Genomic DNA, 72,089 nt, shown 5'->3' with positions numbered 1-72,089 from the left:
GGTTAAGCATTGAACAGTCTGCCCAGGGAAGTGGTGGAGTCTCCATGCCTGGAGGTGTACTAGTGCCACCAAAATTCTGCTGGTCAGATTGCAGTGCAGAAAATGTTGTCCTAATCATTGCTGCTCGAGTTAATTGACATTAACTAATTTGACATTCAGCATCTCTTTAAAAGGAAGTAAGCTTCAAAATGTTGATTTGTAATTTGAGATGACAAACAGCACTACCAGATACATGAAAATCATCAGGAAAAATATCTTCATGAATATTTAGACCTTTAAGAAGGGCTCTCATAGACAACGCTACGTTCCACACATTTACTTTGCTAGAAACTGTATTGGAAGCACAGCTGGATTCATCTCAACTCCACAGCATGGGCCCAGCTGTGACCTGGAAGCCTTGCTCTTCTGAGAGCAAGGACAGCTGCTTCTGCTATCAGCCACACCTCGTCATTAGTGTAGCTGTGGCCGTAAGGTGTTGAGGTTTACTTAGTGATAGCAATGTTTAATGTCGTGTAGGAAGTTCAGCACCACTGGCAAGTATTCTTGTGTTTCCATAGAGGAGCACCTACCGTGACACCAGATTGTTAAAAGTGTAAAAGAAAGAGGAATTAAGGGAGGAGAGAACTGGGAGGAAGGAAAGGACTTTGAATTTATTCCCTGTATTACAGACTACATTTGTAAAATATCCAGTGCTTGAACCCTGAGTATGTGGTCAGAATTTCCTCTCACTTTTGTATGACCTACTGAGCAAACATTGACTTGTTGACGTATAATAGCTGCCTTCAAACAGGATATTATTCAGCACTCTAATATAATCTAAAATCTATTCGAAATAGCCAGGTTAATCCCCATCACCTGTGAACGGGGAATAAAAAATAAATTATTGACAACCCATTCCTTCCTAGTAAATTCCCAAAGATTTTTGCAACATTAACGTGGCTGGAATCAATTAAACTGCTGTGCTGTTCTTTTAGGGTCTTAAGCATTTAACTTTTAAGTTTGGACTTAAATATGGACAGTGGCATGCTTTTCCTGGTATGAATTCACAGCACTGAGCAAGCTGTGTTTTTTAAGGTGTTTTGGACCAATAATGACTCATTTAGAAAATAAATCTCTTAAAGGCAGAAATGAGAAAATACCAAGAGGGCCTTAGTGTTTCTGCTTGATTCTGTGGGGTCTGATTTTGGCTTACATCTTACCAAGTGAGCTGGTATGATTGATGAGATGTGGATGTATATACAAAACTTACTGGAAAGAAACAATTGCATCTAGTTAGCTTATATGACATAAAAACAACATAGGTTTGTTCTACCTTTACAACATCAAAATCCTTCTGACCTGAAGCAATATTATTTGACCCTACTTCAGTTAAAACTGTAGTTCTTTACTTTTAAAGGAATGGCAAACAGAAATGCGTTACTGAGGAAAATGGCCACCCCTTGTATACCAGAGGGGCCAGCTCACCAACAAGACATGTTTTCAACCTGACAGTTAAGTGCTTCTTCCTGTAAACTATTTAAGCCTTTTGGAAAGAGATGTCCTCCTAACCTGTTGTTCATCTTCTCATTGTGTGGTGGAGGGAGTCAGGAGAGAGGAGAGTGTGTGAGAAAACACCTTCCTTAACAGGGAGACTGAGGAGTCGATTGTATCCCCAAAAAGAGGTGTGGGGGGGAAACAGCTTGCTTTACAGTTGGAGGCAGTAGGAGTTCATGCCATTTTTTTCCTTTGATATTTTCCTGCCTTTTTTGAGGTGACTGCTCAAGCTAATTGACCTCTTTGGCACTACACGCACTGGAAAACAGACTGACTTACCAGTTTCAGACCTTCTCTTGTCTCACAGAGCATATGCATGTTCACTAATAGGGCAGGCTTCACAGGTATTGAGAGGCTCTCCACTAATTATCTTTCTGTTTTAAAGGGAAAATACTTAACAGGCAGACCTCTCAGGCCGTTATGTCTACTCCTGGCTTTTCTCCGCTGTTTCTGACCTCCCTGCTTCCATCTGTTCTCCAAAATGTGCTCGTGAGAGGTGAAATGGGATACTTTTGTCTGTATATTTTGCTGTCAGTGATCACAGTAACAGCTAATCCCACAGCATTTAAAACATGGTGATGCCAGTTGTACATTTAACAGCCTTCAAAGCCACTATTAGGACATTTCTTTTGCCAATGAAAAGAATATAAATGCTTTTCAGACCGCTTTGGAGTCAGGTGTGCAACATGCTGTATCTGAAAAGAAAGCGTTTCATTTTCAGCCCTGTCAGCCAACAAAGCTGTGCTGAGTTCTTGCAGTTGTTTGAGTCCCAGAAGGGTATTATACTGAGCTAGCAAATGGCCTTGGAGTAGGAAAGGAGTGAAACTCAAGACCAGAGATTGATACTTTGCATGACCCTGGCTCAGTGGAGCAGCTAGCATCTATCAGCTCCACCAATAGCTGCAAATGGGTGCCTTTGGAGCCAGCTTCTTGTTTCACGTATCACATAAGTTTATAACCTTACCTAAACTAAACTTCAACAAGTTAGGATTTTCAGAAACAATTCTCATTCACTCTTGTACCCTGTGAAACCCTATTTATTCCTAATCACCCTGGCTTCTTTTGGCTTGTTTTGAGAGAGGAGAGGGAAGTAATGCTTATGGGTGCCAAAGCGTCTCAGTTTTTGGAAGGCCAGGTCACTTCCATGACTCCACTCCTCCTCTTACCCGAGAGACTGTAAATGGGAGTGGAAGGTGGGAGCTGGGGGTAAGCAAGGGAAAGGCATGGGAGGCAGGATTGCCCGCTTGAGAAAACATGCCTTCACTGGAGTTATTGTCCATCTTCTAGCGCTGTCAGAGCTGAGTCTTCCTGGTGGGATTTATCCTGAAAATTTCAAAGCTTCCCAGTTGGAGCACCACAGGTTACCTCACAGAGATACACAGGCTTCCCGAGCAGACTGACCCACTGGCACTCCCTGAGGATTTGCACTCGGTGTGCTGGCCTGCTTATCCCATCATCCTTACCCGAGGAAGGCTCAGCCCTTTTCAGTGCATCAAGTAAATGCTTTTCTCTAATGCATTGTGGTGTTGACTTCATTATAAAACCGAAAGAAAGTGGCTGTTGGTCTCTCAAAAGTCACTTTGCTTCAGATAGTCTGTGCTGATGCCTTCTGCACAGGGAAAGCATCTTCATCAGATAGAAGTGCAGAAGCCGGGTGTTAGCTCCTGTCCTTTGCCATGGCTAGATGAAGGGCACAGTGCTGGGTCTGTGCACAGCTGGAGCTGTAAGCAGCATAAATGGTTAAGTCATACAGAAGGAATAAAGCAATGTTTGCCCACATCTTACAGCACAGCACTCAAACACAGCTCAGCAGATCGCAGACTGCCTGGGCCTCACAAATCCTGCTTCAGGGTCTTCCTGCACCTCAGCACTGTTTGTACTGCTTTGGCCTGGGCTTTATAAATAAACCTGCTCTGCAGCTTTCCCAGTTTTGGCACCTTGTTAAACTTTTTTTTTTTTCTTTCAGTTTTATATTCCTAACTGATTAGTGTGACCATTGTTTCTAGCCACGCTTCTGGAAGGTAAAAATTCTGTTTTTGTTAGAGCAAATGCCAGGCAGACAACATCTTGACAAGTTGAAAGCTCAGGTGTTTGTGACAGGTTCTTCTAAGACAAACTCATTTTGAAGAGTGGGGAGGCTGGGAAGATTAACCCTGTCTTTAATTTTCTGTCAGCTGCAGAATCCCATTGCAAAGATGTGGTAACAGGTGAGGGGAAACAAGGGAGGGAAGTCTTGTTTTTTTAACCATCTCCAGACATGATATAACTGGCAATTTCAGATCTGTTTGCAATGATATCAATTTTGCAGTGAATGTTTTGCAAAAGATTCTGTAAAATGACAGCTTAGAGTGACAGCTGTGATGCCACCATGGTGAGTGAAAGCAGATGTCTAATCTAATGAAGCCTCTGTCTGCTCTGATAGGTTGACCACAAACAATACAGCTTCTTTGTAAGCATGGTATGCTAGTAGCAGACATTTAATTTTGTTATTTTTTAGTTACTCTAAAACAGGCATTAACAGTTAACGGCCATTTTATGCGACTTGTTCTAAGGGTTTTTCCTTTATTTCTACAAGTTTGTCCAATGTAACCGAAGAGGAGAATGTAATGGAATTGACTTTCTAACAATTTAGGTTGAGAAACACGGTGGATGGACGAAGCATGCATATGTGCTTGTATCTGCAAACTAGATAAGCTATTTCTCATCTGGATCTAGTTAATAACCAAACCCAGTGACAAGGCAGGACCGTATCATGAACAACTTCCTCCTGACTGGTGACCACCTTCTGATCTGTGTGTGTTTGTCAATATTAAGTAACACTGCACATTAAAATCTTGTGTGAGTTTAGGGAGGACAGTGCTGGCATGGTTTATAGATTTTGAACACACACATCTCTATAAACAAACAAACTGGAAATTATATATATAGGGAAGCCTCAAATGATGATAGGAATGGTACCAAACCTCTATTGTGAGGACACTGGAATTCATTCAAATGACCTAATGAATCTTGTATAAATGAGTAAAGCAATGTTGGCTTTTAAAACTGTGCACAAGTTGCTTCTGAACGTTGCTGCTAAGACTACAGACTGAGTCAGGAAACATGGCTGTTCGTTAAAAAGTCAAGAAAGGAAAAGGAGGATGACAAGACGAGAAAGATGGTAGCTTTGCTTAGCCCTTGGGATGCAAACTCTTTAGTGTGTTACTCTTAAAAAGCTTTCCAGGGAGGAACTGACCTCATTTGTGGCCTCTGTGACCCTCAGTGATAATCACAGAGCTCTGCTCCGTCAATCCGCTTAGGAGGTTGGAAAGGCTTGTTGTTGTAAGAGCCCAGGAGAAAGACTTGGGTTTGTGTGTGCAGAACAACACAAATGGTAACGTGTCACTCCCTGGGGGATGAGGTGTTGATACAAGCACCTATCTGCACAACCAGGTGGGGGAAAGGTGAGGGAGTTGAGGTCATGTTCTCATGTTTCAAGCAGGAACTCAGTCTTACGTGGTGCTAAAATCATACATTTTTACTTTCCAGAGTTCTTTGGAATTAAAACTAAGCATGGCCTTCAATTTTATAAGTTACAGCTATCTTCCAGTAAACAGCTTGCATAATTTAACCCTAAAACACGGATATTAACAAGAACATTAAAAGGGAGGAGGGAGGCTCCAAGTTCTTGTTGCAGTGCTAGGTTTCATTAAAGTATCACAGTGCTACAGTTCCAACAACAAGAAAAGAGTTAAGCAATTAGAAATAAATAAACCATGCTGGCATTTTCCACCCTGCAGGTATCGCAGAGCCACAGAATTGTTGAGGGTCGGCAGGGCCCCCTGGAGGCCAGCTGGTCCAGCCCCCTGCTCCAGCAGGGACACCCAGAGCAGGGTGCCCAGGACCATGTCCAGGCAGCTTTTGAAGGTCTGAGAAAGTGGGAGAGTCCAAAATATGTATTAAATGTATCCGTATATATTCATATCCTTATATAGATGTATGGCTTAAATTCTATTTCTGAGCTTTTACAGATTGAACCATTTGCTCATCCAGATATATCGCAAAGGCCAGGATTTCCACAAAGTGAGAACTACAAATCTCTCTGAGCGACTGCAGCTGACCCTGTCTCTGTTATGGGAAAAAGTAATCAGTAGCCAAACACCTCCAGAGCTCCATGAGCTGGGAGAAGGCTTTATTGGATCAAAACCACTCTTTCATGAGCTCATACTCTGGAGGGCACTTGCGGTTTTGTATGCAGAGCGTCAGAATCATAACCAACACGTCTGCACCCTGGGCTGACCTCTGTAAAGCAAAGATTTAAAAAACGGAAATTAAAGCGAACATGCTGTTCTGAATGTGATGTGCCCACTTTGCTTCTAATCCACTGCAGTTTTTGGTGAGACTTTGCTGCTGGAAGTTGCAGGTTGCTCACCATCAGCTGGGGACAGCTTAGCCATTTACTGTCGTAATGGAGCTTGAACACAGGATTCAGTCTGCTAAAGTTAAAGCTTGCTAGCACTGAGGACTTTGGTTTCCTCCTTCCAAACATAAAATCGCTGCTTAAAAACACTTTGTGGGAAATTCTTCCTCCCTTTTCATGTGATCCTACTAAGAACATTAAGCCTGAGTCTACCATCGAGTTAATATATGGGAGATGTGATTTCATCTACATAATTTGTGTGCTGCAAGAAGTCATTTTCCCAGGAGTGTTAGAGGCAGTTGTAGCTTTAAGGCCTATGCTTTCTAATTTAAAGATAAAGTCAGTTGCTGGCAATTTGTGCCTTAAAGCAAATACTTCAAAGGACAGAGAGAAACCTTTAGTGTCCTAAGTCTCTCGGGACTCATCCCCTTGTATAATACCATGTGTTTATTCTTGAAATATGTTTTACTTTATAAGTATAAATATATATGTTTGTACATATGTATTTGCAGAAAAGGATGCTGAAAAGATTAAGGTCTGTGGACTTCAGATAATGAAACTATAAAAAGACCATAACACCTAGAATTCACAGGATCGCTGCCTCAAAGTCAAAAATCCATAAAAGAAAACAAACCAACAATGCTGCAGATTTCTCTTAGTCTTGGCTCAAAAACTAGCTCTGGAGTTTTTCAAAGGCTTCTGTTAATAAAAAAAGTTTATGTAGCTTTTGCTTCTTCTAGCAAGTTTTCATTTCATAATAGTTTTATCTCAAGAGGTAAATGCTAGAGGCCCTCCACCGCCCTCATCCTCTGGGAGAAGGTATCACTGCAACGCGAACTCCCAGCCTCGTATCGTTCCCAAACACCAGGCGTTTTGAAACGAGCTGAGTGCGTTTACAGAGCTTTTGAAGGTGACGCAAACAGGAGTGAAGTAGCTGTGTGCATTCAGAGAGACAGCTCTCCTCGGGCAAACCCGTACCCCGCTCTTGATTCAGTCCTGCAGGAGCACGGGGGCTAGGCAGTGCCCCTGCACCCCGAGCATCACCAGACTGCAGATCCCGAAGGATGGGGGACAGGACACATCACTGCCCGAGGCTGTTGCTGTTGGTCTGTGCCAAAAGCTCTCCAGTCTCCATTCACAGGAAGCCCAGCACACAGGTAGGGATGTGTTAGCCTTAACCTACCCAGCTTAGTATTTGCAGCAAGCTAGAGATTCAAACCTTGGCTGCAAAGGCTCCGTGAGGAATTGGCTAGGTTGGGTGTGATGCCTGAGCTGGCTTGCTTGCCTGTGACCCGTATAAACTGCAGTCTCAGCATTCCTGCAGCACACAAAGCTTAAAATTGGTTTATCTGCTTCTAATGAATGTAGGCTCTGTCCACGCTTGGCAGGTTTCTTCAGCTCTGCTGGTTAGACTAATAAAAGATGTTATCTCTCCCTACGAGCTTTGCCTTGCTTATATCCTGAGATTATCACGGCCCTGCCACTCGGAGGTCAGACAGAATAACTCCTTGAGATTAGGAAAAGCTCTGATGATACCGGAAGAAATAGCGTGAGAATTATGCTCTTAAATCAAGAGCAATGCCAGCATGGTCTCTTGAAAGCACTTTCTGTGGACTGGGTGAGATTTTGGTAGTTTTTGTGTACATTTCTTACATTGGATTTTCCCTCTCCTCGCTTCTTGCTAACTCGTAACGAATTGAGGACTGTGTTTCGTACCATCCGACTCAGTCTCATTAAAAGAAAAAAAAAAGCTATTTATTTATTTGGATTATAAACAAATGAAAGAACCTGCCTTGCCTTCTCGTATCTCCAGAGCTCCCCCATGTTTGCAAAACAGAGCAGCAGCCTAACAAAACAGAGCGTGGCGTTTCCTGCTGCGATCCACGACGCTCCCTCGTGCGCTCACCCAGCCACGACAGCTCGCTGCTCTTGGCTACGAGCGGTGGGCGTTTTATGGCACTTAACTATTGTTTTCCACGCACGCACACTGTCCTGTCTGCATCCCCTGCCAAAGCAGTGTCCTTTTGCAAAATGTCCTTCATCGTTTTCCCACATCTTTTCTGTATTTATTTATTTTTGTTTCCTCTTACCCAGCACCACTATCTGGTGTTTTAGTAAGCAAAAGCAGCCCCTTGCTTGTAATCCTTTCTCCTTCCTTTCTCCCTTCTGGTGCACCTGTGTTGTATTTAATATTTTTAAGACCTCATTTCCTATGTTTTGTCATATTTTATTTCTGAAATGCCCATGGATCACGTCTCTTCCAGATGTCATGTGCTATTTGTGTTATTTTTACATTGCAGTCTTGTTCAATACATTTCCCGCCTCTGTCTTTGTCCACTTGATCTTTAGCAAGAAGCAGTGGTTTGCAAGACTTACTGAAAAGATTCAGCTCCACACCCTGCATTATCTGAGCAAGAAGTGCTTGGGTTTCCAGGCATGTTCTTTCATTAAACGGTGTGTCTCAATATTCTGGTAAAAGTCCTGACAATGCAGTGTGTCACATAAATGGCATCTTGCTTTTCCATTCCATGACAACATTTCTTGTCCATTAAAAAGCAACAACAACAAACACAAAAGGAAATCAAAACCAGCTCTCGGTGAGTTTAATGCAAGTTTGTGGTAGTCAAACCTCACAGTGCAACATTTTGTAACGTCTGTTTTAGGGTATGAGGATTTTTTGCAGGGAGGCTCTTTTTTTAACTGAGTAAGGTGATAAAAAGAAAGCTGGTGGATGCAATCATTTGTCCTGCTACAGTGAGTTGTAGAGGTCTAAGCCATGTTCAGTGCTCTGCACAGGACTGCATACCCCAACCAGACTTGCAAGGAGATCAGAGCCCGTCTGCTAGCAAAAATCCTGCTGGCCATAATAGCAGAAGAGGCACAAGAGGGGCATGTAGGTATGCAACTGTTGTTGCACTGACCTTGTCAAGACCTTGGGTCACCAGAGAAACGTGCAGAAGAGGGCTGAAAGTCAGCACACGCGCACGCACACCGTGCTGCGGGGCTTACGTCTGGCGAGGATGACGGTGGCTGTAGGTATAGGTTGGTACACGAGGTTTGCTTGCCAGGTTTCTAGAGATTTTGTAAAACTCCAAGGCTTCTGGGTTTCATTCCAAAATATCTTTCATGACTCAGGACACAATTTCCATTTACTGACTGAGAGATGAGGAGGAACTGGAAGTGGCTTGCAAGGACGAGAGTGGTTTCTCCCAGCCAGAGCAGACACAAGCACCCGAGTGCCCCTGCCTGGTCCCGAATGGGCACGCAGCTCGCCTCGGTCACTGCCAGCCCTTCCTTCTTCATCAGCCGGGGCTTCGATGGAAAAATAATTTCATACAAATTTTAGAGGAACATCCAGTTAATCAAAACACAGCACGCTGCCAGTGCAGTCTCACTAGAGCCCTGCTATCACACACCGTGGCACTTTCAATTCTGCTGCTTCATTCTCCTGACAGAGATATTAACAAAAAGAGGAAACAGGCTATTACCGTGACAAAGGCTTTGACAGCACGGGGAAAATGGCATGTTAGCTCATCATGAGGGCAGGCTGGAGTTAGCTGGTAGTCACTGTGCTCCCCACCTGTACAGCTCACAGCGCTCAGCATCCTCCTCCTCGCTGTGTGGTTTTGTCTGCTGCAGAATAGGGCACGTTTTGCTGTGCAGCCGATGCCTCACCTGAGTACTTCAGCACACCAATAAATACAGCACAGGCTAATAAAAGATCATCCTCAGTCTTTTTTTTTTTTTTTTTTGAGGGTTGCTTTAATATCAAGGGGGAGTCAGCTTGCACCATGCGTGTAGAAGCGCTATCGTCTATTTTTGTTGCAAGCAGATGCTAGAGTATATTTGACTTGGAAAAGCCCATGAGAATGAGAATTAGCTACGCTAATAGAGGTCATTTGGTAAACTGGGTATATTTAAGTTATTTCAAGATCCAATTCAGCTTGCTGCAAATAAGAATCATCAAGCCCAAAGATGAGAAATTACAGCTTTGGACAAAACTCTGGCCATCTTTCAGTTATGACTTCAATTGCTGTTACTGTTCTCTGGAGTAAACTATCCCAAATAATTTTCCTGATCTTTTTTTCTCCTAGTCTACTTAGGTCCTGAATCCTTTAAACCAGGAACTGCCTTGCAGCCCATGGTCATAACTGGTCTCATTGTGTTTGTCAGTGTGAATAGTAACAGAGACCACTTCTGTATGAAGTTGTAGTTGATGTTACATCAGGTATATGAGTGGAAAAGGTGGGTGAGCCTTAGGATCTTTATCAGGTCTCAGAAAGCAACAGCAGATATAGAAAGGCGTATAATATCATGTTCCTTAGAGGGTGTCCAGCTACTCAAACTTTTAATGTGATTTTTCTGGAAACCAGAGTCAACAAAAGCAGGTGGAAGGCTCCTTTTCTGTAATTGGAGTTGGTTTGATGAAGTCAACCCAAGCCCAGGCCTCTGGCCAGGCCCTCTTCCCCCACCTTTTATTCCTGCTTCCTCCCCTGCGCTGGCACTGGTGTGTGGGTGGTCATCTTGAGAGCTGGTTCAAGGAGCTGATCCGTCTCCAGACAAATCACCGTTGGCCCCAGCTGCTTGTCCGTACCCCGGAGTAGCCCCTTGCTGATGCTAGCAGAAGTATTCCTGTGGCTATCCAGTGAACCAAGCTGGGAAGCTGATCCAACTGAAAAATAGCCAGGAAAATGTAATGTGTTTTTCTCCCAGCTGAGCCAGTCTCCTAATCTGATGCACCGAGCTGCTACAGAAACACAGATACTGGCAAAACACCATGCGGGGGCAACCAGGAATGAGGTCGTGAGAGACAAGGACAGAGTGAACCTGAAGAAATGCAGGTCGAGCCGTGTCCTTGGAGCTGGAGGTGGATCTAGGCGACGGCAGAAAGTAGGGCACTGCGACAGCTCTGCCTCGTCCCAGAGCAGGAGGGGAGGCAGATCTGGAGGGGAGACCCAGTAATGATTAGACGCTTGGATGCAAGGTCTTCAAGGAGGTTGTGAATGTGAACGGAGGTTGGGATGTGAGTTAGGGTCTCTGCATAACGCTGGCTCCTGGCTGCAACCAGCGAGGGCAGCGTTTCTGCTGGCTTTGGGGTGTGGGGTGGCCTGGTGTAGGAGTATTATCTGCTACAGGTGAGAGTAAGCGCTTTGTTCTCGAGAGAAAAGGGCTAACGCGGTGCCTCCACCTCCCCTCTGTGCCCCTGTGTTTCGTGGGATGGCACTGCGTGGTGGATGTGTGGGATCTCCTCTCGTTGTGGGTGCCCAGAAGCAGCTCCCGAGGTCTCCATCAGGCCTCGTGAGGAGCTTGTACTTGCAGCATTTTTTCAAAAGGAATGGAGTGGCTCCAAACTCAGTCTTGCCTTCTTTTGGCAGCTGTGCTGACTGCCAGTGTCGTCACCTTATTATTACCCTGCTCCACCCCAGCACGACTGCAGCTGAGGCAACAACATCTGACCTAATAATCAGAAATCTCCCGCTCTACATTTCGTAAAGAAAAAACAGAAAGAATAGAGCTCAGACTTGACCTTTACAATTTTTTTTTAATGTCACTCCCAAGAAGACGAGAAAGTTTAACTCAGAGGTAAATAATGTTAATGATTGCATAATTACATGAATAGACAAAGGATAAGCCTGTAAGACGTATCGTAATGTGCATGTTTATCTGCAGAGAGAGGAAAGTATGTCAGGATATTGCAGGAAATCTGTGACAGAGTATTTTCCTAGACCTGTAAAATTCAAGAGATAACTAATAGGCGGGTTTTTTTTCTTTGTTTTTACCTACTGCTTACTCATACCATGAAAATAAAATATGGCACAGACAATACTGACTGTTCATAAATATAGCTACAGCCTTCAATACAGTAACAAGGACTGGTAGGAAACTTCTCCTTTCTCCAATGTGTGCTTTGGCCGCAAAATATTTGATGATGTTGATGCTCAGGTGGTCACAGTGAAGCTTCAGAGTAAATGTCTGATGGAGACAAATGAAGCTGCTTATGATTCACGAGTATTATTTCAGCATATGATAGGTGCTATTTTCAGACACCACATCAATTACACCTTTTCTCACTTTAAAGATTTTCTTCACAAGTAATAAACTACATAAACCAATCAACCAAACAAAAAGTCTTTACATTCTAAAAAAGAAATGACAGTGGCGAATGAAAATAAATAAATAAATACATGTCAGTTTACTGAGGAGTTTTATTTTACTCTGGATGAGAGCTTTGAGTAGCTATAATGTATTCTCTCCTATTGAATATACTCTGTCTGCTTTCCTGCTGTCACTGTCTCCCCTATATTACCTCTGTGACCTTCAACCTAAAACGTTGGCTGTGTAGTTTTGCCATGTTCTGTAGCTGCTCCAGGTTGTTACAGAAACGGTGTATCTGCCTGGCTTGTGATCCTCTTCAGTCTGGAGAGCGTGGGAACACAATTAAGCTTTCATCATTTATTTTTTGCATTTCTTAATGTCTGTTTCTTTATAAAAAGCAACTTACAAGTTAGTCACACCAAACCCAAGCTTACGTAAAGTTGTTGAAAGCCATTGCCTTGACAGCAGCGCGTATATATTGCTCCGTCCTGCTGAGTCAAGGTTATTCACTGGTGTCCTCAGAGCTGCAAAGTTTTCAGGCAAAAAGGGAAGAGCTGCCTGCTGCCTCCACCCCAGCAGCTTCTGACGGATGGCTTTAAGATTCCCCTTCTAGGTGTGTGGAAGAAAGTTATACCCCGACCTGCTCCTAAAGACTGCAGATATGATTGAATATTGCCCTGTGTCAATGGGAGGGTGTCTTTCCTCAGGATAGCTTTCCAGCAAGGAAACCCATGTACAGAATTGCCAGAGTTAGCATCCACAAGAAATGTCACCTTGAGGTATGCCATGAAAAGCTTTGCTGAGCAGCTAGCCTGTCTGCTTATCGGAGAACTGGCAATTAAGGTGCATTTTGGTTTGATTTGTCTTTTTCTGGATACTATGTTTTTTTAAAAAAAAAAAAACAATTGCATCTACAAGGGAGTGTGTACTGATAGTTGATAAAACTATATTCACATGATTACTGAAATTACTTATTCAACGGAAAGGCAACCTAACCAATTCATCATTGTTTAAATTCTAATTCAATGAAAATGTAACCTCTGGAAAACACTGTTCACATCTATAATTAATAGATTGTTATGCGCTGTATTTTACAATTTGATACACTTTCCTCAAACTCTGCGAAGAAGTGTTTCATGTTATCTATCTCTGAATTCATAACAAATGAAAATGGCCTGCTTGGTTTTGTACAAGGAGGTTCATTTGCAGGGAAAAGCAGAACCAAATGCTGTTTGCTGTCTAATACAATTTAGACAGAGCACTGCAGCCTTCTCTTTTTCTCATGACAGCGATTCTCCCTCCAAAACGAGGTTCTGGCAGTCTGCTTTCGTACAAAGTAGACTCAGATGTAATTATGCTGCTATGACAACTTAGTCTTATAGCACTCACAATCCTTTTTCTTCTAATCTTTGTAGTGCTGCTGTGGGCAGAAACTGATTCTGTTTTTTTCTTTTTCCAGTATAAATAGAAATCCACATCAATGAAGTCCAAGTTGCACTTCTGCAAGATCAGGGTCAGCCCCAGGATATTAATCACTTGTCTCTTAAAAAATGGGAGAGTGAAAAGAAGGAAAAAATGTAAGGTGCTCAAGCCCCCGGCCCCCACTTAATGCAAGTCGGGTGTTAACAGCTGAAAGTGAGACTGCCCCTACCCACACACCTGTGTGTGGAAGGAGACCTCTGTTTGAATCGCCTCTCTTACATGGGAAGAGAGCAGCTAAGGGCCACATGCCTCCCCTTCTCCCCTTCTCATGTCATTTCTCCAGAGCCCCTTCATGCAATTTTTAAGCCTTGCAAAAGGATCCCATGCATCTTCTCACCCAGCCTCTTCCTGGGGTTGAGTTGTCTTATGACAGCAGAGAGAATTATTGCCATTTGATGAGGCCTCCATTAAAAGAAAAAACAAAGAATTAGCTGCTCTGGTGGAAGAAAATCATGGGAAATTTTTGATAGTTGAAAACTGTATCAGAGAGAACAAGCACCCACTGTCTGTTCCCTACTTCCTGTGTTTACTCCTTGTATGGGGTCTGAGCCTGTTATCTCCTGCTATGAAAGCAGAAGTTCTTCTGAACCTGTTCCAACAAGTTTTAGCTTCCTCTTAGACCTTCTTGTCCAGTCTTTGAGGTAGACTGTAGAAAAGAGAAAGTTTGTTTGGATGGTCACTTCAAAATTCAGAGCCTGATGCAGGCGCTTTAATGCTGAACACCCAGGGCCAACCCTGAGGTGATGAGGTTTCATGATCAAGATGTCTCCATTAGTTGCTACCAAAGTCAGAGGTTTTCTGTGGGATGAGTTATGTTCATCAGAGGACTGTGAGTGTACAACATAACTTAGTTCATGGTGACACCCAAGGAGCCATGGAAAGCTTCCAGAGGTGTGATAGTGAGCATTTTTGTTTCATGTGGCTTCCTGAAGTTCCCCAAAGCACACTCAAAAGAGTCCAGCCATTTTTTCTTTTTATTTAAGGCAAAAAATATCCCCTTTCCAGCTGTGACAGCAACCACATAGTCCAGAACAGAAGCTGTTTGCAGTAAAAAAACACAGAGGCTTAGCCAGAATATTTTCATCTTTTTTATTTTTTATTTTTATTATTTTTTTTCCCTCCCTGAATTCTCCAGGGAGCTGGCCTCAGATCACAGAAGAGACCCAGGGCTTCTACTTAAGTCCTTAGTTCTGATCTGTGCCCTGGAAGCAGTAGGCACTTCTGCTAGTCTGACTTGCTATCTGCCACTTGGGCTGAGACCTGAAGGTACACAAAGACTTTTCCTGCTCAGCGTGGCGGAGACAGCTGCCAGACCCAGCAAGGGGCAGGAGAGGGAGTTTGTGCAGTCCAGTACTTGGGTTACCACTTCTGAAACAGGCTTTATCGAGAAGTGAGGACCCCCATCTGCCCTGCTCCAGAGCCCATGCTGTCTCACAGCCCTCACCCTTTATCTCCCCTGGGCCTCCTTGCCACAGGGCTTCCAGCTCTGCAGTCTTTTTGCAGTGGAGCCCAACTCCTACTTGCCCTCTGCACACACCGAAAAGCTGCCATTTTTCAGCTTCTGGCTTGGCTGGTCAGAAAACAGACATTATTTTATCCTCCAAGACCCCAAGGAACCAAGGTCCCTGCTTGGTTCAGGGTGCTTCTGGGTGCTGCAGCTGCTTGTCCTCCCACCCGGCCTCCATGCCTGGTGTCACCCTTCAGCAGGGTCTGTCAGCGTGGGCATCGCCTGCAGCCACGGGTGGCCCGAGGCCCTGTATGTCTGCCCCAAGCACAGAAAAGCTGCTTTCAAAAGAGCTTCTGGCAGCCCTTTCTCTTCCCCTCCGCCCCTGCTCAGAAGTGGAAAAACAGAAAACAAACACAGCAGGTGCTTTTTTGTTGTTGTTGTTTGTTCCACTTCCACAGATTTGAAACAGCAGCTTTGGGGATCCATCTCTTCTGTGAAGAAATACCTCCTTTTCCTCTTGCTCTTTTACATTTCCATGGATAAACCAAAACCTCTGACCTCTAATTTAATCAAGTACCGTGGATTGTGTTTGCAGACTGGTCACTCAAGCTTACAACGGCATATGCAAGATTTGTCATCTGAAGTACAGCATTGGTGTTACACCCAGCATTGGCTTTACAAACACTGTTTCTATCTCATGCCCCACATTTGCTTGTTCACATATTTCTGGCCAGCTGTGATGTTGTCTGCCCAGCACCTCTTGGCTGAGGCCTCACGTTTTCTTTGGTGGGTGGCTCTTCCGTGGTCTTGCTGTCTAGACGTAGTGTGTTGTAGACTAAGAATTTGTCTGAGACTCGCATGAAAGCTGAGACAGATCCCTGACAAAGTAATGTTGGTCGTGGGACTTGTCTATAACTGAGTAAGATCAGGAAGGGGAACTCTCTGTGTTTCCATTGACCTAGTGGTAAAACTGCTGCCAGCCTACAGCCTTCCTGTTTTAAAGGTTCCCAAGGAACTTTTCCTTGGGGAGAGTCTTAATGCATCTCCGTATGGATAGCAGCTGTTGTCCTCTAGGCAAGCAGAGTGTTCCCTCTGATTTTATATCATGTACATATTCTGCCCAACCTCTCTCTGCTACTGCACATACGTCTCCCTGCACATCCCTATTCACAACACATGTTCTGCTGAGCACCAGTCTGCTTTACCTCCCATCCAGATTGTCCTCAGCTCTGAAGGTGCCCAGCTGCACACTAGGTCTCACAACTCAGGATTTGTGGAGCTCTCTGGAGCAGTTAGTTCCCTGTCCGCTCACCTGCGTACTGCTGGCAGTCCTGTGCGCCAGCCCTGTGCATTGCCTGACCCTGGTGGCTTCACGCTGCTGGGCAGCTGAACTCTACCACACTGTTCTGTCACTCCCCCTCCTCAAAGAAAAAGGATGAGGAAATATGATGGAAAGGGCTCAAGGGCTGAGATGAGGACAGGAAGATCACTCACCAATTACCCTCAGGAGCAAAACTGACTCAACAAAGGGAGATTAATATAATTTATTGCCTATTGCTTACACACTAAAGCAGTGAGAAACTAAAAGCAAACTACAAACACCTTCCCCCCATCCACCCTCTTCCACTTCCTCCCCCCTGAGGGTAATGGGGAACAGGGGCTGCGGTCACTCCCTTATGCTTCATCTCCGCTGCACCTTCATGGTCACTCTCTGCCCCTGCTCCACGTGGGGTCCCTCCCACGGGATGCCGTCCTTCTGGAACTGAGCCTGCGGGGGCTGCCCACAGGCAGCAGCTCTTCAAGAACTGCTCCCACACGGCTCCGTACCACGGGGTCCATCCATCCCCCAGGAACAAACTGCTCCAGCACGGGTCCCCCACAGGCGGCAGCTCCCCCCAGACCCCCTGCTCCTGCGTGGGCTCCTCTCCACGGGCTGCAGCTCCGGCCCGGGGCCTGCTCCTGCGGGGGCTCTCCATGGGCCGCAGCCTCCTCCAGGCCACATCCACCTGCTCCACCGGGGGCTCCTCCACGGGCTGCAGCGTGGAGATCTGCTCCATGTGGGACCCGTGGGCTGCAGGGGGACAGCCTGCTCCACCAGGGGCCTCTCCACAGGCCGCAGGGGAACTGCTGCTGCGTGCCTGGAGCTCCTCCTGCCCTGCTCCTGCACTCACCTGGGGGTCTGCAGGGCTGCTTCTCACTCCTCTCTCCCAGCTGCTGTTGTATGGTGTTTTTCCCCTCTTCCTTAGATCTGCTGTTCCAGAAGACCACCCAGCGTCGCTCCCTGTCTTGGCTCTGGCCAGCATCAGGTCCCTTTTGGAGCCGGCTCGAGCTGGCTCTGATCTGACATGGGGCAGCTGCTGGGCTCTGCTCACAGAGGTCACCTTTGCAGCCCCCCTGCTACCAAAACCTTGCCACATAAGCCCAATACACTGACTGGGCCTCTTCACCTGCCTGGTACTTCCTTCAAGTAAAAACCATGCTCTTGCTTCTGCCTGAGATGAAAATACCTGAGCATTACTAAAAGTAGGCTGTGCTCACAAGAAGACATACAAAAGCTTCATGTTCTCACAATCTCAAATGTTTCACAGTAAACTGTCTTGTGCTGTTGATCGTATCTCTGCGGTGAGTGCAACACCATGTCCAGTTGTGTATCTTGCATTTACTTTGCAAAGATGCTAGTAACGATGGGGCCAAAATGAACTAGGTCTTCCCTGAGAAGGTAATACCATTTTGTTCTGAGAGGCAGGTCATAGAAGATGCAATGTATGTGCACTTTCTTTCTTGTGTGCACTTCTTGTTTCTTCCTTCCTGTTTTATTACAGAAGCAAAATTAGAAGCCACTCATACCAATTGGTTGTTGTCAATAGAACAAATATTTTCTATTTTAGGGTTTCATAAAAGAAGAAATGGGAATCACACTCCTCTCCTTCTCTGTAGCTCACATCACAGTCTCTTGGGAGGTGGTGGCTTTCTTCCAGGTGATGCTCAAACTTAATCTTAACAATAGCAATTTTTTATCGATAACTTAGAAGGTGAGTGTTTCAGCATCATAAAAAGGGCTCGGAGCTTATTGGGATTCTCGTTTCATTTTCTTTGTTGGGTTATAAAGCAGTTGGGCAAACATTGTTTCATGGTTCTGAGTCTATATTAGATTCTATGGCTCTGTATTTCACAGCTACGATAAAACCAGATACAGCAGTGATGGGAGCCATATAAGTACCTAGATAGATGATAAAAATATTGTTGCTGAGTCCTTCAGGGTATGCTTTGTGAGAGAAGACACTTAATCTGAAGAATAAGGGATTGTTAACTTTTACTATATAGCATATGCAATACTAGAGTTTATTAGCCTATTGTTCAATACAGTAACCGATGTGCTGTTTAAGTATTTCTTTTTAAATCCATGAGATGAAAAAAGTTCCCAAACTTTCTGCTCACTTGTCCTGTTTGCAATATGTGCATGCAAGTGATACGAAATGAAAGTGCACTAAATTAGACACCCGTATACATGTACAGCACACAAGTGGAACATGCTTCACCTCTGTGCCTGAAAACATTCATGTTTTTCCTAGATCAGCAGAAGAATGAATCCTGGTTTAGGTACAGTAAAGTAGCTGCATCCAGTGCATACCACTGGCAACGGTGTGCAGTTGCTGCCTGGGAGAACACGTCAGAGAGCTGGCTGCATTGATATGCAATGCAGCACCCCCTAATCAGTTTGTAACAAACACCTAATAGACCACTATTGTGCCGATGTCCAGAGCTGTCCCCGACAAAGCAACCTGCATGAAGGATTAACACAATTCCTTGTTGTGTTCACACAGGCCCTCAGGCAGGCTGCGCATTGCCAGGTGTGGTCACGGCGGTGGAGAGCTGGCTGCAGTGTGTGCGGTGCGAAGAAGGAGAAAAGAGAGGAAACATAAAGGAGAGAAGGTGCTGCCACTAAGACAATTCTGCAAGGCAGTCTCACGGAGCCGTGCATTCATTACTTGCAGTATTTAATGGTAATTACTATTGCCAATAGTAATTGCCAACGTTTTTCTTTTCTTTCCTTTTTTTTTTTTTCCTGTCATCCAACACATTTTGGTATTTCTACATTTATATTCAGCCTCTTTTTTAAGCTGAGCATGGAGTGACAGGTTTAGCCCGTAGCTGCTTTCAGCCTGCTGGCAGGGAGAGAGCCACTTTTTTACCTTTCCACAAATTGAGAGAAAAGCAGTCATTCTTTGTACAAAATCTGCATCAGTGGCAGCTTTTAAAGACTTCCTTGCTTGATGTCTGAATTTAGTTTTTAAAAATTATGAAGTGCCAGCTTTTTCTGCATAAAAGCTGCTTATCCCTCAATTGCAGGAACTTCAAACAGTTTGCTGACAGCGTCGAGACAGCCCCAACTGAAATAGCTCGAGATGGTTATAGCTTCTCTTGGCAAGTGGGGGAGATTAAGAGCAAAATCCTACGGTGATGAAGATAGTTACACTGAAGTCCCTTTCTGCTGTTGATCTCTACACATCTTCAGGCATGATCGCCGCTTTCCACATTTTTCCCACCTTGCAGTAAACATCCATTGCCAGCGTGCGGATCCATCTGCAGGAGCCGTGCATCCCTCTGTGCTCTCTCCATGTTGGATGTAGACTCAGCCAGGAGGCAGTCCAAGCTCCACGGCAGTGCTTACACAGGGCTGGTGGCTGTCTCTCAGCGAGTTTGCAAAGCCAAAGTGGCTACTTCACCCGTCTCGGTGTCTGACAGGAATTTGTCCCTGCTCCAGGACTCTGGAGTACTGGAAGAGCACAGTGCACTTTTGCTTCGTTAAGGCTGCAGATGATAAGCGGTGAGATGCATTCTAATTATTTTCATCTGGGTATGTGCAGCATAGAGGGACAGAGTATTGATTTTTCTGTTTATTTTCCCATCTCTGAATGAATAAATGTTTTTTGCCCAGCAGCGATAGACTCATAACCTCAGGCTCACATATATTTGTCTTTTCAGTTGGCTCTTCTCTCCGGCTTTCTCTTTTCTGTTGCATACCCTGGGGATCACAGAATCATGGAGTGGCTTGGCAGGGACCTTAAAGATCATCTAGTTCCAACCCCCTGCCATGGGCAGGGATCTATCTTTACTCTATGTGGTACTCAGAGGCATAAAATTAAGATACATGCTGATACCACCCCCCGTTTGCTGTGATCTGAAAAGAGAAAGCCACTACAGAATGATGGCCCCGGAGTAGTTAGGAAACTGCCCCCAGTGACTGCAGTGTGTACTGAGAGCCTAAATACCTTCGGGAACAGGACCCCTGGTGAACCGTGATGTCTGCGTGCGTGGTCTGGTGCAACACCAGTACCAGGCTCTGTGGCACCTCAGTCTTTGTCCATCCGTGCCTATCTTCTACTGGAATCAGCAGAGTCTACCAAGGTAGACTTTTGGGCTTTTGGTGGCAGGTTTTGGATACAAAGCTCCACATATTCAAAAAGAACAGGATCTGAACTGACATAACACAGCTTCAAGTGTGTGCTGCTGGTGGATGCTGTGATCCTTCTCTATCTTACCAGCCTTGCAGTGGCTCAACTCCACGCGTGTGCACAGGCAGTGGGTATCAAACAAGTGTAACAGGTTCATGGCAAGCTTTTTATCTCCTTTTTAACGTAGTGCAAGCAACACCTTAATACTGTTTGTCTAAGGAAATGAAAACGCCTTTCTGAAAACTGGGTCACTCTCAAAATACTGTCTGTATAGGTCCCTGTTTTAGGAGCTGTTTTTCTTCTGGCTGACAGGGCTCCTTTCATTACCCCTTGCAGGTAGAACCTAGGTAGGCAGCTTCACAAAGCTCATGGAGGTGTCAGTACACACAATGGCTATCACTGAATGCAGAAAATATTTTTCAAAAAGGATTAAAAACATATCTTCTGGTTTGGGGGCTCATTTTGATAGGCTAGGCTGGCTGGTGCCTGCCTAGCTCTGAGGCCCTATGCAACCTCCAGTAGCTTTGCTGCTAGCTGTTCCTTTAAAGCTGGAGGAAAGGAGCACCTGCAGCCTCTCAGGGCTTGTTTTATAAGGGCTGCTGTGGGCTGGGGCTTGGTTTCTTCTCACTTGCAAGCGCTCCTTTCTCTCTCCTCCTTGAGGTTATTTTGGACTCCTTTCTTTCTCCCTTTCGTGTCCTCTTTGACTTAGAAGCAATTGGTTTTGAGAAACATCACGGTGAGGGCTTTCTTACCAGTGTTCCTCTGCATGGAAATGTGCTGGAAGATCTTTGGGAAGCCCTTTAGCCCTGTCAAAAGGTAAAGATTTTTAAAGCACCGAACCCCACCTGGTCCTCTGCTTTATCTTCCTCTACCCTACACACACCATAGTGTCAGTGGTGTGAAGGTGGGCCCATGAGCACGGACTCCTTCCCTTTTTCCCCTCCTTGCTGGCAGCCCCATGTGCAGGCATTCCCGTGCAGAGCTGTGCCAGTGCCCCCACAGGGGAAATCTCTGTGCTCACAGAAGATGGTTCAGCAGCGGCTTTCCTGCCAAGCCCGCGAGCGTGCCAGTCGCTGTGGAAGCTAGGTCTTGATGTGCTATTCCTCCCTTTCTGCCAACTCAACATATGAGATTGTGGTACTCTGTGATATTTTAGAAGTTAACAAACATTATGTGCATGCTGTGAGAAAAATCCTACACTGAAATGAGATGAGTGCAATTTATGTCTTCCTTTACAGCACCTCTTAAATCATTTTTTTTTTAGAAGTTTACGGAAGTGGAGCATAACAGAGGAGGAACAAGCTGAAAAGAAATAGCAGAATATCTTCAAGTCGGTGACTGGTGGGGCAGAAGACACAAAGGTAGGAGAGCATCTAGGTGGTTATGAATCCTTCAACCACTCAGGCTGGCTGTAGAGATGCTGTTGGCTCCGGTTATGCCACTGTCCAAATGCTGTCATTTGACCCTTGTTTCCAAGGGTGGAAAGGGGCATTAGGAAGCTCCAGAGATCAGAAGGAAGGCAGGTAGAGTAAGGCAGACTTCAGCAGCCTTGACCTCTGGCTTGGCTCCAGGCAAGCAAGAGAGGGGATGCACTGCTCTGCAAGTGAGCTCGGCTTTCACAGCTCCTTCCCCCACCCCAAAGCCTCACTGCCTTTTTGAGGCCAGCCCCATTTCACCACCATCTTGCACACAAATATATGAAAAAGAGTGAGCCCTGGGTTTGTTTGTTGAAGCAGCTACCTGCTTAGCGTACAAAACTGCAGTTTTGTTTCCATAGTACTTTATGGCAGCATCGTAACCTTTAACAGGCCATGAATCAAAGCTGTCAGCTTTTCCACTTTTGTCATGAGCCTTGTGATTGTTGCCATGCGTTTTAGTTTCTTGTGGTTTGTTGAAGCTTTCTTGCAAATTTTTCCGGTTTAGAAATGACCATCATTTCCTGTTCTTTTTAACAACAGAGGAATACAAGCCAAGGCAGGCGGCCATGCCATGCAGCTCCCTGCTCCTGCTAACTAAGGGTGCTCTCAGTAAATATGGTCGCTGCCTCTCACCCTTTTAAAGGGGACTGCAGTGATTCTTTGCTTTATTCCTTATTCCTGGCAGCTCTGGGGAAGTGGGAGTTTGGGAGGACAGAGTGGAGGAAGCTGACCTGAAAATGCAAAAACAAAACCAAACAAAAACCCAAACAGAACCCACCACCTTTTCTCTAGTTGTTGAGTAAAAGTCTTATATATTATGTGGAAATTTTCCTATTATTGTTGTTATTTCAGCTTTTAGTTGGCCATGGGAACACTTCCAAGGAAACCAATACTCTGGGAAGCCTTTTGTTTTCCAGAAAGGCTGTTATTCAAAAGCAATTAACATAAAAACATTAAAGTTGACTAATTTCAGAGACAGAAGAATGGAGGAAGGAAATGTCAGTGTGTGTGCAGGAGGGAATACGGCAGGCCAGGCTACTCTGAGGGGCAGAAGGGAGATGTCACAGGGACTCAGGTCAGCGTGGGGATGGGTGCGGAGCGGCTGCTGGGGACAGTCGGGACAGGGAGGTGACGTGCACAGGAGACACTGGGTTGCTTTCTGGCACCCTGGGGCAATGCTCCTGAGTCATCTGGCTCCTCACCATGAATGCTGGGTGAGGGCACCGGCAGCTGCAGTGTTGTTCTTGTGTTACATAAAGGTACAGCGCAACCTCTCTCCGCCACTTGTCCAGGGAGTTTTGTGCCAGCTAATCTCAGTCTCACTTGAGAGGACAGAGGGTCCCAAGGTACTGAGGAACTGTCTGGTTCTGTGAAAATGAAGGGTGACCAGAGAGTTTCCAGATCTTTTGAGAAAGAGCACAACTATTTTAAATGTCTGCATTGAACCATATGCAGCCTGAAGGCATCTTCTTTTGGAGGGGAGGCAGCAGCTGTAAGTTTACCGATCATCTCTTTAGCCCTTCAAACTTTCTATTGTTCTTTCCTCACAATTTTAACCTCATCTCTTGCCCTGCTTATGTCCACACACATCACTTCCAGCCAGCCAAAAATGTCGAAGAGAGCTCCCTCATACTCAGGGAGGGCCAAGGGGACTCGGGGGGGAGCCAGAGGTAGTGTTGCAGGCAGGAGACCTGTGGAAAAGAGGTAAATACTGGGAAAGCTGAGGTCACAGCAGGTGGGAGAGGTGGACTGGAGTTACTGGGATGGAAAGAAAGGACATGGAATTCAATTGGAAAAAGTAACAAACCAGCCAGGATCTGTGAGTTCAACTACATGCAGAAAAACTTATCTACATCCCAGAAGCATGCTTGAAATAGAAATACACCAAGAGCTTTGCTTAAATAAAAGTCTGAAATGGGAAAGTTTGTTCCAAACTGGATGTGGTCTTGTGCTCTTTAAAAAGAAAAAAAAAAAAAAAGACAAAAATGACAACAACAACAACCAAACACTTAACTGGGAGAAGAAACATAATATAAAAAGGCAAAAGAAGCGGGAATTGCAGGGCTAGTAGATTTGGAACTGATTCATGATATATAGAGGCTTAGGAGCACAGCATACAGATGGTATGAGAAAAGGTGTCAGGGACTCTTCTACTCTTGCTATAGAAGGACACTTTCCAGGTTTTTCAGGGCAGTGTTTCTGTGTTGGTATTTTCCTGCAAGCCTTCCCATCCAGTCAAAGTGCAGCATAAAATTTTAATATATCATCAGTAGCCTGTACAATAGGGTCCCACCATCCTTCTGTCTTGTTTCAAGATCAAATTTTAATTGAAACAAGATGTGGCAGACAGGATGAGTTTCTATAAATATGTTATAAAATGTCATCTTAACAGGAATGTATGTGACCCAGTTCAAATACCAATATGAAGAAAAAGCGTCAAATACATAGCCTCATAGGAATGTTTCCATGTAAATAGTTTTATTCTTTGGCAGATATTTATTTTGGCTGGTTCCAGCAAATGATAATGTATTTTCTGTTTCGGTACCCAGTAAATGTATTTTGCTAATAGTTTCTGCTGATATTACACTTTAAATTGTCATTGTTGGAATTTGTTGCATGGATAATGCACAGTTTTACTAGTTTCTTTCTTTTACAATTTAAGGGTTTCATTTATGCAATCTACTACCTGGTATGCAGAAGAGGTTTTGTTTGTTTAACTAAATCCTCATTAAAGTATGTAATTTTTCCATGATACAGCATTCCATGATGGCCGTATGACTTATCTGAGAAACCATTTTGAATATTGTGGAGGTTGTGATGGAGGATTTGAAAGCCACGTAGAATGTTTAACATCCACTTGCATTTATGTAACACAGTATTTAAGTTGTCTCAGCCCCCCCAGGATTACCTGCATAAGTAACAGAGGCAGACAGTACTCAGCTTTTATTTGATCTTTTTAACATACTAAATGCTCTCAAACAGCTGGTCACATAAGCAGAGGTTTGGCAAGGCTGTATTTTTCAGTACCTGACTCTCAACACCGTATATCTTCTCATTTGTTTTTTGCCATGCTGTCTTAGGGGTTGCATGTATCATTCTTACTGCTGAAGTTGTGCAGCAGCATACACATTTTGAGAAAATTACATATTAAAAGTGTAAATATGATTGTGCTAAAAAAAAAATAATAATCTATAGTTAATATTGGCTAAAATAAGAGCCCAGTGTTCATTCTTAAAGTATGCTCATGCAAGCTTAAATAAATGAAACGTAGACTTCTAAACATTATCCATACTGCCCAGGATTGACACGTTATTGCTATAGATAGCAAGCAGTCAGAGCCAACTACCATTTAAAGACCAGTAACAACTGTGTTTCTTGGATTTATATTAGAGTAAATGGTTCCTTATCTGTTTTGTGAAATTATTGAGAACTTACCATATACTGCAGTGCTAGCTGTTTATGTTCATGTTGAGAACTTTTCAAATATTTTGAAATTTGTTATATCTATGTGAAAGCCAAGCATTTATATTACATCAAACTTCAACACATTCACCAGCCATAAAGGCAAAGTGCAGACCTGAACATTCAAAATATAGGTGCTTTTTTTGTTTGAGTTGATTGACAGATTTAGACATAACACTTAGCCTAGTGTAAGCTGTGAGTTTAAATATCCTTGGCTGCCTCCAGCATGAAAAGTCATAGACCTTGCATTACCAAATAAAACACAAAGGTGTCTCAAGCCACAGACAGAGCAGTTTTGATAAGGTTTTTGGGACAGTCAGGTCTGACAAAGCTGACAGTTCAGCTCATTTTGAGATTGCTATTGTTTGAGTTTGGACATTAAACTTGTTATTTGGTTGGATGCTCTTAAAATGCTTTTTAAAACTTGTAACTTTTTAAAACTTGTAAGCTTGAGTACCAGGGCATTGGAAAACAGGATAATGGGTTTGGGGGTTCTGGAGGTGCAAAAAAGCAGTCCTTTGGCTGAAAGCAGATGTTGCTTCTGCTTCATCATGGTTTGTTCTGGTGACAGAGTGGGTGACAGAGGGGAACTGCTTCCTCAATGAGGTCTGATGCCCCCAGGACCTGAGCAGATGCACAGCCTTCTAGTCCTGTGCCCTTTGCACACCTGGAGTGCTCCACTTAGCCTGCCGCAGCATGATATAAAGCAGAGATGGCCCATTCATAGAGCTGGTAAATATGTGAAATAGTGAGATATGTGCCATATGAAAGTAAGCATCTCTGTGAACCTTCATGTTGGCATTTAGATCTGAAAGCAGTAAATGAAGCCAAACCGAGACCTGTCCACACCTCTTGCAATAAAAACTCAAAGCATGTGTGCACAAGGGAGGACTCTGAGTAGATGTGCTGACTGAAACACCACCTAGACAGGTCTATCTGCAAGTGAAGAAAGAACATGGGTCTTTTAAAGGCTGAACTGCACGTGTGCAGCCTTATGTAAGGTACTTTCCTTAGCAAGAAAGAGATGAGATTTAGAAAATTCAGCAATTTATCTCTCTCCGTATATCCTCTTTCAATGCCTCTTTGATTTTTTCCAGATAGTTCTGGCCTTTGTAGGAAACTGGTTAGGAAATAGAAACCATATTGTTTAATGTGGGTGACCAATCATACAGCATATTTGAATGCTGAACAAAAATACTTTGTGGTATTGGTAGTATTCAGCAAGCCATAGGCAAAAATTGTTTTCATTGAACCTCTTCACTACGTGGTTATAAGAAAAGACTGTAAAAAATGTTACCCATCTGTGGTCAGAAGAAGCATCAAGTAAAATAAATTATTCTTACTGAATACTTTAGTTACCGTAGCTGGCAGTGAACTTGCTTTGACTCCAGAACAGAGCTGCAAATGAAATCTTTAGCAGAGATACAAAGCCATTGTGCAATACTGGGCTTTCAGTTCCTCACACTGTGGTCTCACTGACAATCACAGGCTCTATGTCTACCAAGAAATGTGTCCTATTGAGGCAGCAGGAAATTTAAGCAGCTCCTAAATGCAGAAGCCAACATAGCAGCTGGGATGAGAGCACCAAGACACAACTGCAGTTCCAGCAGGATTTGGCTCCTAGATCCTGCGGGGAGCCTTTCCACTGCCAGACCAGTGATGAAAAGGAGAGAGGGGGGTGAGGGTGAGAGGAGCTCCAAGCCGTGACTCACTGCTCATCTTGGCCAAGGAGGCTTTGAGTCCACAGACAGAAGCAGGAGGGAAGTGACTGCTGAAGCAAGTTGTTGAGGACGCACCTCTCCTGTTCCCTGTTAGGAAGAGCTGTGCTTTTTTTCTCCCTGAGATATGACCTCTCACATGGCATTCATCATCATTAACGGGAGCATCTCCCTCCTGCACCCAAATCAAATGACACTGTCATGGTAGAGTCTGCGTTAGGAGCAGCGTGCTAGACTCTGCGTTAGGACTTCCAACGTGCTGGTCAAGCCAGCCTGTGGGTTGTTTGCCCCGGGCCTGGTGGAGATACGTCTTCATCTAATTTTATTCAGAACAAAATGATTAATTGCATTGAAGCATGTGCAGGCCAGCAAGAAAAGGAAGGAGCCCCTGCTGTTGCAAGCTTGAATCCTTGTTTTTCTTTTTCCCTTAAATACACTTAATACAATGACTCTTTCTTCCAGTGGAGCAAAATAACAATGTACAAGATGGCAGTGAACACCTTAAAAAGGGCATTACACCACAAACTGACAAAAGATAGAAAAAAACAGCTGAGGAAGAGGAGTTTAAAATCACAACTGTATGCACTGTGAGATGGCCCTCGCTTTAAAGAGTAAATCTTTCAGCCGGCTGCTCTGGAGGAACTTCCCGTGGCAGAGGAGAGATGCCTGCCTCCTGCAACGGGGTCAGCGGGGAGCGGGACCTTGGCCCAGCCTGTGGTGGAAATCAAGCGTCAGCTGCAGCGTGGCTTCCAAGCCTGGATCGTAATTTCCCCCGAATGCGCCACAGAAGTGAGATTTCACCTCTTCCTGTTGATGGAGGCACCCCAACGAGGGCCTTCATAAGCTGTAATTGCAGCAAGGGGCCTGCTTGTCACCGGGCTCACAGTCCCTGGGGGAATCGCCCCCATGCCCCCACGGATGGGGCCACCTGTGTCTGTGTCACGGCGTCTGTGGCCAAGCCAAACAAGCGGCTTCCTGGACTCCCCGCTGGCAGAGGAATGTCACCAGGGGGAATGTCACCGGGCCTCGCGGTCTGGAGCTGCGAGTGCACGCTGCGGCCGGCCCAGCTGCGGGCATGGCTCCTGTGAGCTCATGCAGCAGATGGCTCCTTCCTGCGTTTGAATGCAGGGGAACAGCAGGGAGAGGATTTTTTTTTAAATTTTTTTCCCCAGGAAATCAGCCTGTCCGGCAGATACCGAGCCAAGCATCTGTGTGTCCTGGGAAGCTGGTGCAGATGTGTTACGGCGCTGACACGGCCCTGAGCTCCCCAGCTGTGTGGCTGGGGGTGGCCTTGGCACGGGGTCCTGCCTCAGCCCACGGCATGAGTTAAAAAGTTACCTCCTCGCCTCTGCCCTACCACCACCAAGCACTCACAAGCATCCCAAACCTCTGCTTTCTTTCTCAGACACCAGCTAAAGCTTTACTCCGCCAAAGCTTGGTCGCCAAGAAAAAAAAAAAGACACGATATTCAATATAAAATGGGAAATTTCTATAGAAATATGTTGCAGAGGGGGTTACAGTCATGTTTCTTCCTTTTTTCTGTATTTCTCCCTTTAGCGGTGCAGACATTTCCTCTGTCATGGAGTTGGTGTCCCCGGGGTTTTTAGGTGGCCTCGGTCACTCAGCACTGCGCTCGGTGGCTGGGAGCAGGCGTGAGCTGTGGAGCAGCTGCACAAGGCAGCTCTCCTTGCTCCCAGTCAGCACATGGGTAAGGCTGGATAACAATGAGGCTTGTTGAAGATGTCACTAAGTCTTTTCACTTAAGCTCATCACCATGGCGTGTGCTAAAATACTGGCGTTAATGAGTTAGGCTGGCTCTGGGTTGGAGGGAGATGATTTTGCTGTGCTTCTGCCTACCCCCTGTTCACCAAGCATGGCTCGTAGCAAGATAACTTGTTTTCAAGGTGCACAAACAGAGATGCCATTGCCTTCCTCCTTCCTTTAAAGCTCAGTAGCTGGCCGATTTCTTTTTTAGCTTGAGTGTTCAGAAAAACATACTCAAAACGTAGTGTCTCCAGAGGCTTGTGGTAAGAAAACAATGTTAATTTGCCCAGTCTAGAAGCAGAAAGATGAAAAAAAAGGATGAAATACACTGTGTTCTTTGTTCTAAATACCTGGAATGAGTGCCCTTGTTGGAAATGAGTGCCATAAATGGCTCTAATGTTTTTTTCCTCTTATTTATGGAGCAGTGCAGTATTGCTGCCGTAGCTCTCACCAGCTCACCTTACAGCACAATCCACCTATTTTCACTTTTTAATGAGCAGTGACTCTAATTACTGTTGATATCCCATTGGGTGTGCACCCATGCTTTATTGCATTTTCCAAAGGGGATTGTGTCATATCAGCTTCTAGAAGAGTTCAGGATAGCAGCCTGTGTCATGGAAAAATCAGGCTTGATTAGCAGAGGATGTGAGAAGCTAAAGTAAATATTAGGAATGTGTAAAGCGGTTAAGGCGGTGCAGATTAGTACGTATGAAGGGGTGTGTAAATCTGAGCGTTTGACATGATTCATTTTTTTTATCAAAAGGGAAGTCATTGTTACTACGTACCTAGTTGGAGATCCCTGCTCACAGGGGTAGTTAATTCATTGTCCCGCTCAACTCAAAATCTCAAATGTTTTGAAAATTAGGGTCTGCATTCACATCTTTACTGATGTGGAAATATGAAAGTAACAGCAACGAGAGAGAAAAGTGGAACTTATTAAAAACCATATCTGTCAGCAAAACCGCTGCTACATACGTACACAGCCAGGAGGTGCCAAAGCTGCTGGACATCAGCTCTGCGCTTCGCTGGAGTTTCTTCCTCCCGGGCTTCTGCTTGGCTGCTGCTCGATGGCTTGGCGCTGCATGTTCTTGCCTCTGTGCGGCTCACACCGCTTGTTTTGTGGCTGCTACTGGCCTGACACAAGCAGCTGCCATGAAAATATTGCAGACAAAGAAGCAGGTGAAAAGCTGCAGTTATTTGAATTAGTCATTGAGACGCATCTAGTAACTCGGTTGTGCAGAAATCATGAGTTATCATGTTCTTACCCTATCATTTGAAGACAAATGTTTTACAGCACAAACCCCATCATTACGTGTACATATAAGAAAAAGGGTTTTTACAACAATCATAAGACTTCTAGACTTGTGAAGAGGTGGGTCCAACTTGTGGTTAAATCCTGCAGACAATAGTCTTGCTGATCTCAGGATTTTCCAAAGATTAAAATGCGGATGTCTGGATTTCTCAAAACCCCACAGAACTTCAAAAGCACCAGACCCATTTCACTCTTCCCCAGATACCCAAGATGGCTGTAAGCCACTTTAGCATCCTGGCAAGATTTTCTTTAATAGACAATCTATTGAATAGCTCTTAGTGGCTCATTAGCAACGTTAGTTTTTATATTTTAGCAAATGAAATCAGAGTTTATTGCTTAGCTTTTGCTTAACTACCATAAACTACTTACAAGGTGCACCCCAATGTGTGTGCACGTACAATACTTTTTCTAGTTGTGCTATTTCTATAACAGAGTGCCATTCAAAATGTGTGTTCTGTATAGATAAATTTAAAGTCTGAGCCAAGAAAAATAAAGGGATCTCCGAGTAAACCCCAGCACTCTAGTGGCAGTAACCCCCGTGCCATCCCCAGCACCTCCTGTGGGTCTTGTCCTGCAGGAGCCCAAGGTCAATACCTGCCTCCTGTGTGGCCCTGTGGCTCACTGAGGTGAGAATTTGTTAACTGAATTCAAAGGAAGTCATTTAATAGATGGCCAAAGATAAGCCTGTAGTACTGCTGCACCCCAAGCTTCTGGCAAAATCTTTGCAATGCATGTTTACATTAAGGGTTTGTACATAGATAGGGTTACATGGGGCCAAATGTCCTTAATCTAGACAAGTTGGCAGGAAGGAGAGTACTAAGAACAGAGGAATGCCAGACAGAGGAAAATCTGGACGGTCTGCCTGTGTGTGTGTGTCGTTTCTTCTCTTGTTCAAGTTTCTCCGATGGTGACTGCATAGCCTTGGGTAGCTGTACAGTTTAAGAAATGAAGTATGCCTGCTGATGGAAAACACTTTGTATATGAGGATGGCTGCACTGATCTGTGGCAAGCCGTTTTTGATTTTCTGGTGAACTCATTCCCTTTTACGCTTTGCTTCAATGGTCCTTTCGACAGCAGGATTGCTATAGGGGATGCTCCTGCATTTGGCCTGCCCTGGGGTTTCAATTATCATTTGCAGAAGGCCGTCTTTTTGGCAACATGTACCCTTAGCTTTCCTGTTGTGGCTTCAGCTTTCCCTCTTGCCTTTCCACTTGGATTTTTCTTCTTCTAGTGCTTCATTTCCAGTTTCAGCTTCTGCAGATCTCCAGATGAATGCTTCCTCTGAATAACTTGATCATTATTTGTCCTTGTTTTTAAGATTAATATCACAGGGCTGTGATGGTTTGAGGAGGTTTTGTTATTGTTTTTTTGGTTGGTTGGCTGGTTTTGTTTGTTTGCTTGTTTTGGTGCGGGAAGGGGGGGTGGGAGGTGGAGGGAATACAGTCGTCTTCCAAGGAAGGTGGTGTTACCGATTGTGCTGTGGAGCTCATTTCTTAGTGGTTCATATTCTTGATCAAATTTGTGTTTGTTTTGGGACAAAGTAAACAACAAAGTTCCTCTCTTTCTGAACCAAAAAATGAGCTATAACTTCAAGTATTCATTTTTAGGGGATCAGAAAATTGCATCCCCATCCCCCAGGGGCCACCTCCCTCCTCCCAAAACCTGGCCACCTACTCCCATTACAGAGGCGCAAAGGAGGAGCGTAAGGATACCTGTTAATGCTGGATTTGGGCTGTGCTTTTTAAGAACTGCTTAGAAATGTATGCTGGAGGACAGGATTTCTAACCTTGTCCAGTGTCTTGGCCTGAGCTTGTGACGTAAGTTTGGAAAAGCTGGAAGCAGAAGGTAGTGGAGGTGGTAGGGGCATGGCCTTGAAGGCAGAGGAGATCTGGGAGAATTACGAGGCCCATCTGCCCTTGAATTCTTTTTCTCCTCTAAAGCTTCTCCTCTAATTTTTTTCTCCTCTAGTGCTTTCACCACTTCTGATCCAGTACCGGTAGCAATACTGGGAAACTTTTGTCGATAAGAAGTCCATGCTACGTGAGCTGGTCAGGGTGTCGGGTCAAAATCTCAATCCAAGCCTGTAGCCCTCCGTATCCTCACGCAGCTGCTGACTGACTGACTGCTGGACGGCACCCGGACATCTGAACCCTGCTGGGAGCGTGCCTGGCGATGTGTCAGCCTTGACAGAGCGAAGCAGCTCGGTGCCAGCCTCTTGCCCACGTTCTCTACTCCAGCAGCAGATGCAGATCAATCTGCAGAAGGGCTATTGTAGGCTACTGCCTTTGCTTGAAATGGAGCCACGACAGGGATGCTGCCTCCTTATCCAGGGATGCTGCCCTCTTTATCCAGCAACCCAGGGGTGAGGGCGCTTCCCCCCACCCTCTGATGTGGGCTCAGTCTCCTCTTCCACCTCACGGACTCAAAGCACCTCTCCCATTCTCCAGAGAGCACCCAAACCACCAGCATTGTGTAACTTTTCTGCAGTGGGTGCAGTCTCCCCTCCTGTTGCTGTAATTCATAGTTGGAGGGATTAACTGAGAAACCATTAAGCACAATGAACAGAGCATGTGAGTAGAAGGTGGAAGAGCAGGGTTCTGCTGCTTTTTTTTTCCAGAAATCTACTGTGTGGCTTATTTTTTTATAAAAGATATAAACACTCCTTGGTGGTGGTGGTGGGGTGGTTATTGCCCAAAGGCTCTGGAGAGGTCTGCATGTCCCCACGATGTTGTACCCAGGAAATGTGCAGGAAGGATGGGTTTTGCACTCTGTCCTTCAGAAGGACAAGTCAAGGCCTATGGAGAATTTGACTTCTGATTCACCATTAGATAAATCAGAAGGATGTGGAGACGGGTGCTGAAATAAACTGTCTACAGATGGGGTTTCCCTGAGACCAGTGGGGTTTGATGTGCTGTTTCCCAAGGGTTAAGAAAGCATGGGGTGAAGCCAGGGCACTACTTGGAACAATTCATATTTCACCAAAAGGGTGGTAACGACCCTCAGTTTACAAAGCTCACGGGAAGGGTTCATATAACACTGGAAATGAGTTGTTTGTATTTATTTCTTAGCTCTCATGTTCGTGCAGCCTGGTACGAGACAAAGGGTGACAAACAAAAATTCTTGGTTGATAGATGCCAAAAATATCTGGCTGATTGTGCTTGGCCATTGGCTTCAGTAACAAAAGCCCGTTTGACACAAGGGGAACAAGGTTGTGCCTATTTGCTGCAGTCACTTGGGCGCATGAGAACGACGGCAGGCATTGACTCTGCCTCACCAGCTCTGACACATCTCGCAGTTACGGTCCAGTTATGTTCTCTGTTCCAAATATAAACCCACCATAATGCCGTATTTGTGTTTCAGGGGATTAAGAATCACCCACAGAGTGATTTGGAAATGATTTCTCTTTGTTATAGCACTTTCGCTTCGGCACCTGGCGAGGGAGGCAGCTGTAGTCGCAGGACAGGAGGTGCTCGCTCTGCAGCTGCCCTTGGCCGTCCCTGCAAGCAGTCATGGCCCGAAGGTTTCACACAATTAATCCCTCCATTTGGGTGGGGTCTCCCCTTCCCTCCCTTTTTATGAGCACGTGGGGATCCAGGTTATTTAGGCTGGAAGATGGATTTGGGCCAACAGACCAGTCCATTAAAAGAACCCTGATTTTGTACCCTCTCTTCTCTTAGTCATGAACCCGATAAGCTGATGCACAATATGCAGGCAGTATGTGCGTGTGTATGATGACCTCCTAAAACCATCTCCACCTCCCGGGAGTAAAACTGCTGTCCCTTAGGGTATAAATGGGGTCACAGCCAAAATTCAGACACTCCCCGTTACCCATTCTTCCCATTAAAGGGTAGGAAGCTGCCCTCAAGAACTCCACGATTTTATGCTGAGAACTTGCTTGCGTGTGATCTATGTTGGTACAGAAGTTTCTACATGAAGGTTACTTTTCTGGTTTTATGCCAACTGTACTTTGGTTCTGAGGCTTGCAGAGAAAAGTGATGCTGTTCACGTGTGCTGTGCATGGTTAGTGGCGTGTAAACAATTTCTTCATCTGAGAGAAGAGTAATTGTTGCATGTGAGATCTGGGACATCAATGAAGACTCCAGATAGCCCATGAACTGAGTGCAGTTGTGTGTGGTGCTGTGCTGGGTGTACCACTGTCAAGTGATAGCTGCAGCAGTCAGCGTGCAAGCAGCTGATGGGAGATATCGCCTGGAGAACGTGCTTGTGAACAGCAAGTGCACCCAACCTCAAAACCAACTTACCCAGCCTGCTTGTAAGTTTTCATGTAGCAATTACTGATTTTAGGCTACTGTGTCAGAGAAAGGGATGTTGCGTACTCAAGACACGTGATCTCAAAGGTCTTAAACCATATGCAACTACACGAGCAATACTTAGCAGCAGTTTGTTAGTTGTTATTATTAGGTCTCCCAAGAGATTACTGCTATTGTTGACTGTAGGGTGTGATTTACAGTAGTGTAATCTTCGGAAAAGACTGGGTTCTGCGACGCTTCTCAGATAATAGTATTGCTTGACTTGGTTTTCTTACAGATACCAAATGGACTTAAAATGTTTCATTACATGAAGATATATTACTTTGTCACAGCCCGCCCACCCGGCAGAGAAAAGAGGTTTGTAATCAGGACACATGTACCAAAACGAGGAAAATAAGGGATTTCTGTGAATTCTAATAATGGTGGCATCATCATCCTAGAGTGATTGAAGTGCTCGGTAGTAATGCAGATACCACTTGGCTGTTCTTGTTTAAAAGAGCACAAAGTAGTTTTATTTATTTATTTTTTCTCCCCCAGAACCTAATGTCAGGTCTGTAGAAGTCTTCTTCCCTGAAGTGTTTCAGAAAATCTATGTGCTGTTTTGTCTGGGTATGTAAACCACATACATTAGAGACTGTAAGAGCCCTTAAAACCTGATGGTAAGTCTTCTAGTAATAAATTATAGTTGGATTAATTTATTAGCTTACCTAACTCCTTCAGGAAAAAATTATAACCATGCAGGGAATCTGAGCTTTTTTCTTAATGTGTTTACAAAAGTTTTTTAACCTTACACTAGTTCATTTTTACTTTGATATTTCTCACTAGTACAAAGTCCTCCTCCCTTTTGCTTACCTTCGTTCCCCTTGTACGTTGGGGGTTTTGACATTTACAGTTCCCTGCTGAAGGAGATGAAGGCACATCTCCCTGCACGTGCCTGCTGCCCCTGCCCCCTGGGGAAGGCCATACGTAGGACTCCACAGAGATCCAGGACGCTATGAGGGGAGAGAGCAGGGGAATACAGGACAGTGAAATGCAGGGGCTCCAACATGAGCTGGTGCAGGGCTTTTCTGAATTAAACTTAGCTGCTCTCCAGCACCTGGGGCCAAGGCCATCCCTCGCCCAGGCACAGCAGGGAAAGGCAGTGACAGGGAGCTCCTGTGGGGCTGCCGGACAGACCAGCAGGGAGCGAGCCCCAGAGATCCTGCTCTCCCATCTGCCAGAGGATGGGAAGGGTGGAAGCAGCGACCACGGCTGCTGGCAGAGCTTCGTTCCTCTCAGTTGCCCCCCGCGGGCCCCTTCCCTTGGGCCCTGGAGCACAGAGCACAGAGCTCTGGCCGTAGCAAAGCAGGCAGCAGAGCTGTGGTGGTTTTGCCGCCCTGGGCAGTCTGCTGCAGAGGCAGTTGCCTGCTTTGTTCCGGCTTAGAGAGCAGGCACAGTCACCCAAAACACGAGATAAATGCAAGCTACTGCAGTTGTTTTTTTTTTTTTGTTTCAAAAAGCACCACTGTAACCTGCAGGCGAGCCCCATCTCTGGAGTCTCTGCTCTGTGTGCGGGGCATGTAGCTGCGCAGAAAAACAGGAGCTTGGCCCCAAGTGAACATCCTTCCTCTTTCCGAGGAACAGGACAGATGAGGCAAGGAAAGGCTTTCCACCCTCCAAAAAGAGTAAGGGTAGAGCTTTGCCAGTTGGACTGCATCCTGCCAGCCGCGAGCTCACTTCCCACTAGTGTGGGCCAGCCGTCTGTGGGAGCGCAGCATGCAGCTCCACGCTGCGACACCAACACCAGCGGGCTATGGGGTGAAGCCATCCGTGTCTGCAGTGTGCAACACCCAGGTGATATTTCGCAGGTAATAACGTTTGTACATCGACCGACTGGTCCTTGCTGGGACTGCTGGCTTCCTGCTTTACCTGTGTGACACTGCTTTTAGCCTCAATATATTCCCCCCAGGTCTGAAATGGCATTTGGCACTGCTTCTCCTTTCAAATGCCTTTCTTTCGTCCTCTTTGCAATTTAAACCCAACACCTTTCATTTATGTTTGTCTAGATAAGGTCCTGTAAGTACTTTTAAATATGAACGTACTTCTCAATTTTCAGTGCTTCTAAAGCGGGGAGTAACACATACTTCAAAAATACTCCGTGGCACAGATATCCACATTTTCTGCAATACACAGCAAGGCTGGTGTTGCTCAGTTCTCTGATAGAAGCCATTGATGAGAGCAGCAGGCCCAAAAGAACCCAGTTGTACTGATCAACATTGCACGCGCTGGCTACTAGATCTTTTCTGTCCTCAGTTTCCTGCTAAAACAAGTACATTTTAATTGTTCTGCATCGTAAACTGCTGTTGATCGGGGTAATGCTGCACGATTCTCACAGCTGCCTTCCATCACTTTTGGTGTGACTTCCACACAGCCTAGTAAATGGGGTACCACAAACTAAGAAACAGAAAAGGGCCAGTAGCAGACAAAGGAAAAAACAAGGAAGGAAAAGGGTATCCAGTAGCCACTGCGTGGCTAGAAAGCAATGAGAGAGGAGTCATTAATGTTTGTGCTAAACCTAAGCCATTATTTACTTTTCTGATGCTGACTTACTCACTAAGACACTTAGGTTTTGAAAATGGAATGCATAAACACTGCTCAGAAGAAATTAGCTGAGAAAAGTAACACCTCCACGTGCAGTGCGGGAATGCCTGAAGCACTTCTGATAGCGAGGGAGCCTGTGCTCCTAGGCAGTCATTCCCAAAGAATGTTAAAAATATTTGTGGGAGAGAACAAGCGAGTGAAATCTGACTTTCTAAGCTGGTGTCTGCTTATTTAAAGCAAAAGTGATCTTAGAGCAGTTCTACATGTTTTCTTTTCCTATCAACGTTCAGCTTATCTTATAAACACATCTTCAGTACGTACAGTAAGCTAGAACAGCCATTCTAAAACTCGGATACAAAGAGAATGTGGCTTGGATGCTTACTGGCATGAAGAGAGATATCCTGTCCTATTATTTTTTGTTCTGTGATACAGTTATAGCATTATCTGATATCCAGGGCTTTGAAGGATCTATTGTAAGCATGTCAAAGACTTTTAAAATTACTTTGTTTTTGTAAATATTAGATCACAAAACCTGAGGAATGAGTCCTACATGCATTCACTGAACAATGTACCCCATTGTTAAGTGATTTTTCCTGTTTTGGAGCTGAAATTAAACTAGCGTTAATAATACCCTGCGTATTTATTCTTTCAATGAGAAAATATCTGTTCCAATAATTATCATTCCTATCGAAATGTGCATTCAAGATGCAGCTTAGGCGTTAGCTAGTCACCACGGTGTGCTCCTTGTGCACTCAGAGGAGAGGTGATCTTGTGCAATCCCCCTGTCCTTGGTGGAGCCTGGGTGAGGTGAGGATGTCTGTGTTTGCTGGTGATCAGTGTCTCACCCCCCCCAGCAACCCAGACGGTCTCATGCTAACGAGCTATGGGACGGGTCTGCCATGAAGCACTTGGCAGCTCTGTGCACAGCAGAAGAGCATCCCCACGGCAAGTGGTAACTCACCTGGGGGCCTTCCTGGCCCACCGGCTCACGGAGCTGAGTGAGGCTCGTGCTGCAGCTACAGGTTGGCGGTGGGGTACGCAAGTGATGGCACAGGCTGCGGGCTGGAGGCTAGCGATGGCTGACGCTGAACTTGGAGTCCACATTAAGAATGCAAACTTGACAGAAGCTAGGCTGAGGCAAAGGTGGAGAAGAGGGAGGGAGGAAAACAAATCAGCAGCTTGTCCTAAGGAAGAGGACAAAAAGAATGGATAGAATAATCTCTGCCCACTTCTCCCTAAGCTTAGTTTCAGAAAATCATGATCATTTCTGATGTCAGGAAGTAGTTGTCAACCCCCCCAGCAAGAGCCTGAACCCTTCTTTGTTCTCCTTCCTCTGAAAGGTGACAGCCCTCAGTTGCTATCGCATACTCTCCTGGTACCTCACACTGCAAAGGTCAGTGTCCTCGCCTAGGGGGTCTTGCCTTGATGAAGACCATCTGGGTGTCAGAATGTCACTGGGCAGTGGAATTCATGCTTTTATAGCATCTTTTTATTAAAAAAAAAAAAAAAAGTCTGGGAAATAAGTGCTTTTTTGTACTGATTAGTAATAATAATTATGTACTAACTAGCAGAGGCAGAAGAACAGTTGGGTTGTGGAATGAAGTACTCAGAAGTATAAAGTATCACATTTAAGAGTTACACAGTGATTTGGTTTGGTTCCGTTATACATACTTCTTAAGATATTTTAAACCACGTTTGAGTCCAACTTTATTTATGCTGACATTACTCCAGTGTAAATATTTGTGTGAAGCTGTTCGCTTCCACAGTGCTCAGTACCACTAGCAGTCATTGTGATAGCAGCACTTGGTATTTTAACTTCCATTTTTACAGGTGGGACAGACTTCTTCATAGACAAGTGGCAAGCACATCTGCAAGGCGGGTTTGGAAGCTGCGATATCTTAGTACCTTTCCCTTTATTCATATGGCCGTTTCTTCTTCTGAGCCAGAGCAGTACATAAAACATATAGGGTAGGGATGAAATCCTTTCTCTAAATAAATTGATGTAACTTGGACATTATGGTGCCGATCTATATCCTTAAGGTCTACGTTATTCTGTTCACCAAACCAAATTGCTTACAAATTGGCAAACCAACAAATACAAGTATTTATCCAAATTAAAACCGTATGTTCATTCAAACCCATGTATCATCAACTACTTCCAGATGTAAATATCCATGGAGAGTTTTAAAGAACCTCAATCCTGCAGGCAGTTTCCGTCGTGATTCTCAAAACTAGAGCCATTCAGGAATGATATGCAACAATATTTGGTCCTTTCAGGAAACAATGCTTGTTGCCTTCCTTAGAGCCAGGTATCCTGTAACCACATCTGAAGGGAGCATCCGAATATAAGCAAATTCTTCAATAGTACTAAATCTCAGCTTGCTCTGGGGATCTGTGTAATTTGCCTGAAAAAGAAACAATGGCAAAGATACTATTCAAAGAAAATCTCAAAATGGAATATTAAAAAAGCATCAAATTGTAAGACCAAAAACTACCGGGCTGCTTTTTGCAGGAACAGCACTGCTGTTCTACCACGTGACCAAAAGTTTCTAATGTTTTTTTTTCCTCCTCATGTCAAAACTTATGAGCAGTTAACAGACCCCTATAAAATCACATTAGAAATGCATTAGAAAAACATCACAGAGGGCTAGAATAGTCTCATACAAAACACGGTGCAAAAGGAATTCCACAACTCTCTAAACTCACCCTAGCAACTCTGTGCCTTGTGCAGGCTCTCACGAGGCAGCTCTCCAAACTGTCAGGCTGCTGCCAATAAATTACCCAACAAAGAGGCTGAATTATGGGTGCTCAGATAGCTTTGGACTGATTCTCTCTTCCTGCATACAACTTAGTTTTTAATTTACTTTAAAGTGGTTGTTGAAGCAAGGGAGTCTCAGCTTATGGCTCTGTGACTGAACTGATAAGAAATTTGAGCGGAACATTTTGCTTTGCTGCCGACGCCTGCTTTCAGGATAGCAGCCTGGCCAGCGAGCCCTGGGCAAGGCTCGTATCCTCTGCTACGTTTGGGTCTCGGGTGCCTGGGAGCGCTGCCAACCTCCTTCCATCCTCTCCCCTTCCCTGTTGCTACAGAAACCTTGAGCTCGCACTAGCCCAGGGGCAGCAGAGGAGGCTGGGCTGAAGAAGGCCCGCTTCAGGGTAGCCTCCTCTCCAGGAGGCTTCAGCCTCCAGGGCAGTCACAGCACGCCAGCGTTATTCCAAAGTGCCTGCCAAGGCTCTGAGAGTGTCCTGTGTAACAGGAGGTGGTGGCAGGCTGCAAGGCACGGGCAGCTGCACTCTCTTGAGACACCGCTACCCGAGCAGAAAAGGCCAGGAAGGCCTGGAGCACTCCTCCCATCCACAGAGTTAAAGCATAGAGCCCTCTACCACTTTTATGTTGGAAAGGATCTGTTCAGCCATGGTAACAATCCACTTAATGATTTGGCCTGATAAGACTTAGAAGAAAATTAAGTGTTGTTTATAGCTTGACTCTTTACAAAGAAATGCTACAAGGTTAATTAAATGTAATCAGCTAACAGTTAGGCCATCAATTCATTTTCAAATAAATGGCAAAGTTAGGACATTAGGAGTAAATTTATCCCTGGTGGTAACTTTATGTCTACACCAGGTATACATTTATTTTTATTTCACACTTTAAATTTGGCCTTATGTACCTAAGGAAAAGCTGACCAAGTAGAAAGCTTCTCAAATGTGTGGGATTCTGTAATAAACTAGACAAACAATATCTGCAATGCGTGTTGCGCATCAACCTAGGTGAAAAAAATTATGTTAGTTCTGAAAGTTCGTATTGGGCTGTACTGCCTGCGCACACTGATGTATGGTAACTAACACAGCGAGTGTCAGTAATTTATGCTAGGCCTTCAGACTGAAAACAAACTTACCCCTACTTCAGCAGTAACTGAAACAGATTAGAAAAGTGAAGGTGATTTTGCAAAGAAGGAGCTCTGTCATATTTAGAAACTAAGTCAAAGGCCACAGATGCATGTTCTTCAAATACAATAATTCAGTTATTTGAAGTTTTTTTTTAATCTGTTTTACATTAAATTACTTTATTTTGCATGTTAATATAACTAAATACTCATCTTGTAACTTTGGAAATAATACTTTTATTTTGCAGTGTCAATATAGTAGATAATAGCTTTTGAGTTCTGGGCTGCCTTACAGAGATAAATTGGCTGCTCTGCTTAGACCATTGGTAAATTTAATTCCATTCGTATTACACAGAGAAAGAGAAGAGAATCAATAGAATTTAATTGTGGCAGTTAATATAACTGCAGATATACTGATGAGAGTGTTTTAATACACTTCTCTTTTTTTGTACCTGCTAGACCATTTAATTCTTCCCTGAATGAGTATTGCTAAGGAATTTATTTTACTTTTATTTTTTTTTCATGCAGACTCCAGCATCTCCATACAAAATATATTCTTACACAAATGCTTTCAGATTTTAAACAGAAAATACAGGGGTGTTTTTCTTATACTCGTTTTCTGAAATATTCTATTACCCCACACATCTTCCTAGCAGGGAATAATTATGAAAATAAGCTCAGTGCTTCTCAGGCAACATTTCAGGATCAGCCATTTAGAGGACACGCTGCCTCAGTTATCTTTTTTAATACAAAAGATTATTTTAAACATGGTATTTTTATCGTAGTCTGGAGCAACGTCACAGGCCAGGTAAAATAGGGAACGAGCCACAGTGCGATTAGAGGATGGAAAATTTTAAAAAGTTGAAAGACCAGGGAAAAAAGGAAACAACAAAAGCAGCACTGAATAGAATCTTAAAGAAAGGAGGTTATTTATACTGAGCTAGAATAGTTAAAGTACATAAATCACTGATAGAAAGGAGGAGCTGGCAAAGAAAACCTGAGGAGCTGACAGGGTGAGCCGTCTTCCAGTGGCTGAACGACCCCTTAGCTGGGAGGGACACAGTCTTCACCGACACCTATCACCTGCATCATCATCTCGCTGTAGTTGCACTGACAGACTAGTTTTGAGATGCTAGTGCTGGAATGATTGTTTGGTTCCTTGGAGGTGGGACTGAGACAAGGACTTATGCTGTTATGCCTTCTGCCCCTCGTTAGACCTTCAGAGGTCAGTGCTGTCGCTGCAACTCTATCAGCAGCTGTTGTGAACACCACTAACACTTGCAGAGCAACTCTTTAAGGGTTGCAGAGGAAAGAGATGAACACCATTGAGTGACTCTGTCTGGATTTTTTGCTATTCTGGTGAAATCTCCTCATTATTATTTCACATATCCACCTACCCTCCCTCCCTCCATCTGCTGCATCTTCATACAGAGTAGGGGTACTGAATGCAGGGTGCCTCATTCAACTGACCCCTGCTCCTTGTCTGAAAACGAGGTGCTGTTAAAACAAAACAGTACTCTTCTGAGTACGAGACAGTAAGTCTGCCTGGCTGGAGGGAGTTATTCTCCCTGGGTTTGTGAGCAATCTCTTCCATTTTCTGTTTGCCAGTTCATCTGCAAGGGAGATTTTGCTTTCTCATTCCCTCTTGAACACTGTAGGTTACCAGCCTTGATGCAAGCTACCCACTCCACTTCCTAATCATGCTCAAGAGCACAGCTGGGAACATGCCACCTCCTAGGTGCCTTTTCTAAATGCATTACTTAAAAAATAAAAAAGTCTAAGAAAGTAGATGTTGTCAAATGAAGAACTCAAATGTTAGGACTTGCAGGATTACAGCTGGCTCTGTAGCTGTTCTTTGATCCCTTGCACTGTGTATCCACTATCAGGCAGTTCTTAATTAAGTGCTCACCCATTGTTTTCCCAACATGGACATTCATCTAATTCAGTACACAGAATGCAAGGTGCTCACTTAGCGAGAACGTGTTTAATCCTTTGTTTTATCCCCACTGATGTCATGTAGTGAATATTCCTAGCTGATGCACATTGCTAAAACCTCACTCTCAAGATAGAATTGTTAATTTTCTGAGAGCTTTTTTGTGTTAGCCTGCATCAACATAACACTTTTATATTTACAGGCACCTCTATGAGGTGGTATCATCCCTGTGAGGTGGGATAGTGCCCTATGGATTCAACTGGGGGAAGGGACCCAGAAATTCCGTCTTAAGGCTATTTGAAGTTACAGAGTTTTCAATATTGTAGTTATGTAGTATAGCCACTACTTAACACTTTCCATAGTCCCAAATGCAACCTTCCCATTCATTTCCATTGCAACAAACTCATACAAGCTTCTGCAAAATAAATCACTAAAGGGATCTGAACATGAGCACTCACAAAATGAAGTTATGCTGTTACCAACACCTGTTTTGTTTTAAGTAAAATTATTCATGTCACATAGGAACAGTGTCAGCAGCAGATACAAAAATTTTGTTGGGCAGAACTCAATGACTTTACTCATGTTTTGTGCCAACAGAATCTTTTGGGAATTCAGGTGCCAAATTGTAACTACCAAGACTTCTGGAGCATGTGCAAACCATAACTAAGTCAAATGTGTTTTTTTTTTTAACAAAACCATGTTAAAGAGCCCATCTGTGACACACAGGCTATGCATCTGCCAAACACCAAGTTCCAGCTCTGCAGCATGGGGATATTCTAAATTCTCAGAAGTCCATGCCAAGTGTCTGTCTCAGGCTGATGTGTTTGAGGGAAAGTTTGAGAGTAACATTTTTTTTTAGCCTGGGCCAATCAATATAATTTTGCCTAATCTCATTCTTGGAGGTTGCTGAACCATCTTCTTTTTGAAATTTTCCCTACAAGATATAATGAAAAAAGAACAGCCTCAGACAAACATTCAGCATGGAAAGTTTCAGACTGTGCGGTTAAAGCTTGGTAAAGTTAGAAGTGAGGGAAACTGTGGGCCACCAGCTTTCACTGTAACAAAGTAAAAGAGTCGAGAATGACGGGGACCAGTGCAGACTCCCAAGTTGGGGAAGTGGTGTGATAGGAGGCACCTGGCAGGACAAGGTATTTAAGCCGTCCTGGCATCTATTACGATCCCAAGGACTTTGTGATGTAGGGACAGTACTGGGGGCTCGGCCGTAAATCACAGGGCAACTATTAAGTGCGAGGCTGAATGGGAGCCTCAGCATGCACGTTTTTTCCAGAAGCATGTACCAGGTTTATTTCGTTGTGGAAAGCACGATGTCAATTTTGAAGAGAAAAAATAAGATACTTACTGGAAGTCCTGAAATATCGGAATATTTCTTGGCAGGCTTAAAGGATGGAGGAGCATCAATACTAAAATCTAGAGAGAAACAAAGGGATAAGTTCAGTGTGCTACATAAATTTTAAAAGGACAACACAAAATGTAAAGAGGTAGCAAATACTTATTTAAAACCGGCTTTACTTTCTGAGGTCTTTATTAACTAGGAACATTAAGGCAAAGAACTATGAAGCAGAATTACCTCTGAAAACATTTAGCCTGCTAGCACTGTAAACAACAGCCTGTTTCTGCTCACCTCACTAGACCAAGAATTCAGTAAACAGAACTGCCCTCCCTAAAAGGAAAAATGCAAGAGAGCTATTTGAAATGTGCTGATTTCCTCCAAGTCTTAATGAATTCCCTCAGTTATCTGCAAAGAATAGCCATTACTGTACACATGCTGTATGTTATGACCAGGAAGCATCGTTCAAGATTGCTTTTCTGGATTATACTATTTCAGAAAAGCAAAGTAATCTTTTAAATCAAGTAAATCTTTAAGCATGTACCACTTTAAGCCCAGTCAATGACCTACAAAATTGTCTGAATGTTTAAATTAACTGATGGAAACTGCTGTTCTGTGGTGCCCTTTAGATACCAAGTCTCATTCATTTATGAGATACAACTTTTTAAAATATGACTGGTACATTTAACTTGCTAAATCCCCAAATTTCATTGTTTACAAAAATGTCTTGTACCTGGATCATTTCTCTCCTCCCTCCTGATCTCCCTTGTACCTCATCCAGCTGCTACAATAAACTGAAATGCTCCCTCCATATCAAATGTTTAAGTCTTACTCCCATAATTCAAAAAAAACTAATGCCACAGACGGCTGTTTTTAAATGCACAACTGAATTTCCTTTGCCACCATCTTAAAAAAAAAGCCTTTAAATTTACTGTTGCAAATAAAACCTAATAGAAATAGCAATGTCAACAGATTGTTGGTTACAACAGCCAGCCACACACAGTAGCCTGCATTTTCTCTAACAGATACATCTAAAATGCTTCCAAAAATGGCAAGTTATTTTTGAATAAAGCAAAATGTATATTTAAAAAAAAAAAGTATATTCATATGATCAATTCTGAGATGCCTAAGTAAAGTTCTGAGTTGCTTAAGTAAAATCTGAGGATCAAATTCTGCCTCCAGCTACGTTCAATAGTACCCTACTTTACGAGTCATCTTGAAGTACGTTGAGATTAAGAGCACTGCTGTAGCTCAGTCCTGTCGACATATGCAAGCTCGCTGTAATCTGGAGCACTAATAGTGTAGTTTCAGCTGTGCTGAACTAAGTAAGGGATGTAGGACTTAAGTCTCCCAAGAATCTGGGATAAGGAGCTGGATAGGAAGCTTGGGCTGAGGTCTCCGCTACTGCAGGGATGTGGCTAGCAGAATCTCACTTGAAAACAGCTCCCATACAGCTAATGAAGCAGCAGCCACCACACCTTCAGGAGACAAATGGGCTGTATGCAGAGGAGGTGGCTCCTTAGCAGTGAAGAGGTGACAAAAACCTGACAGGAATAAGGAGTTTCTGACTTGGTTCCGGTAAATACAATTCCTTCATAGAACTCCCTCCCCAGATGTATCCAAACTTTTTCATGGCACTCCAAATTATGTGTCCCCCTACTTTCTGCTTGGCACTGGTGAGTGTGGTTGGGTGTCCTGAATGTCCCACTGGACCCTGTTCAAACAGGATATTGCATGCACTGATGCAATAATTTAGGTTTGTTTTAAAGAAAGTTATTTGTATGGATTTTATTATTTATAAATACATGCAAAGCATCTAAGCAGCTTACAGCTAGGATCATTTAGTTGCCACGGCAATGCCCTTTCAGAAGCAAGAATTTGTTTTAGGTTCTTCCAAGTTCTGTTCTTCTTGCCAGCTGCTGCTCCACCAATGCCGGAGTGCTAGAATTAAAAATATGGTGTTCAGAGAAAAAATAAATAAAGAATACTATTTCAGAGCATGACACTTTTACTTTATAGTCTTTCTGATACATCTCCTCTTGTCATGAACTGTTCCTTATCCTCACTTATTTCATCAGCAGGCTAATATACTGAACACTTAATCTTGGTCGCAAGAAAAACAAAGCGTTTTGGACTGTGTCAAAGCTACTATGTTTAGGATTAACTGAAGGAAATGAAAATCTGCTTTTTACATGGAAATAGAAAACCTATGTGGTTAGGTTTAGCCTGAGATTACAGGATTCTGAACGTCCTTCCCATCATATTAGAACTTATTACTACGGAGTTGTGTCTAAAATTGTGATTACACGGCTCAATTTTCTCTCTCCTTTTTATGGCATACTACAGGTGCAGCTCTAGCTCTTGTGAGTTATCTGTGACTGTGGAAAACACAACTGATCTTGCAAAATGTAATGAATACTATGAGAAGCTTTCTGGAAATTTTATTTTTCTTTCAAATGACGGAAGACAGAAGAATAGAAAAGGAGTAATAAATAGAATGTTGGCTGCCAAGACAATTTTACATTTTGAAAGCTACGCTAACAGAAGGCTTGCTACAGGTACTATAATGGTAGTTTCACTTATCAAATGGGATTGCTACAGGGTAATTTATTTATGTCCCTCCAGAGACAGAAGATGCACAATATACTGTACTACTTCTAAATGATCAAAGGACACAGATTTACAGCTTCACTTCAGAACAGAAACTGTTCTTGGAATTGGGGAGTTGTTATCTCTGTTAGTAATTACTACCTGACACATCAGTCTCATCAAAACCCAGCAAAGTTCTGCTAACACACTTCTGCTGTGATTCGTTTATAAATTAGGCTGCTGTATTGCTGAGAATGATAGCAGAAGGGATTCAACGAGAAAGCTTTTTTTCCATAGATGTAAGATATATTCAGAAAAGATGCTCATAAGCTTATGATGTTATCAGTTTTTGGCAATGCACATCCGATACAGAAAGTACATGCAAATGTTTGCTCTGAGAGCAACATCTTAGTAATCTATAGATCATTGCAAATAGAGACTGCTGGAACATGAGATGGAAACAGATGTACTATCATGTTCATAATTCAAATTCATTGCATGAATTTTTCCCCAAATCACTGAATAACGATTTTTTTTCAGTCATCTGTTTTTTCGAAAGCTGGTCTTTAGGGCCTGATCTGAAGCCCAGTGAAGCTGAGAGGAAGCGTCCACCTGACCTCAGCAGGACATGGATCAGACACACAGTTTTGCTACTGGTTTGATTCTCTTTGCCTTAATGAGAAAAAAAGGAGGCACTGTCCTCCGTACAGTTAACTACAAGTCAGTGTTTGCAGAGTGATCTACAGAAGGTATCTGTGTCTGTTAGGGGTATGGGTGAGGCCAGTAAGAAGGAAGCACATTAAGAGATGCATGTTACTTGACTTACTTTCTTCCATTTAAGGCACATTGGGCTGGAAGGATGCAGAAAGTCATCCAAGTTACTGCTACCAGTTCATACAGACAAAAAGCTAGTAAAATATCAATACATTTCTTCTCAAATTAGCTACTGTATTGGGGAGGATAATTTAATGTTACTATAACTGCCTGTTATTTCTGCAGCAGTTGTCAAGGGCCTTGTACATTCGTTATCATCTCAAGCATGCAGACATTAGTATTGCCTCTTTGGAAATGGTGATGTCCCTCTAAGAAAAGACGGATAGCAGGCCTTATGGCTATTTAAATCCTATAAGGAAGCTACACGGAGTGCCCCTGGGCACAAGTGGAGATTTTCCAGTAAGCCCTGTTTCTCAAAGATGCTGGTGCTCACTGGAGAGTTAGAGCAAGCCAAGTATGCAGTTGTTTCTTTGAATGCTCCTCTTGTCCTCTTGTGCAAAGCAGACATAGAGCAACTTGAAAGTCAGAGATGAATTTTACCCCCCCCTGCCAAACCCTTGCTTAGTGAGCAGTGCGATGCCTGGTTACTCAGGTTTTATGCTGCGGGATATTGTCTCTTATTCATACAAAATTAAATCTGGGATAAAATCCTACTTTCTAAGTACTGGCTTAGGACCAGCAGTCTGAGAAGTTTGCTTGCCTAGAAAGCATTTGTACAGTGTGCCAATGAGTTGGCCCTGGCAGAGCGAGATATTAAAAACAAACCCAGCAGTGATAGCACCACTAGCTCTAGTCTTCCTTCAACTTCTCCCCCAATTTAAATCTCACATTGTTTTAGCTGCCTGTATTTCATCAGTTGTCAGGGTTTTCATGACTTCTGAATGCCGGAAGGCGAAGCTTCTGGGGAGCACAGAGTGTTTGCTTCTGAATCTAGCAATTACTGCAAGCGCAGACACCGCAGGTCTGCTGTCGTTTCAGGGACTGGGAGAAGAGCAAAATGCCAGCTGCTAATGACTGTGTGGCTGACTTTTAGTTCAACTATTTTGCAACCTCCCTTGGCTAGGAACTGGGAGATGGGATTCCTACATTTACAGGGGTATAAATAGTGCCTTTCTAGCTCTGTTAGTTTGTCAGGTACTGCACCATAAAACTTCTGCACATACCTTGATCTACCAGGTTCTCTGGCTCTGTTCCACAATTTAATATAATGGTTCTCCCTCTGGATGAGTGCCATTTTCGTGTTATAATATAATGTGCACATCAGACCATAGCGTGGCATGGACTTGAGGTCAATTTCTTCAGAACTGCCGATCTTTTATTTGGCTGTTAACCTGACTTTCTTAATATTTACATTAGCAATATGGTTAAATAGAAATCTAGCTAGGGTTTTATTTGAAGAGTTTGGAATTTCAAATTGTTAAAATAATATACTTACGATGAATTTTGGATCTTTAAATGGTAATGGCTTGACGGCTGTTTCCACTGATCCTGTGCTGGAGTCTGTGTTCAGAAATTTATTTTCATTCATGGCCTCTCCACCTGCACTCTGAAGAAAGAATTCAGTCTTACTGCTTGTTACTCTGAGCAACTTTAACCAGAGACCGAGCCATTTGCTTTATTACCTACCTGTTGCCTGTTTAGCTTTTCTGTCTCTTTTGAATCTTTAAAGATGCCAGCAGCAGGGAAGCATGAAACAGAGTATTTGTCAAGCAATTTACAGCTGACACACAAAGCGGAGGAGGGGAAAAGAGTGGCTAAAGCTTACTGAATAAAAACAGCATCAGTTTCATTTCAGAATTAATGAAAGCCCTCTCTATTAAGTGCAAGACAGCATATGAAACCAGAAACAGCAGAAGTGTGCACTGGGTTTGTTTCAGAGTGTTCAGTAATAAAACGTTAACAGTAATAAAGAGAATAAGGTTTATAAAAAGTTGTTTCTTTTCAAGGCTCTGCAGAATAACTGAAGAATTAGTTTATTCTCCATCCTTGACTTCAGTCATGCTTGAGTGAGGATTGAGGGGAAAAAAGATTTTATTATGTATATCATTTTTTTATAGACAAACCTCACGAAATCTACATGGGTACTGGTTGGTGTTTTCTAGGCTTTTCTTTATGGTTTATTTGTTTAGCAGGAAAAACAGTGGGAGAATGTGTGTGTGTGTGATTGGAAAGCTCAGAAAGTCGTGTGGTGGTCCAACCAATTTCTGATAGTTCTGCATGGCTGACTCAATGTGTGTTTTTGTTTGTTTGCTTTGTTTTCGTGCCCTCTAAGTCTCCACGCTAACCAGAACTACCCCTCTGTACATACACCAGTGTGCCTAGTGAAATCCTGATCTATGCTGGAGCCAAGGAGAACTTTGCCATGGAGGCAACAGTAGTTCAATCAACAGGACTTCATACTTCAATTCTTTTGTCTTGAGGAACAAAAAGCTTTGCTAAAAGCTAGATCAGTATTTACTGAACAGATGGTTAAAATGCTTCTCCACTTTACCTTCAGATGGGTAATACTTATAACAAAAAATGTTTTCCTGTGAAAATCTGCATTGTAAAACCTTCTGTGTTGATATATATACTCTTTCAAGTAGGAGGAAAAAAAGGATCATTATTATTACTGAATTACAGGAGTACCCCTAGAATTCGAGACTATATAGCAAAGGCCTTGAGCCAGCATATCTTCTCCACGTGATTACAAGGGAAGTGTTTGTGTTTGCAACTACATGCACAAGTAATTACAGGATTAGGAACCCTGCAAGCTGAGCTCTACTTTGGGGAACTACCAGTTAATTCTACATTGCCTGTTTTTAACGTAGCAAAGAGAGGTCGTAAACATTCAAAGTAAAGAAGTTTTTAAGTAAAATAGCCACATTTCTAATGCCTTATTAAAGTAAAATCTATGAATAGGGATGATCTGTTTTCAAAACCATGGTCAGTCCTCTGTAAACCCATACTACAGGGGATACTGTCGCAATAACATCAGTGAAAGCAACACTGAAGTCTGTAGCTTAAACAAGACTCTTCCCTTGCTACAGACAGTATCAAAAGGCAATGGCTGTCACAGAAACAAAAGAAATGCAGATGGATGTTTAGAAACATGTGCATTACGTGACAGCAAGCAGAGAAAATACTGTCTTAAGCGACCCTGAACAGAATGACTTTATACAATGAATTGCTTGGTTTCAAACTACATTCTTGCACATGCATGCTCCCAGCACTTTGGATTTCAGCAGCTGACATTACCCTACAATTAATCTTGAGAAAGACGAGGCTTGAGATACGAGATTATTTTTGATGAATAAATTATCTCTGATACTGTTCATTATCAGTGTCAATTCTGTAACTGGAGGAGTCGGTACTCACAGTTACTCTTCAAAGTGTTCTCTCCTTTAATTTGGTACCATTTAGTCAGTCTTACACCAATCCTACGGTTTCTGATACATTACTTCATCGCTTTCACCCCTTCAATAATCTTCTACATATTCTGTTTATGAACAGGCTTTGAGCAGCATTTGAACAATTTCTCCTAACAGTATCTAGTATTTGGGGACAGAGCAACTAGAAATGAATAAACAGCAAAGGGCAAGAAGCTTCCTTATACACACAGGCCTTAATTTCTGCAGCTGGGTACACATTTACATATTACACTCGCTGTCCTCAGTGGGCTTTTCTCTGTGGATTGAGCGCTAAGCTTGCTGGCTTGCTGGGAAGGAAAGTAAGGAACTGCTCCTGGCAGGACAATTCATGAATGTAAATTCTACACGTAGTTTCTCTTCCGGACTAGCCCCTAAGGATTTCAGGTATTAGAGTCGGGGTAACTCACGGTGCTGGCCACAAGTTCTGGATTTTGTTTGTGCACGGTAGCAGAGGCAGCGGGCTCCGGAGCAGCAGCTGCTGCTTTCGTGGGCCCCACAAATACCCAAGTCATCCTCCGGTCCCATGGGGGCACACAGAAAGCAGCAGCTACGGGATCTCCCCTGGATACTTTGAGTGGTGGTGGCCTCTCCAAGGCAGAGAGGGCAGGTGTAGGCATACCACTGTTGTATGCAATTGATGGCAAATTGGGGAGCCCGGTGGCAGACTGAGAAGCAAATAAGATTGAGTACTGTGATCCCAGTTACATGCAGGGAACTGAGATAAAAGCCATGCTGCAGAGGCATGCCAGTTCGCTCAGTCAGCACGGCTTGTATGAAAGCTCTGATTTACAGCGGTAGCACTAAGGACGAGAGATACTCAGCTAATGTGCTTTTCTTTCTAGAAAAACATTGAAGGGTTCGGCAGGAGCACTGCTTCCAGAATAACAGACTGCTGCACAGAGGAGTGAACTCCTGCAAGTACGGGGCTTTGAAATGCTGTCAGTGCAGCCTGCAGATTCTCAGCTGATAGCCTCGGCAGTTTTTCAGACGCAAACTGGAAGTGCCTGAACAGCCTACAAATGGTTGTCCAACCTATGTTTTAAAATAATGGGATTTAAAGCGTAAGAAACGTGATTTAATGCTTCAGGTTAGTTGCTTTTTTTAAAAAAAAAAGCTTTTTAGGGGGGAAATGCCAAATTAATTTTAACCAGTACGGATCTATCTGTATACTGCAAGACCCATCCTTCTTGCAAGTGAATAATGCACTGATAAATACAAAACATTCTTTAGAGCCTGAAAGAAGATTTCTCGGTGAACAATTACTGTAAAGTAAATGTGGTCTTTATCTTTTAACATTGAATTTAAACTCTCTCAGCTGTGCTTGTTCGCCTGGTCATTTAGTTTGTACGATGATAGTTCATTCTTCACTGTCATGCGCTGGGACAAAAAACAGGAATGAATTCAGCTCCCCTTTGTAGTCCTTTTAAGAGATTGTGGTTTCATCAGCACAGTGAGGAAGTGCATGTCACCAGGGAACGTGTACTGCTCAATGTGTGCTGTAACCCAGAGTCACGTGTGGGGTAACTTCCCCTTCCTGCTGAATTCAGAACCGCTCTCCAGCACATTTCCACGACCCAGCCAGCCACTTAGCCAGCTCCCCTGACCCCACTGCCCTAGCATAATCCCAAACGCTTTGCAGTGAGGCTGAAAAGAAAGTGCAACTGCGGGCTGAAACTCCTCACAGCTTCTTTAAAGCTTCTTTTTTTAAGTGATCTTGTAATGTAAACTGCCTTTACAGCGAATTTGATGTACACTTCAAGGAGAGAGACAGTGAAGAAACTTCCAGTGTGCTCTTTAAAACTAAATCGTGTCTTTTAAACAGTGGCTATATGTAACTAGAGCTACAGGGAATGTGTGCTACTGTAGTCACTAAGCAGCCTGTATTCCTCCGCAGGCTGTTGAAGGCTTTAACTACAAATACTTGGGAGCATCTTTACATTTCCAGGGTGCATCTGCCCTGCCAAATGCAGGTGTGATTTCAGTACAGCTGGACATGCTTACGCTAGTTTTACTCCAGTTAGCAGTAAAAAACACTGCAGTAAAGGCAGCTGCTAAGGCCGTGAGTAATTACGGTCAGTCAGGCATCCTTTCTCATCAACCCTTCCTCTGGCTGCTAACCTCCGTGGCAGTCCATGCAGCCACCACTTCCCGTGTTACCTCCCTCTGCCTTCCTCCTCCTCCTCGCAGTACCCTCCTTAGCCAGGCATAAAGCAACTTTGACCGGAATCGCGTGTTTTAAAAGGCAGACAGCAGGTCAAAGACTTCTTATAGGAACACTTGCGCAATTTTATTCCTTCCATAAAGTTGTATTTATGTGCTTTAGCTGAATTTTAACCACAACCACAGTGTGACAGGTTGGCAGCCTTTTTCACTATTAATAGATGTTGATCCTCCTGGGACAGAGTGGAGCAATAGTGGAGGTGTTTCTCCTTTTTTGCATTTCTTTTCCTAAGGCCATCTATCAAGTTTTCAGTGCATGCCAGCTGGGTGGGAGACAGCGAAACGTCTACAGAGCAAAGACCTGTGGCAAATACTCCAGTCCTAAGAGGTTTGTTACAGGAGCAGCCAAGCCTGGAGAAGAGACCCACGCTACGCTTTGCTACCTTAGCACTGGTTTCTTTTGAATAAAGCCAAACCCCAGGAATGAGTCTAGTTTGGGCCCCCCTGTATATGCTGTCTGTACCGGGAGACAGCTCACATTGGGAGGCTGCCTATTCACATAGTAGCTTTAATCTCAGGTTTTGGTGGATCTATTAATTTTTTCAATATATTCTGTTCCAAATTCCCTACCGCAGATGGATTGGTTTTCACATGATTTCCAAAGCTTGCTCCATCTGTCTGGTTTTATTTAGGGAGAGGACAAGCAAAACTTGTAGACCATAGAAGTCAAATTCTTTATTTTGGCTACTTGCAGGTAGAATCAGCACTGCGGGGTTTGGTAGGGCGTCTGTGACGGGACTGAATAACGGGCAGAATTAGCTCATGAAAGTGCTTGTCTGAATCATTACCTTTTTTTTCCCCCCAAAAATATTAAGACTGTATATTGGGATAACTGATTTATGCTGCAGTGTCATTTCCTATCTATTTATTTCTGAATTTTATTTTGTAATTTTTTTTTCATTGCTTTAGACTAACAGGATTTAACAAAGTGTAAAAAACAAAAAATATGAAGCAGCCAAATTTTGAAAATCTCAATTTGTGCATTTCTGGCATCCTATCGGTGCATACCATGCATGTCATGCCTTAGAAAGAAAATGGATTTGCACGTTACTAAGGTTCAATATCATCTTCAGTGGCCATTCTTCCTAGATGTTACAGTTTTGCATGGTAAAACAGAGCCTAAAAATAGAAAGTAAACTGAACAGTATGTTGGTAAAGCAAAAATTAAATGCATAAATAAATTCTGTAAGAACTGGAAAGGAGTTTCTAGTTTAAGGGAGCAAAAGCAGTTTGGTAGGCTGATTTTCTCTATCTGTTTTCCACAAATCATTCTTTAGTTAGTTTTATCACTATAATGAGGAGAGTAATTGTAGATGAAGGTGATCATCTGTGCAGTTTTCTGGTTTGGTATTGCTTTGAAATCCATTTTCTGTGTGTTCAGTATTTCCAGTTCTCTGGCTTTGTCTTACTGTGATGACTGGGGGGTTGTAGGTTGCTACTGAAAAATAAGTGATAAGAAGGGTCTGGTTCTGAATCAAGCCCTCGAAGTTGGTGATAATTTTGCCGCAAGCACCCAGTTTGGCTTGCTGAGGAACCCACTTTTCTCCAACCTTTATATGTGAAGGTCGATACTTCAATTATTTCTACTTACTTTCGGCAGCTGATTTTCACAATAATACCACAATGATGATTTTCATCTCATTGACACAGTTGTTTTAACTCAGCCTCAACACTGTTTTTTGTCTGTTTTTTCCTGTAATAGGTTACTTTTAAAACAGCAATATCCAACTTGCAGCACCTTGCTCGTTAGCTTTAAGTTCTGTGACATCCTGATGAAGCTGTGGCATGCAGCCAGGGAAGAAAATGGTAATTTATAAAAATAGATGGATAATACCTGTATTTTCACTAGCAGCCAATTATGGTGAGTGAAAATGCCGTGTGGGAACAGAGCACAGATGTCACTAGATGACAGCAGCAATGATACGAGCAGACTTTTCAAAATTGGGAATAGATTTTGAATGTCAGCTATTTAACAGAATCCCAGCTAATATTGTGCATACGGGAACATATATTAAGCTGTTTGATTAATGTGTTATCTCTCACCGTGTAACAAGCCTGGTACAGGCTCTTGCACATTCTGAATATTTAATTCATTTAACTTTGCATGATGACATGACAGGAGCCATTAAAACATGAGCACATACACTCTGACAGACACAAATGCAGCTCGTTACGTCCCTGGGAACAATTCACAGAGAAAGGTGTCAGACTTGGACGTGCTTACACTCGAATTAAAACGATAGCTAAAAATTTCTCATCACCTATGTTGGTAGAAGAGTATATTTCTGAAAAGAAACTCACTGAAGACTCAATAACACTCACTCGAACATCAAGATAACTCTCTCCATCTCTGTGACAGAAAGGTTTGGAGATGGAGATGGAGAGAGTTGTTCAGTGCCACATATAAACATGTCTTCTCCATCTGGTTGCATTTTACTCATTCTTGGATTCAGTGGGAAAAACATCTTTCCCTCCTCCTTTCCACACACTAAAATGAAGCCTGATACAATTTCCCCAGCCTTTTCTCTCTCAGCACTCTGGTACATGGTAGTGTTTTAGGAACATTCGCCCTTCAAAGTGATGAAAAGATTTCATCTGCTTATTTTGGGGTAGGACAAAAAAGATTTCAGCTTGGAACTGTTAAATGCCAGGAAGCAGGAAGGAAAAAAAAATCCTGCATATTCACAGCAAATTTTGTTCCACAGGGTACTGAAGAACTCAATTTACTAAACCCAAGAGAACTACAGTGCCAGTCGGTGCTCCTGATTCCAACCAGCTCGTACGGTGGGCACTATGTTCAGTCAGGCTTACAGCATAAACTGGGAGAGAATCCACCGAAGTCAGTAAGTTTCAGTGTTGCCAACTCTTCCTAACACAAAAGACAAGGCTCAGGGTGCAGGTTTCTGCTTCCACTGACATCAGAAGTAAAACCCCAAGGGCCTGACAACAAAAACATCTCTGTTTAAATTACGATACTGTCTTCAGATGCTGCTTCTGCTTTAATTCATAAAGAAAGCTGAGGGAGGGTAGTTAAAAATAAAGAAAATAAAGCTCAAAATGAGATTTTTGAAGTTGTTATAATAACAATAGTTTACAACTCCAAGTCCATCTTACTAAATGTACTTCACCTTCTTATAAGCATTCTCCAGAGGACTTCCGAGTCCCATGTTCCCCTGCTTTTCCATGTGAATCACAAAATCTCCCCTTTGGAAGGCAGCAGTTCTTCCCTTCTAACTTGCTATTTCCATTGAACATCGAGAGTTAGTCAACTATTCAAATCAACTTCAAACATAAGAATAAATGTGGCAATAATCCAGCCTGTTGGGTGTGTAAAAGGGGAGGGGAGGGGATGTTAGAGGCAGGACATGGACAAAGTTTCAACTGCAATCTAAGTCAGTAAAGATGATAAATAAAGATATATACACTGGCCAGAAAGCAATCCTTACATTATGCTCTCCAACTTCCACAGTGCTGTTTGGAGATGAGTTAAAACATCTTCTATTCCAAGTGCCTTAGAAAGGATGAATAAAATCTTACTCATGCGCTAAAAGATTGGACTGTCACAAGGTGATGGATGGCTTTTCTATGTTCTCTGTAGGGCATTTCAATACCATAGACTCCAAGGGCTCTTGATTAACAGGCGACATTCTCATTTAGGGTCCCGTCACTGCCTGAGCTTCAAACCATTATCATTCACCTGCACTGGCGCTTCCAGTGACAAAATACTTACCAAAATGTATAAAATACTAATTACTTTAGTCACTTTGATAGAGGTATAAAACACCCTAAAGCAAAGCTCTATTACACTGTGTGAGGGTTTGAATTCAGAATTAAAAATGCAGCCAAAGGGAGGGTAAGATTTTAATTACATTCCCGCCTCTCAAACATTGCTTGAAAACCTAGAAGAAAAAGACCTAGCAATTTTGTGACACAAGAACTGCCTTTGCACTGGTGCTGCTCACTTAAGGAAAAAAAAAAAACATCCAGGAAAACTCAAATTGACTTTATCCTCTTCAACATTACTAAACTTTCAAACACAGAAACAGAGTAACAATCTTCAGTAAAAGCTTTGATTTCTTCTCAAGAGATTTCAGATGTCAAACATATTTTTCCATTTAAAAACTTTCAAGCACTACGATGGACAAAGTTTTATAACTTGCAGATATTTTAAGGGAAAAAAAAATACTATTTTCTATGGGGAAAAGCCTCAAATAAAATGTAATTGGGACGCAACTGTGAATAGCTGCACGCTATCCCAGAAAAGTGTGGTTTAATTTGCATTTGCCACAGAGCTCCCTTCGGCTTATATAATTGCAAAGGATCTCTCACTTTCAGATTTGATTTGGTGGACTGGGACTAGTCCTTGTTTATAACGTTTGACAGTTTTCTTTATTAAGAAAATTTTATCTTGGACAAATTCAAGAGCTGAATGTCATGCTGAAGCAGCTCTGAAGCTAAAAATTTCCGTATATATGGAATGAAAAAGCATGTTAGTTCATAGTTTCACCAAGAGTAAAACTGAGCCCAGTGAACAGAATATTTTGATTCCCCAAGAGAAAGAAATCTTACAAATTGATGGACGTTACATCTGAAAATGTATGGAAGTATAGTAGCAAGAAAGACTAGAGTAAATCACAATTGATTTTTTTATAAAAACTGACAGTACTTTCCTTTCTCTATCAGAAAAAAAAAACAGTTCAGTCAAGGACTTTGGCTAAACTGCATCTTAAAGTTTTAAAATACATCATTCGATATAGACCAGTTAAGGTCAAAGAACTTCAGGAAGAAAGAATGGAGGATTACGATATGCTCATGTGCTGTTATCGCTGTAATGCTGCTCAGGGAGCATATCTAAACCCCTCTGTCAAATAACAGGCTTCAGCCAAGGTAGGAGAAGAATCCTACTCCATTCATCTACAACATGCCTGAACCAGAGGCAAGGAAAGCAGAAAGATACCAGCTCCTATGGTTGACAGGAAAACAATTCCATTCTGCAAAAATACTCACTTTCCTGATTTTAGTTTATTCTGTATAACGTTACCCATTTTGTCAGGAAACAAAGTTTGAGTATTCCCTTCAAGGCATTAATTAGTTTCGAGGAAAGACAGGTCTTCCACAGCTCCTGTCTATTTTTGGCAGGAAAAATATATAGACGTGAATTAGAATAGTCTAATTTTACATCCAGGCATTGTGGACTAACTGGTGGACTGGTATAGATAACAAAACTTTAGTTTTAGATTTTTCCTGTTTTTGCAACCCTTAGGTGTTCATTCTGCCTGTCTTAATTGTCACTTGAAGCAGATAAAAATTCTCACTCTGTTTCTATTATGCTTCTGCTAACTACACCTCCTGCTGTCATAATGCATGAGTAAATACCACCCATCTTACTGCAAAGGCTTAGCACCACACTCTAAAGTTACTTGGAAGATTTTTTCATTTGTATCTAAGTATTTAGGTCTGTCATACCGAACCAAAGGCAAATGTTATGTACAGTGACATATGGAACAATCCACTGCTAAAGCAATTTAGAATAAAAATGTTCTTTTCCTACAAACTTCCAAAAGTACATGATATCAGAGAGCAGCAACTGTATCAGATGTTCCAAAAGTCCTTAAAAGAGGACAGGAAAAGAAACTACCTCTCAGTGTTTTTTTTAAATCTTCAGACAAGAAATGTCACCCTTAGTGTCTGTCCCATATTATGGGACAAAAAAAAATCTTGCTGTACATGCCCTGAATCTGCTACATGCACTTTCCTTCATCTAGCAAACTCGACACCAAGCACTCCTGCTTTGAATAACACACCAGGTCTCCTGTAATCACCAAAACTGTAGGAGCATTATCCTGCAGATACCTACATTTAACTGGATAATGAAAAAATCCTGATGACTGTGCCAAAACAGACAAGTGGCAAATTTTAACTGAGATGAAAATAAGGTGATACAATTATCTACTGTACACTATTTTGAGACTGCTCAGGGCGGAAAGGGAGGAGAGAGTTGTACAGCAATACTAATTTTGAGGCAAAGTTCTGAAAGCTATCCACAGAAATATTTGTACAAGCAGGTGGCTGTTTGCTCAACTGTCTAAGTTTTGTGGCAACACACTTCACCCTGATATTATATCACTGAAGTTGAGGAGCTGCAGCACATACTGGAAAGCGGCACAGTTGAACGTTTTGCATACAAACTGGTATCCCGACTGCCTTTTTTGCTGGACCTGAAACAAAGCAGAATTGTTAAAAGACCTGACTTTCCACTACACTACAATTAGAGAAGTCTGGTATGACATCCATGATCATATGTGAGAGGGCAACATTTCTTTAATATTTAAATACTTTCAATATTTATTATTTAGTATTTTGTTATGGATGGGATTAGAAGGGTTTTTTAGGAAGTTTTCCACAATGAATTACTTAGTATACCAAAAAACACCTTTGGGGCCAGATGGAAAGGAGGAGCTTGAAAGGGCAATTCTGTGGCTGCATCAAAAGCCAATTCTGGCTGCAACGAAAGAGGTTTAGCAAAAACCTAAGGAAACCTTCCAACCAAGGGAGAAAAGGTAAGGATGCCAACTTGAGACTCCAACTAGCATTGCTAGTTCTAGACTAAGTAATCAATGGCAGTCAACTTAGGGAATAAGGACTTTCTGGCAAATTACAACTTCGGACGAGGTCTGAGGGGCTTGAACACGCTGTGAGCATGTCAAGGCATAACAGCTTTCTCCTGTTCCAGTTTCCTACTTTAAGAGCCAACTTTGCTGTAAGGACATCGTGGTGTTTCTCAGGGGGAAAAGCAATTCTATTAAAACATATGCATTGTTACAGTAAATAAGAATAAAAAAGAATAATAATACTAAAACATAGTCACTGAATCTGGGGCTTCGTTAACACACTACAGGGAAACGTCCCCAGTTGAGGTACCCCGAGCAGCCTGCTAAAGGACTGTTCGTCCAGGGAGAGGACGCACCCATCTTTATCCCATACATCAGACGTCTGACATGAGACACTAACGCTGGGTCACAGAACGACTGAGGCTGGAGGAGACCTGGGGAGGTGGTGGGGTCAGAACCGGACCTGGACCAGGCAGCACAAGGCAGTGTCCCAGCAGGACTACAACCCCTCCAAGGACAGAGATCCTACAGCTCCCTGGGAAACCCTCCATGCTCCTACTTAGAAATCAATATCCTAAAAACTAGAAAATACCATTTTCATTAACGAAAAGCTCTTTTGGTCATGAGCAGTCATATAACTCGCATTAATTACTGCCCTAATTTCTGCATGTTCAATTTCAGCAGTATTTCACTGTAGTCCTGATGGTTTCAGGGCATAACGTTTCTAGGCAGAGGGATCATCTTTTATTAAATGCACCTGTTTATCTGGAAAATTAAGGCAAGCTTCTGGATGGACTGCATAACAATACACCACTGGCTCAATAGAAAGACTTTTTACATCGCGTAACTTTCACACAGCCTTCTATGGGTTTTAACTCCCTCCTCCTTTCTCACAGGTGACGACTATTTTTGTAACACACTCTCTCTTCCTTGATGAACAGCCCCTGTACTCCTGGGATGCCACCAACCTTAATTCAAAAACGATCTAAACGATACATACCTAACGAAACGCTAAGCAGATGTTCTCAGTCTGTATTTAGCTCTGGAAAATGCTGATTCATTTTCAGATTTGAAAAAAGACTTGTATGCTTGAAAGCTTTCTGATTTTTCCAGCTATACCACTTAATTGACAATATCCGTACCTGTAAACCTTCTCTAACTTACCCAGAAACTATCGTAGGTGTCTCGGCCTTTTGCACCCTTCTCCCCATTCTTTCACTAACTCAGAAAAGCATAAATCTCTGGAAGCAGTAAATGAGGCTGTCGTGATAAGCACACAACATCCTTACAAATATAAGGGGAGTAGTGCTATGAGCGTGCTGCACTGTAAGGACAGAAGTCAAAATACATACCTTGTGGAAGCCCAGTATTTTGTCTGCTTAATAAAATTTAAGGACATATGATATACAACAAACCATTTTTGCTTTGTTTAATAAATGATAAAAGGACAGGTCTGATGTGAGACTCTCTTCATGTAGTAAATCCTACCAATGGCCCAAAGTGCTTTACAAAATATATATATATGTGTATATATTCTACATATATACATATATGCTTTATTTCCCCAAAATGCTTCTTATCCATAGCAGGATCTTATGATCAGCAAGGACATTTTTTTTTCAAGTCAGCTGGCATTTAGGTCTTGGGGCAAGATGACTAGAAACCACGTAACTACAGAAATTCACTCCTCCCAGAATGACAGACTCTGTGGAAGTCTCTGTTATAGTTTAATTACATATTACTCACAAAATAGCTTCCTTCTATCCATTTCCTATTAGTTTCTTGAATTAACAGTCATGCATTTTTATTACCACATAAATAGGTGTTATTAGATGGCATGACTACATAGCTCTTTGGCTAGAGTTTTGGAAGGAAAGGATTTCGGACCCCTGTTTGCACAACTGTGTATTTTGCATTAAAATATCATATAAAATACGTAAACTGAAAAAACGTACATAACGTACGTAGAGTGGCCATTCTGACGACTGTGTTCAATACCTGACTACGCAGTCATTCTCTTTGGAACAAACAGGATCCCTCTCCATCCTCAGCTGCAGTAACACATTTCCACGTGCCTCTCCTGCGGTGCTAGCCTGGCTTCCAGCCTAGCGGTTGGGGTGTGCGTGCAGAAAAGGGGCTCGAGGTCCCCTGGGCAGAGGCAGGAACAGAAGGAGCGTCAAGTAGATGGCACAGCAAACAGTTATAAGGACACCTGATATAAAAAAGAAGGTATCAGCACTGTAAGCGTGACTTCCGTTCTGCTTTTGAACGAAAGGATTTACTACCAGCCTTCAGAAAGGCAAATGTTCATGGTTCTGAATACCAAGTGGAAAGATTTGCTAAGTCTTCAGGGAGAAGGAACATTAGGACTTGTCTCTAGCATTTCCTGCTAGCTTATCTTGGTGGCATCTCACAGAGCCTGCTGGGTTTCCTAGAAGCACTTCTAAAGTGGTCAGAGGCTGACAAACAAGGCGTAGGGGACTGTAAGACGGCTGAAGCCGTTGCCCTCCCTGTCCTCCCATGGGCAGGGACACCGGGTCTGCGATGAGTCAGATCTTGAACTATTCAGTTTCCAGTTAGTTTGTTCAGACACACTAGTGAAACCTGCAGCTAACAATCTCTAGGCTTAGGAAGCAGCTCACTTGTAGTGCAAAAGTAGTTTTCTTTGCCAGCTGGGCCAGTTTCTTCCCCGTCAGCACCCGTCAGACCCTGTGGATCAGCCCAGTTCACCAACGCAGCAGGACACAGAGCGGTTTTCTGGGAGGGAGGAAGGTTTGGTGAGGCAGACTTCTGACCTGTGACCTGCACCAGAGCTGGGGAGGCCTGGCAGGTACCGGTGCTGGCATGATAAAAGGCATCAGAAGCACGCCGCTGAGGGCTGTGGAGGTGGGTAGGAGAGATGGAGATAGACTGGGCGGGGTGGTCAGTTGTGCCTCCCGAAATTGCAGGCGGGTTTTCAGGGAGACAAGACGTGCTGGTGATGGATGTGAATTCTGCCATGAGAGCCAGGCACGTTTCACAATGCAGTGTCACAACTTTTTTGGCTTTCTATGGCCCTAAACAGACAGCTGACAACTCTATTCTGTTTTCTTGGAAAGCTTAAAAAATGTGTTCAAAACACTGCCAGGCTACCAAAGTAATATCTCCATCAGCCTTTCTAAACCAAAATTAATACATTTACGTAACTGCTACTGAACTGAAATATTATCTAACATGAGCACTACACTTTACAAAAATGTGAAAAACAGTTTGACAGCTATTCAAATCTGCAATATCTTGTTAAGTTATTCCAAGTTTTCTTTTGTTAACCTGAACTTTTTAATGAGCTAAGTGAATTCTTAGATTGCTTTTTAGGAGCGCTACCTCTCAGACAAAATGTCATGCTAAAGTACATGCATAAAGTGTTTTAGATTGTTCTTCCTCTTTCATAAGAAAATAATCCATCCGATTTTATCTCCTTGTGATAGAAGCGATGAACCATATTTATTATCTCTTTTAACCTTCCTGTATACTTATTAGGAATCCTGGAATTGCGTACAATCACAGTAAGGCTCTCCATTATCACCCACCTAAAGCAAAAATTAAAATTCCCTTACAAGGGTCAGGCGAGAGAGAAGGGTAAATAGCATGACACCAGCATACTGACGCCCACAGTAAAAGTCAATACACATATGCTTTTGCATTTTTACAACATAACACATCTGTGTTTACTCTCAATCTCGAATCTAATCACATTTGGCTGGGGGGTTGGTAGTTCTCTGGGACTGGCATAGACCGGTTTGGAAATTCACATACTTTTGTGATTACAGATCATCTAAAGCCTTCAGTATGTGATAAACGTCAAGCAAAGTCAATGCTTAGCTCTCAGTTTTGACAGCCTCCCTTTTAATCCAGATTGCTGTATAAAAGCAACTCCCTCTTGTTTAAAAAAAGCTAAACCTAAAACACACGCGTTGTACCTTTTGCCACATTTCCCTGCAAAATCTGCTAATTGTTTTTAATTATTGCTTTTCCCTGTCGGGGACTGGAGGTATTCTGCTTCTTTAACAGATTTGACTTCAAATGCGCAACTGACAGAAACCGGTACCTCGGGATAATCCCGGCTCTCATTAGCGGACTGCCTGAAAATAAGCTTTTTTGGAAGAGGACAAAAGACCTCCTAGAAGAGATGCTTCATGTTTCAGCTGTTCACCGTCTGCTTTGCCGCAGACAGTATCTCTGTGGTCTCACGTGTTTAAAAGGGCTAGATCTAAGCAGTAGCCCTTTCAGTGCTTCAGGCAGGGAACTGCAAGTCCGGGGAATTTTTAGTGCTCTGTGGTCTGGTGATGTGCAGTGTGATGTTGCAGTGAGCATGATACCTGTCAGTGGTGGGGCTAGCACACTTTGCCTGCTACTGCTAATGCTCTTGTGAAGACAAGGCCATTTGTTTCAAGCTGGCTGAGCTCATTTTGTAAGAGCCACGGCTCTTGGGTAGGGATGTGAACAAGCGTGCACGTGGCTGAACTTGGAACAGGTCACCTCAGCAGTTCTTATCAGGAGCTAGCAAGTGACTGCTCGGTATCAGGATAGCTAGACTTCATCCAATTTAAATATTTTTTATCCATTTAATTCTATTTAGTCGGGTTTGAGTTAACCTCCCCAGGGAATGGGGGAATTTTAAAGGTACTCTTTGGAGCAAGCAGTAGCTTCATATTGGGACTGTTTCATTGGTTAAATTCATGTATTTTCAGTTATTGTCATAACCTTAAGGGCTGAGAGGTGTTTACAAAAATGAGAAAAAGTCTAGTCTAGAGCATAATGACATGATAGCTTTCTACTAAACTGACAAATATAGATGTACTTACTCCTCCCTATTATTGTGCTGTATCAGGGTCCTGCTGTCTCTTTCCAGGCAAGTAGATTGGTGAGAAACACATTATTTTATTTATTTTTTTAATTTCCAGCTACAGAGGATAATTATGCCTTTCTGTTACAGAAAGTCTTATGTGGAGTAGTATTACAATAATTAGAGTAAGTTTATTGTTACACCGATTAAGCCTGTAAACAAGGTCTGAATTCATAAGCAGTTAATTTTTCCTTTCAGATCAGAAAGTCGTTACTATACTGTGCCATACCAGAGGAAGGAGGTACTTGTCCCAGAACATGGTGAAAGCAGCAGTTCCGTTCAGTGGCTGCAGTCATACTCACTGATTCTGTAGTTAAACTCATCCTGCCTAACCTCATTTTTCAGGAAATTAGAGCCAGATCAAATGGACTTTTTAAAACAAAGTTATTTTTAAATTGATTTGATGGTTTCCTACTTACAGTGATAGACTTGGTAAAACAGCAGAACAGGAGAACTGATTAAATGTACGTATGGTTTGGAGTCCAATTCCACGCTATTTATGTCCTCGGGTAAGCTCTCTGCTTTCAGCAGACAGCTTCTGAATACGTAACAGCAGCCATGTTAACGTGTACATACTGAAGTCTCAGTGAGCAGACAGTTGTCTGTCAGAACCCTCCAGATTACAGTGCAAAACGGCATCGTTCAGTTACATTTAAAATACAAAAATGGACTTCTAGGTATATCTTGGAGTCGCTCCTTTCATATTTGTGCTGTGCACGAGAGGAGCTTATTTGAGAGAGTAACATCTCTAAGCCGCTTTGACTTTTGTATTTTCTAATATTGTTGTATGGTTTCTCTTTCTGAGCATAAAATGGGAAACTCAGAAAAAAGTGTGAAATACCCATATGAGCACTGGTTACGTAAAACGGTTTCCAGTAGCACTGCTGCAAAGTTCAGTCAGCAATAAAATCAATGCATTTAATAATGTGAGTAACTCCTAAATACTACTGAAATCTTGCAGAGGAGGAAGTTCAATCTTCATTTCCTAAACTGTACCAAAACCTGCTGTTGCTACAAGGATGGAGAGAGGAAGCAAAAGCATTCTCTGTGTATTTCTGTAGTTTACAAAGCAGTTTACATCTGTCCAAAATGTAAGACAAACCGTGATGTCATTCTCAAAGTGAGGCATTTTCTATATACTTCATTACTCACGTATGAAGTTGTTTTGCAAATAAGGTAAGCAAATATGCTTTCATCATAATATTTAGCACATTTTCTCTCTTTGTCCTCTGACAAAATCACAGACTTTTTTCCCAAATCCTTCTCTTACCTCACTGCAAATTTTGCCTTTTAAGCTTGTTAGCTGTCACGTGCAAGCGTTTTGTTTCATCAGTTACATCTTAATATTGAATACGCTCCTTTGAACGCTTCCTGTTGCTCTAATCATCTGTGAAAGTAATGGTGTGAATATTAAGGTGGAGGAACTACTGGCAGTTTTAGATCAGTATCGAAGACACTCATTCTACCCCAGGTTAAGCGTTTGTAATTAAAAAGAGAAGGGACCTGGAGACAAGCCTGCCCAAGAGCTTCCATTACCTCTGCCAGCAGTGGAGCTGAACCAGCACAGCAGCTATTGGAAATCGTTGGGCAAAGAATCTAACTGAACGGTGCTACGTAAGCCACTAAGCAGCGCTGGTTTTGACACATGGAGGTTAACATTCAACATACATAACAATTCTCAACATTAAAAATCCCTTGCTGCAGCAAAGACTGCGGTACTTTCCAGTGGCACGACTGCACGGGAGGAATAACTGTGTAAGGCTAATAAAAGTGATGTAATCAATCTGCAGCCGTGCCTTCCTGTAAACTCACTTTTAATTTTGTGTTTGGTAAATACAGGCATTGTATCCAAAAACCATGTGTCTCCTTCTGTAGACATGACTGACAAGCCCTATGTGCAATGTTCTTCCAAAGCAAACATGACTCAGTACCTTTGGGTCAGTAAGTCATACAAACTATGAAGAATGTTTTTTGTTAATGCCCCTGGAGTGTATCTTGGAGAAAGTAGCAATTCATATGCTAGACCATGTGTTGGAGAAACATAATCAAAATTGGGATAAAAAAACCCCTGTATGCTGTGTGATACTTGTGCGTTCTTCTTGTTTGTAACACACACAGGTACTCAGTCTAGTTGCTATCCTCAGGCAAAACAGTTGTATTGAAAAATAAGCACATTTTTGGTGATTCTTTGATATCTACAGTCTTACCCTACCAGCACATCTTTCAGCGTGAGCACTGCGATAGCTACTCGTGACATGAAGCACACAAAAGAGAAACAAGCTCACATGACTTGCGGAAGTTACAAAAAACAAAACAACAACAGCCCTTTTTGTTGAGTTTCACAGCGATGGAACCACAGACGTGGGGAAACTCAAAGCTAGCACAATGTGAACGTACTTTGAAGTAGACCAGGCACAAGGGTCTCAGCAAAAGTTAGCAGTTAATGTAATGGCCAAAAGCATACTAAGTATTTCACAATACATTAGGAGAGTCCCCAGATCCTATGTTGACCCTGCAAGTAGTTAAAAACCTCTTGGTAGGGGTCCTCTTACCTGTAGTTTGCTAATTAACCGAGGAAATAATTCGCTATTTCTCCATCTGTTTCACAATGTCAGTTTATTTAAAATAGAAACCGTTCTGTGCTGAGCTACAGCATGATATATTTGTCTTCTGAAAGGCTGAAAATAGGCTGTAAAAAGCTGTTAAAGATATCAAAGAAGTTAATTAGGAAACTGAACAGTCAGAAGAATAACAAGCGCTACCTCCAAACCTGTGCTGACAGTGACGTGCTCTAAGGGTGTGTAAGTATAAGATGGCTGGATGAAGAATGTTACTTGTTTGGTGTTAGAAATTAATTAATTAATTAAAATTCCACAATGACTGAGTACTGGGTAGGTAATATATTCAGAAAAAAAAGTATTAAAAATTCATTGATGGCCCAGTCCCTGTCTGGCTGAGTCACCTGAAGAGTGGGTGAGTTAGAGGACGGAGCACTGAGTGCTTGTTGACTGGCTCTGTGCTGAAGAGCTCAGCAGGCCAGGATCGCTGAATGCTCCGCTCTGCCATGGGTTTCCATACCCAGGAAAAGTACTTTACTCGGGAATTAACTGAGGACTACACAATACTTCTGGAGAGTACAGACTAAAAGAGGTAATGCAGAAGAATGTGCCCAGTGATCACTGTTTCTAACTCGAAAACTGCAAAGCCCCCATTTTGTTTCTGTTTAAACTGGCTCGCTCCAGAGCCAGTCAGCAACACTGGAAGATCAACAAGCTGTTTCTTGTCCCATTCCTGAGGTTACACACTTTCTGAGCCTCAGGTTTTTTTTCTTTTCCTTATGGGACTGGTCTGCGCTACTGAAGTCAGTGGATGTGTACGCTGACTTGAATGTAAAGTTGAGAAATTACTCCTTTCTGCACTGAAATCACTTATGAGAAGAATTGCAAAAACTGTTTATCACACTATCAAAACCCAGTTTGGGTAAGAAATTGTGGGTTGTCTCATAATACTGGAAGCTGTCCATGGACTGAAGTTTGATGTGAGCTTCAGGAACCAGTTTTAGAGGCTGAAGTGTTTGGGGAAGTTTTTTAAGTATAAAGGATTTTATATATGCATGCACACACAGGCAGAGAAGTGCTCTCCAAGCTGAAGCTCCAGACTCATATCTCTAACAGACCTTGAAAAGTTGTCAAACGTGATCATGCTAGGCAGTTAATTTTTCACGGTTGCAGCACAGTTTGTTAGCTACATAAATCACTGTGGTTTGTGCTGCCCCTCCTAGGGATAAACCCACCAGAAAAAGAAAATAAGCTATGTAAATGCCACAGGGTGAAAACAAGAGTTACAAGAGCATCATTTGGAGCGAGGAATGGTTTCTGTCCGTGCCCTGGCATGTGCACGATGGCTTTCAATTGTCTGGAGAAAAGATCTGCTGAAAAATGCATTCCTCTGACCTGATGGCTCATGTGAAAATAAGCAACCTAACAGGCCGTAGCACATACTTTGCGGCTATGCTACTACTACAGGTCATGAAATATTACCAAGAAAAATCATTTCTTGGACAAAAAAATAAAATGGCTACCATTTTTCCAACTTTTTTTTTTGACCACTTAGCTACTGAAATCCTTCTAAAAGAAATCCAGACATGCTACTTCTAAAGTTTATACAGATGTTATGCACACACGGTAGGGCACATTGACCCTGGGCCTCTTCCTGGGCACAGATCTGGAAGGTGAGATGTTGCCTTGTGGTCTAGGGGGAGGTATTCTTGGTTGGGGATGGGGCCTGTGGAGCCATGTGGTGGTGTCACACGGTGCTGCTACCACAGGTAGGAGGTGAAAAGAAACACGTGTTAATAACTCTTCTCCTCACGCTGCTCCCCCAAAATCAGGCCCTGAGAATATCATAGAATGGCTTGGGTTGGAAGGGACATTAAACAACATCCAACTCCAACCCCCTGCCATGGTCAGGGACACCTCCCACCAGACCAGGTTGCCCAAAGCCCCATCCAGCCTGGCCTTGAACACCTCCAGGGATGGGGCATCTGACGTTACATCCTTATGTCACATTTATGTCCACTTATCTCTATGGAGAGAATAATACAATGTAAGATTTTATTTGAGCAGCACAGGACAGCACTAGGGAAACCAGCTATGCTCCTCTGAGTGTTAGTTGCTCCTACGTGAGGGTTCTGCCCTCCAGTTAATAACATCATTATGTAAATCTGAGGTTTGCACACGTAGGCACATATAGAAGACTCAAGTAGGGCATAACTTCGCTTAAAAACAAGGCTACTGGCGGCAAGTACAGTAAGGTAAAGGCGGCACGGCCGTGAGGTGACTTGAAGCACCACCACCCCGCGGGACCGCCCGTGCCTGAGGAGAACCCGCCTCGCGCCCCGCCCCCCTCCAACGTCCGCCACGCGCGCTCCCCGCTGGCCCCTCCTGCGCATGCGCGGCAGGTGGGGGGGACGGGACGAGAAGGCCGTCGCCGCGCATGCGCGCTGCCGCACCGCCCCCATTACCTGCGAGCCGCCCGCCGCCGTCGCCACTTTCTTTTTCTTGGCCGGGCCGCTGCCGGTGCCCGGGCTCGCCGGGCGCTTCTTGCTCCGCGCCGGGGCGCCGGCGGGAGAGGAGGCTGCCGCGGGGAGCAGGCTCGCCATCGCCCTCCCCGTGCGGCGGCGCCGGGAGGCGGTGGGACCGGGCCCCTCCCCCTCGGCAGGGCCCCGCGGCCGCTCCGCGCGTGCGCAGTGGCTGCGCCCCCCCCCCAGGCGGGAGGCGGTTGGTGGGGGAGGGGCGGGGCTGGCACGGAGCCCCAGCGGTCCCGTCAAGGGCTGTGGAGCCCTGCAGCCGATCGGGGAATTAAATAAAAAAGATATAAAAATAAAAGGCTGTGTTGGACCTGAGTGCTGTGTTTGGGGGGTGGGGGTGTTAGCTCGTGAGCATTAGGGTAACGGTGCTGTGTTTGCAGGTGGTTTCAAATGTCACAAGTCTGCCCCAAACGAGTCAAAAGTTGCACATAACGCTTTTAGAAAGAGAGGAGGGTTACTGAGTCTTGGGGATGTATCAGCTTTTTTACATCAGTCACCGCGATAAAACAGGCAGCTGGCTTTAATTGTTCCCTTCAGCTGAAGATCATGAGCTCCAAGGAGCCTCCTGATAAGTGCTCCATGTTGCTGTCCACACGTTAGCTGTATAATCATTACAGACAAGTTGCAGGTAATTATGGTTCCAATTAAATTTTTCAGCGTATGTCTCTACAGATAGCTGACAGTGGATGTCTTTTGGGGTAATTCATCCTGTTAAAAATTTGTCTGCTTTCAGGTAGATAGGCACACAGCACAACACCCTGCTCTGACGTGGCTGGTGACTCAGTCCAGCAATTTTTCCTTGCCTTTGGAACCTGCAGTGACTTTGCGCTGGATTGACGTATCAGAATAGATTTGCAGAGCTTCGGACTGTGTCCCCAAGTGCTTTGACAGCTCCCCTACTCCCTGTGCTATTCAGTACCCTACCCCAGAGAACTGGTTGGTGGCAATAGTGGGGTTGCAGACAGCTCTCAAGCTACTTGATAGCTGATAAAACTGTTTTTAGCCTCTTTATGCTTGCATGCGCCTGCATTCAACATACTGGTCAATGCATTACCATATTTTTTTTAGCTACCTTTACGCAATGCCTGACCATTCGTCTTTTAGCTGCAGCTGTGTGAGATTGTGACCCAATACACGCCTTGTGGAGAGGCAGAGGTCCAAGAAGTTGACACTCAAGCATAAAAATTAGGTCACGTTTTTAGACGGTGCCGTAATGAGGACTGAGCTTGGTCACAGTAGGGGTGCCAGGCCACGCTGTGTAAAACAAAAGCTTTGAAGGTGGCCTGCAAGAGAGTTGAGGACAAAGGCCCGGTCTTCCAGGCTGTGCTCCAGGCACCTGTGTATACAACAGAAAAGCAGGACAGGATTTGCTTTCCAGGAGCGTAAGCAAGGCTCTGCAAATGCATCCAAGTCCTATCTTCTCCTTCCCAACTATAGCTGCTGTCTTCCTGAGCGTGCAGGCTGCCAGCAGCATTTAGGGCAGACTGGTAGATATCACTGCATTTGCCATTATTGCTGGGGATCATTTTAGGTGCTATGCCGTTTGCATTTCTTCCCTCTCCAAGTGACAGACACCTATCACGTGCTCAAGATGGTGACCTGGGTTTGAAGTTGGCAGAGGCACTGGGAATTGCCCAGGAGCTGTATCCCCTGACAAAGCCAAACCTGCTCTGCTGTCTGCTCAAAGTGTTGGTTTCGTCTTGGTCAGCCTTTTTCCATTCCCAGGGCTGGGTCCCATCTCTTCCCATGCTCAGCTCCCAGGCATGCCCTTTTTAAGAGGGCATACCTTATCGCAGGAGTGCTTTTATGGAGAGGAGCATCTCTGATGCTCCTGTAGAGCAGATGTTGCATGTGAATCATGCAGAGGATTAACATACTGCATCTGTGAACGTTTTTAAATAGTATGCAGCCAGGCATTTTCTTATCTGTACCCATTTTATCAACCGATTTGCTAACAGCAAAATCAGAAGGCCCATGGGTATTTCAGAAATACTGAGTACAATGCAATGTTACAAGGATCCAAACGCTGCGAAATCCCAGAAGGCCTACAACTCATTGGAAAATAGCAGTAATGGCAACGTCAATATTGAGAGGGTCCGCAGGGGATGAGGGAGGGAATTAGGGATACCAGGAGGGCTCTGAAATTATGAGGCTGAGTTCCTGCCGTACCTGGCAGAAGATGAAGAGATGAAGAGATGCTGTTTTGGTGATTAAGTGCAATGTGTACCTGGCTGTGCTCCTGTCGCACGCGTCAGTGGGTAGCTGTGTTGTCCTGAAGACCAGAGCTCGCCTGAAGAAGTGCAAATTGCAGTCGCTGGCTTGGCTGAGTGAAACGAGGCTCTTCCTGCTGCTCGTTTTGAACCTGGCTCAAGGTGAACACCATCTCCCACACTCATACTGCAAGG

The 72,089-nt window shown here is 43.5% G+C and overlaps 1 protein-coding gene across 1 annotated transcript; it reads right to left on the bottom strand.

Moving 5' to 3' along the window:
• Positions 1-38,618: 38,618 nt before the first annotated feature.
• INO80C (INO80 complex subunit C) lies at positions 38,619-69,840 on the bottom strand. The gene is made up of 5 exons (XM_035550550.2): positions 69,619-69,840; positions 48,905-49,015; positions 45,936-46,047; positions 44,119-44,186; positions 38,619-39,343 (listed from the first exon to the last, which is right to left on the bottom strand). Exons 1-5 carry the CDS (start codon positions 69,754-69,756, stop codon positions 39,212-39,214), a joined length of 561 nt encoding a protein of 186 aa, XP_035406443.1. The 5' UTR covers positions 69,757-69,840; the 3' UTR covers positions 38,619-39,211.
• Positions 69,841-72,089: the final 2,249 nt, after the last annotated feature.

The sequence above is a fragment of the Cygnus atratus genome, chromosome 2, assembly GCF_013377495.2.
Source record: "Cygnus atratus isolate AKBS03 ecotype Queensland, Australia chromosome 2, CAtr_DNAZoo_HiC_assembly, whole genome shotgun sequence".
In the NCBI taxonomy this organism is placed as follows: Eukaryota; Metazoa; Chordata; class Aves; order Anseriformes; family Anatidae; genus Cygnus; species Cygnus atratus.
The sequence above is the reverse complement of the archived record's forward strand: the minus strand, read 5'-3'. Positions and strand labels throughout refer to the sequence as shown.

Bases quoted from the DNA above. Each gene is read 5' to 3' on its own strand.
- INO80C (XM_035550550.2), bottom strand. From the start codon at position 69,756: ATGGCGAGCCTGCTCCCCGCGGCAGCCTCCTCTCCCGCCGGCGCCCCG. The intron at 44,187-45,935 runs GTAAGCTGCTTA...GTTTCTCTCTAG, and splicing joins GCAACTAAATGATCCTAGCT to ATTTTAGTATTGATGCTCCT. The intron at 39,344-44,118 runs GTAAGTATCTTA...TTTCTTTTTCAG, and splicing joins CCGATATTTCAGGACTTCCA to GCAAATTACACAGATCCCCA.